The sequence below is a fragment of the Gobius niger genome (genome assembly GCF_951799975.1).
Source record: "Gobius niger genome assembly, chromosome: 14".
Taxonomy (NCBI): Eukaryota; Metazoa; Chordata; class Actinopteri; order Gobiiformes; family Gobiidae; genus Gobius; species Gobius niger.
The window spans coordinates 9400170-9464967 of NC_136865.1; the positions used below are offsets into that span (position 1 = coordinate 9400170).

Here is a 64798-nt window from a genome sequence, read left to right on the forward strand (position 1 = left end):
TGAAGGTTGTTGTTTCCTTCCTTAGGATACAGTAGTGTACCAAAACATATGTGTCCTAGTGTACAATAGGGTCTTTATTTTAAAAACTACTGTTGATGTGTTTTTGGTCATTTACCGCCGATTGGAGGCACGCTCTTTCTTTCTTTCTTTCCTTCTTTCGACTTCCACGTCCAGTGAGTGACGCTACTCTTGAACAACACATGTCGCACATAAACAAATCTGATTGCATAGGCTCATTTAGATTTTTCTGATGTTTCAGATCCCCCTCTTTATAAAAAATAGAGAGGGGAATCATTCTGGTCCCACCAGGCTAGTGAACAAGTGGGATGTTAGACATACGTTAGGAAAGTTCGCGCTCCCCCATTATGTACAAACAAATAAAGGTTATAGGGTCAGAAGTCAATGCTTTCACACAAAATCGTCTTGAAATGTAAATCAACTCAAGTGAGGGTGCGACAATATATCGATTTTGCGATAAATCGAAATATTTTGCGTGACATTACAACACTTTTTATTTACGATATTAATACTTTTGTTCATGCATATGAGGCTGCAGTCCTCCACAGTGTTCACAGTCAATAGAGGCCAATATTGATTAAGAATTCAGTCAGAATAGAAGAAGGCAGCACTACAAGTTTAAGCACTTGGACCACTGTCACACGAGCCTGGCCTTAGCCATCCGTAAACTCCGGTAAGGAGTTCACCCCTCCCACCTGATAACGGAGCTCAATTGTGAAGGTCCAGTACGAAAGGCAATGAGTACAGGGGTATAGTAAAACCAGCCTACTTTCACACAAATTACTTTTAATGATGGTTTTTATCATTATTAATACGTAAGATTAATTTGGGTCTTTTTGCAATAGGACTGCGGTTTCTTGTTATTTCAACCTGAAAAGACTCGCAGAGACAGAACAGGCAGTAGAACGTAACATACGAATCATTATTGGGGCTCAGACCCCACGGAAGATCGCTTGAACAATATGAGCTGCTGGCATTGAACACTAGCCAGTATCTTCCCTGGAGCCTGGACACTGGTGGTGGTAGAAGGAGACCCGGGGTGGCCTGTCCATGAGCAGAGCTGAGGCGGAGAAGGGGGTGGAGGAGGGTCGTAGCACGGCTGGGAAACTCTGAGTGATTGACCAGGGGGCTTAAGAAGGAGAGCCTGTGCGACGAGTGGCTGGAGCAGAGACGAGCGCCGCGGTGATTGGCTGACGTGTGGGTGCGGCTTGAGCGGGGTCAGTGGTTGGATAATTGAAGAGCTGCCGGTGATGAGGAGATGAATGAATGCAGCTGGTATGTCTTCCAGGTTGCATTTGCGCATAAGCTTCATTTAAATGTTCAGTGACCCATTTTCAGTCAGGGATCATTTATCCACTATTTGCTTGATAAAAAACAAATGTAAATAAATTATTATTAATTATTTAGTATCAGTGTATCGTAAGGTTATCGTTAGCCATGTATTGCGTATCGTGAGGTTGATAGACATGTACATTTTTAAATCAAAATGCTCCAAGCAAACCAGTGAACTCTGAAAGAGGCTATTGTGATTTCTCTCTTCTTGACTATAACAGGTTTTCGGTTATACATTTTGATATCGCTTGCCTCTCATAAAGTAGAACACGTCGTCCACTCGTTGCAGCATAAACGTTAATCGCAGCTTGCATGACTCCTTCGCCGCCCTCCTTACTCCCCTAACACATGGCGTCTCCATCAAAGCTCTATTCCGCCTGGCCAAGCGTTTTCCCGAATGACAATGATGAGGTCAACACGGAGCCAAGCAGAAAAACCCACCGTCTCCTGCTGTGGGTTGGCATGGACACTGCGCCAGCATTTACAAGCCTGTCTCCTACTATCATCTTCTGGCACTACAAAGCATCATCAGCAGCAGCAGCAGCCCCAATGCGCTTTTATGTGACCCTTGGAGAACGTGAATGCCTATACTTCTATGTGCGATATGTAATTACAGTCACAGATGAATGCCCCCCCCTCCCACTCCATTCCGCTCCATTCTCTATCTTTCAAAGAACCTTCCCCTTGAGATACTGTCTGTACTGTGGAGTCCACTTTGCTGCCATGAGAAGACTGTAAATGAGAGCAAGTTTAAAGGAATAGGCCACTGTTTTACATACTAAGATATGTTCTTACCTAACCTTAGCCGAGTTAATATATACCCATCTGGTCTTTGTCCGTGCGCTCTGTCACGCAAACGGAGCACATACGCAGCCTCTCCCACATGTCATATAGCTCCAAAAAAGCTCACGATAGAAGCTACCAAGCTCTTCCACGTGTTCCCTATTTAAATAAAGTTACGTGAAGTGTTTTCATGCGAAGTATATTTACACAGAAATGTAACATGTCGATTTTATAAGCAGATAAAAAGGGGGACTATATTGTGAGGCGTAATGATACGAGGAGCACAGCGTCCGCGCATTAACTCCTAAAGACTTCCCCCGCTCACTTCCGTCAATAGAAGCTGCGTGACTTGTAGAGAGCCTTTTACAACAAGCAGAAAATGTATTTTCGGAAAGTGCTGGCGCATTCCTACCTCATGGTCGAGGTCCTGAGTCCTGTGTCGTCATCCGGGGTGAGTTGGAAACCTGTGAAACATTACTACACTATATACTTTCTGCTTATTATCACAGCCCGGCACGATGCACATAAAAGGCATTGTTCACAAGTTATCGATGCTTCTTCAACTGTTCTCTGCGAGCTCTCTACAAGTCACGCAGCTTCTATTGACGGAAGTGAGCGGGGGAAGTCTGTATGTATGTGCTCCGTTTGCGTGACAGAGCGCACGGACAAAGACCAGACGGGGATATATTAACTCGACTAAGGTTAGGTAAGAACATATCTCAGTATGTAAAAACGGTGGCCTATTCCTTTAACAGATATTATGCAAAATACACTTTCTTTTATTTCCAGCTGACCATTCCCTCATCAAGAGCATACCTGGTGTCGTGCTTCGTCCCACTTGCGCAGCTTTGAGTAACCTTTGAATCTTCTCTCTTCATCACTATCTTAGAGCTTATTGTATAGCTCATAGTGTCGGAGATTTGAACACATCTGTGCGACCATTCATTCACTCACGCACACACGCATCATTCATCCCTACTGTACATGTTTTTGGTGGAAGGGGAAACTGGAGTACTCGGAGGAAACCTTCGCAGATACGGGGAAAACATGCAAACCCCACACAGAAAGGCCTCGTCCAGGTGGGAATCGAATCCAGGACCTTCTAGCTGTGAAGCATGAGTGCAAACTCTTTGTTGGTTAGAAAATGTATTATTGATCTTAACCAGTTGAAACTAAATGGCAATGGCAACTTCATTTATAATGCACTTTAAAACAACAAGTTGACCAAAGCGCTACAAAGGTACAAAGATACATACAGTATGAAAAATGCATCATATACAAGTCTGATAAAATGTCAAAATCTCAGGCTGTGTCAAAAGCCAAAGTGCATTTTAAGAACAGATATAAAAACAGGCACAGATGAAGCCTGTCTAATGTGCAAAGGCAGCTCATTCGTTATTTTTGAAATGAGCTGCCTTTGAAGCAGACTCAAAGAGAAGCCATCTTTTTTCTTAAGCAGTACATACATTTGGCACTGCAGTCATCTGTGTAGCACTGTGAAAGGACATACCATGTTTCCTGAGGATTGAGCCCAGGGGCAACAGATGCAATGAAAAAAGAAGAGGGCCTAAAATAGACCCTTGTGGTACACCATGACGCAGAGGGGCATGTGTTGACTAGGAGTCCGCTAGACGGACACTGAAAGTTCTGTCCTTTAGGTAGTTCCTGAACCAGTTTAGCACAACACCCTTAAAGCCAACCCAGTTTTTCAGACGTGAAATTAAAATGTCATGGTCCACAGTATCAAAGGCCGGGGTAAAATCAAACAATACAAGGACCACACAGTCACCAGAATCACTAATATATCCAGTAGTTCCACTTCCTGATGTTCACACTACACGTCTTGCTCCCCGTCACTGCACAGCTGTTTCAATAAATAGAAGGGAAAAAAAGTGGATGTGCAGCTCGCGTGGATGTAGTGAAGCTGATGGCGAGTGGAGGTGATACTTAATAGTGTGTTAACATAAATGATGATGTTGCCACAATACACCCAGTATAACTGGGAAAATACATTTTAGCAAAGTTCTAAGGTGCACAGGTAAGTTAAAATGAACAGGGCAGAGGCAATTCATCTACAAAAAGGTATGAATAATTTATTTACTTTTAGGTTAACATTTTACTTATTTCAACTTTGCATTCAGTTAAAAGTTTGTTGCACGTGCAGTCCATTTTCACAGTTACTTCTGTGGCAGACGGATGTTTTCCAGCTCGCAGTGTGTGCAAACCGAACGCTCCCCAGCCGCATTCGGCAACAGGCGCCGCAGAGCAAAAGTTTTAGTTGTCAAAACATTTCCAGTCTTGGGCGTTAGTTGGGAAAAGGAAAGGGAGTCATGGTGGTGCCGCCAGAACCCTAGGCATTAGACAATAAATAACACAATGAACACAAATACAGGGATACAGATTACCGGTGTTTACATTGCAGCACACCGACCAAGTAGCGACGCGAGAGGCAGCCGCAGACCCCGGACCCTCGACACAGTCCGGCTATACTCCCTTGGACCAGCATCAGCACGCTAATAGATAGAGTGGGCTTAGAAGCGAAATAAAATTCCTACACCAGTTTTAAAGACATGCTTACCCAGCGAGGACAGTTGTCGACATTATTGATGGCTTTACGCCCTCACGCCGCTGGCTTAACGCTTCAACACGACAGATTAACAACCACAGCAACTAGCACTCAGGTGGCTACACTGGTCCTGATGTGACATAACACGCCCCCTACATCCCACCAGCTATATGGGACGCTACATTATGAAAAGATTAAGCAAGAGATGGAAAGCTGAAAAAAGCATTTCCTGGATACCTCGGAGGAGCTTTTCGGAAGCTGTCGCCGCGGTGCCAAGAAGAGGGTGAAGATCACAGGTGAAGATCCTAAGATTACTCAAAGATGCGCAAGCAGTTCTCAAGCAATACTTCAGTTATGTTTTTGATGCAAGAACAACATGGCAAAAAGATCTTAAAAGGTCAACTTTGCATGAAATGGAAAACTCTTTTTTTTTTGCTTTTTATTGACAGGAATAGGAGGGTGTGGTGGGAGGGGCTTATAATAAGATCGTGTGATAATCAGGGAGTGAAGCTACTGGATATTTTGTGTTCGCTGTTATGGATCAATACTGCTTTTTCATCAGCAGTATTTGGTATAACCAAATACCAGCCAAAAGCAAAATACCCCCTCTTTAAAAATAGTAAAGGGGAGCATGCTATTTTTTCCTCACAGAAGAACCCCGTCTGGTCGAGGATTCAAACACATTTGCGAGGCTATAGTGTCTTTGCCTCTCAGAAATCAAGGCTTTAAAATTCTCTCGCTTATGCTTTTTCCCCCCCCCCCGTCTTCCTTCTACTACCATATTACCGTGCCCTACTTTCACTCTGTTCTGACTTTTTTTTTTCTTTTTTTGTTACATTATGCAGTCGCAAATATAACTGGCTGCCAACAAAACAGCACGTCAATTACTCCTCAGTAGACAAATAGCCCATTAAATTTTCATTGGCCGTGTTCGGAGATGCCATAAATATTCCAAAGCCCCATAACCGCGATGAAGTTCGACATGCTACGGGAAAATAACAAGCGACTGACATGCACAAGTCACGGATTGAAAAATTCCCAATCAAATTCCCAGTCTTGTCCTTGGGCACCTTTCTGAAACAGCTTCCTCTTCCATCCCCCTATCAGCTCGATATATGTGCTTTACCGCGAAGGTATGTGCTGTCCAAAAGAGTCTCCTTCAAACAGCAAGTCAGCTTCTTAGTTTATTTGATTATTTTCTGGGATAAACTCCTAATATTGGCAACATGAATTGGCACGCTCTCTTTCATCCAAGTCAAACAGGCGAAAAAACAAACAAAAAACAGATGCGTTGCCTCGGGCTGTTTAGAAATTTGTACCGAAATGGACTCATTAGTTCAAAGATCAAAGATGGCAAGAAAAAAATAGACGAGCACTGCACACGTGGTATACTTCAGCTCCTGCTTTGGCTTGTCACGACCAGGACTGGGGTTGAGTTAACAAGCATCACGAAAGGCGCGGGACTCGAATCCCGGTATAGCCCGCGGTGTTGGACGGAGGAGGGTCCGTATACGTAGCTGAAAGAGATGATTCATTTGCGAAGGTTACCCGCAAATGCGCCGCAGCCATCAGAGGGAATGCCGAAGTCAAGGACCGGTGAGATGGAGACGGCATGAAATATAGATTGGCCGGTTTTCGGTTTCGCGCTAGGTTGGATAATTGATAACAGAGGGATTTGTACGCTGGGCGGGGATACTGAAGTCGTACTCGGAATAGTCAACATTTGTGCAGTGTGAGGCGCTATAGGCTTCATTCAGATGACAAATCTTAATGCCCAATTCGGATATTTTGTGTGAAATTTAAGGCAATTCAACCTGGATTGACTCAAACAGAGAAAAAGGAAGATATATTGGCGGGTATATTAGTTTTGGCGATCAGACCCCGGCAGTAGACATCGACGTATGATTGAAAGTCAGTGTGGATGAACAGCTTGGAGTTAGGGATGTCTTCAATGGAGCCTGGACACTGGTGGTGGTGGTATAGGAGACCCATGAAAAAAGCAGCAGGGAGAAGCCGTGGGCAAAAGAGGTGGAGACGGGGCGGAGGTGGGTCGCAGCACAGCTGGGAAGTGAATGATCCATGATTGCTGGAGGCTTAAAGCGGGACCGATGATGATGATTGGCTGCTACGGAGGTGCGGCTCTTTACACTGATGAGGTGGAGGTGTGGCCCCTCACGGAAGCGATCATTGGCTGTAGGTGATGCTGAAGTTAGTTTACCAGGTTGAATTAACGCCTGGGCTTCAAGATCATCCAACATTTCCAATTACATGAGGTATCAAAGCTTCAGTTCCCATTTCTCTGCAGCAACAGAGGTCAAATTCGAGAGGTGTGCACCGCAGGATTTGTTGTAAACATCTTCAAATAATAATAATAATACTTATAATAAAAATGCATCGTTTTTATATATCGCTTTTCTGGACACCCAAAGACGCTTTACATTGCACTATTCGTTTACTCCATACTCGGTGGACCCCAGCTGCCCTGGGGTAGACTGACGGAAGCGAGGCAACCAGTCTGCGCCATCAGCCCCTCCGACCACCACTCACTCACGCACTCCATTCGCTATAGGCTTCCTGGTTCCCAAACGGTCTCCCATCCAAGTCGTGCCATCCCCTTCCCTGCTGAGCTTCCAAGGTCTGACGGGATTTGATTTGGGCATAGCAAAGGCGGTCTTGTTGGTGTTGTCTTTACTGATAATAATTACATTGCTGATTTCATTCACGACCGCATTGTCCTATATGTCTTAGGCCTGTCCACAAGCCAATAAGCTCATCAATAGATCTATATAATGGAACTTCTGATTGAAAGTAGCCCTAGAAATCCTTTGGAGTCGAGTCCATGTGGTTTTGTTAGGCTCACAGACAGAATCAGCGCAGCCTCGTCACAGAGCATCTCTCTCCCTTTTGCCTTCCCTCTCCGCTCATCACAGCTTTTCACGCTTTCACAGGACAGAGAGTTGCATTTGTCCCGCTGTTAAGTGAACAGTAGAGAGAAAGAGAGAGGAGAGAATGTGCCGCGATCAAAGGGCTGCGCTCCGTGCTTTCAAAAAAATGTTTGGATTCGGGATGGTCACTCTAGCTCCGCCTGAGCGCAAAATGTTACCGTATAGTCTGCGTTTTGAAAACACAAGATTGGGCCCTCAGAGTTGGACACTAAAACATTTGGATAATTCTCTATGGTAGGGAGTGGTAGCTGACGAAGCTGTTCCACGGCTATTTTTTTTTAACACATTTTATATTGTTTTGAGTTTTTGACATAAAACATCTTTAATTTTTTCCCAAAAGTTTTTCACTTCAGGGCATTCCCAAAGTAGATGGATAAGAGTCCCAGTCATGCCACAGCCATGCCAACATAAATCTGAGGCACTACTATTCATTTTATGTATTTTCTGTGGCGTGATGTATGATCTGAATAGAATCTTGAGTTGTATCAGTTTGTATCTCACGCATTTTGAGCTGTAATTTAACTGTCTTAGTATGGTCTCCCACTCTTCTTTGGTTATATTTGTCTCTAGATCCTTCTCCCATTGTTCCATAGTAGCCCCGCAACATTCAAAAAAGTCATGACTTAATAACTTATACAGTCTTGAAACTGTGTTACGGCCATTTACTGCAGTTTGGAGTTGGTGATCCAGGTATTCATTTGTATTAGTAAATTGGAAACTAGAGAGAATAGCTTTAAGCTGCATGTATTGTCAAAAACTCAAAGTAAATTTCCAGTTATGCCCACTAGTAGCCATTTTGGGGAAAAATGTGGAGGGTGTGGACTCCAGAATAACACAAAAGATAATTTCTTCAGCGTTTCTCTCAGCAAAGCGCACTATCCTTATTAATTGGAAGGTGCGGAAACAAAATTGTTTTCAGCTTGATAAATGGCTGGGAGAATACTTGGATCTTCTCTCCATGGAACAAGCAGCTTTAGCACTCGGAGACATGAGTGAAGAGCACCCTAACATATTTAACTTAGTATGGTCTGCACTAAAACAAACAAATATATAGAATCAATGGCCTTTATGGAAAATGTGAAAATAACTGTCTGAGTTAAACAAATTATAAATGTTTGCATGATGATGTGTCTGTCTTGTCTTGTCTTGTTGACAGGTATGGCATCAATATGTGGGAAGGTGTGTTTTGTCTTTGTAGGGCATTTGTAAGTTGTACTCTGTCTGCCAACCTACCCCTCCTTTCCCTCCCTATGTTGTCCATTGTCATTGTGTCATTTTTGTTTGTGGAATGTATAAGTTTGTCTTTTATGTCTGTTATTGTCAAATAAATAAATAAATAAATAAAAATAAAAACTTTTTATATTGTTTCTATGCTTCTTTTTTATTCTGTTATACACTTTCTCAACAAAATAGAGCTATGTTGTGTCGAGATGCTAATTGTACAAATTTAGAGCATGTTGCGCAATATCTGTGTCTTTTATATGATGCTGTCGTGGATACAGTTATATGGTCTGGTAGGCCTTGGTGTTAAAGAGGGGAAAAACAGTCATTGTGGAAAACCAGGGTGGAACATCTTTGTCCAGGAATCACATGCTGAAGCTCGCGGGCATTTAAGGACTGGGTTGTAGCCGCTCGACCTAGATCTGGTCCTGTGTTTGAACAGAGGAAATGCGAGTGATAATCGGCCTATAGCGTTGGCCAGCTCAGTGTCTAAGGTACTTGAAAGAATTCTTTTATTGAGACTTGAACCATACTTGTTTACTGCACCCAGTCAGTTTGGTTGGAAGCACTGACTGTTGTTTACTGGCACTCCTCCCAGTGCATGCAAGTGAAATGGGGTGACTCTATCTCTGACTCTTTTGAGGTCACTAACGGGTTCACCGGGGTGGGGATCCTGTCCTCGTTACGGTTTAATATCTACATGTGTCAGAACATCTAAATGAATGTAAAAGGGGATGCTTTGTTGGAAATTGTCTCTGTAACCGCTTAATATATGCAGATGATCTGGTGCTAGAGTGCCCATATAGTGCTGGTCTTCAGAAACTTCTAAATATCTGCTCACAGTATGGTTTAGAGTTTCACATAAAGTACAATCCAGGGGCGGACTGGGACGGAAAAACAGCCCTGGACTCTGACCAGCCCGGCCCAAATGAGCGTAAATGTGCACTTACCACCCGCCTTAACGGAGCGCATTTTCTCCAGTTCGCCTCATTTGAAAGCTGAGACCTACAAAGTGATTGCAACTTTTTGTCAAGTCGCTGCATTTTTTGTCATAGTTTTGTTGTTGTTCTTTTTATGGCTTTGTGTTGTTTTTGTCCGTTTTTTGTCAATTTTTTTCTATTTTTGTTATGGTTTTGTCACGTGTTTGTGGCCTTTTCGTTGCTTTGTTGTCGTGTATTTGACCTTTTCATCACACTTTTTGTCACTTTTTTGTTGCTTTTCCGGCACATTTTTGTTTTGTTTTCATCCTCTTTTTTGCTGCTATTTTGCTGCTTTTCTTTTTAGCTTTTAGATTTGGGTAAAGCTCGGTTAAGGCGGGACCAGTGGCCCTTCTGTGCTCTTCCAGAATGGACATATGGCCAGTCCGCCACTGGTACAATCCAAAGATGTCCTGATCGCTAAAACAAATGACTTATACCTGAGTGGGGAGTGGGAATATTCTCCCAGTGACTGATGACATCAAATATCTTCGACATTATGTCACTAGTGACCTCTGATACATTGAGATGTATAGACAGCAGTGTAAGCTCTATGTGCACTGCCAATGTAAAAACTGCGCTTTTCATGTCCTTCATGTAAACATTGCACCTCTGGCGCCGTTACAAAAAGAGAAGCCTGTAGAATGATTGTCTGAGAATCTTACTGAAGGTTCCAAGTCAAGTGCAAGTGAAGTGTTTGTAAACTGTAATGTAAGATACTGTGCAGCAGTTATTCACTATTATTCATGTGTGTGCAGAGTTGCAGACCACTGTAACCCTGTAATTGAAGCGCTGGGCTCTTGCAGTAAGAGCTATGTCAGGTTCACATCTAAATTGTAGATGCACTGGAGATCCTATTTGAGTGATAGACTGTAAAATGTACATACATTGTACTGTGTTTTATTATTGTATTCTTTCATTTCTACTCTGCATCCTTAATAGTCTTAATAATAATATTGATAGTATTTTCTTTTAAACAGAACAACAACATTGACTGGGTATTACATCATTGTTAATTACTTTGCTTCTACAGCGTCCATTTTTTCCATTTGTGGTTCTTCTCAGTCTGTATGGTTTTAGGAATATGTCTTCATATGTTATCCATTGCTCCTTTGACGGCACAGTAACCTTGCCCCTTTGACTCGTGATAGATTTTTTCGCTGCTACCAACATCATTATTTTTACCACATATTCATCACATATATGAATAGCACCATCACAAAAATTACACAAATATAAAACTTCAAAGGAATCATAATGACAATACAAGTAGTTTTCCAAAACTCTAGAATTTTTGGGCATTTCCAAAAGACGTGGTCAACATCTGTCGCCCCACATTCTCTCCAGCATTTCTGTCGCCTCTGTAATGGTTTGCTTTTTAATTTAGCTGTAATAAAAAAAAAATCGTATTAGATTTTTATACTAAAAAGTTTCAATTGCGCCGCATAATAGTCTCTAAAGTTTGATAATGCCATTCCTCCTTCCTCTTCCCGCTGAAGAGGTCCATACTTTACCCAAAGCCTCTTACTTTCCCAAATTAATCTGGTTGTTATTCCATCCCAAGTTGAAATATCCAATTGGTTCACAGTGACAGTGGTTGACATACAAAAACAGTCTAGCAGCCATAAAAACGTGCCTCGATTATGTCGTCAGTTGAACTCATTGAAATGACAGCGTGCTTCAAAATGGCCTTGTGCTTTTTCTCAAATGTCTGCTTTAAAAAAAAAGGAACTTCAGAGCATTAATCGAAGTCACAATCGCGGCCGTAATTGGGTTATTTTGAACGCTGCTTGACATTCGGCGGAATGTCGGCCGCACAGTACGACTGTTAATTAGCACCACAGGGGAACGGACAAACACGGGACGGTCACAGAGAAGCGCTAAGCACACTCGTGGAGGCAGGACCAATTACCCCCGCTGTTAAACCAAGCAGGTGCAAAAAACCTGCCTGATGGATGTCTGGATGCTTGAAGAGGCAGGGTTGAGTTGGAAGAACAACGCCCTCTGCTGGTCAATTGGTTTTGCTCAGCAGGGATGATTGAGAAAGAAGTCGGTCTGACATCTACCAGCTAGATGATATAAACGTGTTTTTGGAACCCGATCCTTCATCTGTTCTCCGGTGGGACTTTGAAAACAAAAAGAAAGGACTCACGCTGAAGTGTAATCACAAGTTAATAGGTTTAATTTTCAGTGTCATTTTTACAGTGTGGTTTGCAGAAAGCTTTTTAAGATCTCTGTATCAAAAAGAAAAAAAAAGAAAATATTATGTACCGTTACTACTTTAACACTTTACAATTAAAATATTCCAGAAAACAGTAGATGTGCATATAAAGTCATTGGAATCTACACAAATGCAGCGAGTTCGCCGTATTTATAAAGTACCATAAAAGAAAAAAGAAAAAAAAAAGTAAAAATCTGTACACTTTCCAAATTCAGTTCATTTGTATTTTTGCAGAATTACAATATTGGGAAATGTTTATACACCCAGTTAAGGAACATAAGGTGCAAAAAAAAAAGAAAACAGTGATATGTGCTTGAGAGGATTTGTACAAATAATCAAGAATGTACAGCGAAACGCACAAATCAGTGCTCTGGCTACAAACGGAGCATCTGTAGATTTATAAAGATAAAAGCACGCTCTGTTGAGGTCTTCACATTGTAGTACATTTACAAAAGTAGGTAAGGCATTTAAGTGGTACCGGACATTTACAAGTGAATGGATCGAGCTCCAGTGGTACCGAACACAGTGCTACGACTGGTTGCTTCCAGTTTTGTGAGGAAGCCAGCAGTTTTGCAGCCAAGTTTCCAGTAAGTTGGCACAGCGTGGGTCGTTACGAGTATTCGTTCACACAAAAAAGGAGGGTAAAAAAATAGCTATATAAAGTCGTAGCCTGATTCAAATCATCAAAAGGTTCCAGTTGAACTTCACAGGAGGCGCTAAAGAGCCGTTTCCTCACCCAACCCATGCAGCTCCAGCAGGAACCGGCCTCTCGTCGTACATGTACCAGTGCTAAAAAGGCTTTGCTTCCGACTCTGTGAGGAAGCCAGTAGTCTCTAGGTCATAAGGCGTGTTTTTTTTGTTTTTTTCTGGACTGCTCCGATGCGTTCTCACGAGCATGCAGCATTCCTCTTAGTGTTGGCACAAGGCACCTCCAAACGTGGACAGCCCACACATTCTGAGAACTGCTTTGTGTAGGTTTGAGCAGCAGCAGCGGCAGTTCAGCCCTGATCCAGTGTGGGACTTGTGCGTCGTCTTGTCCGTGTCCCCCCTGGTGAGCGCTTCAGTGGTTCGCCCTGGACGGCTACGGTCGATGGAACCTACGCCAAAACGAGGAGAAAATTGGGTTCATGTGATGTCACAGAATGCCAGAGCCTGCAGTTTGAAATGGAATTGAAGAACACGAGCGAATGGTGTTTGCCTCGATTTGAATGAAACTGAAATTGGCAAAAGGTTCAGCATTTTCTCTGTCGGCAAATTTAAATGTGTTTGATTAGCCAACTTGTACTGTGCTTTGAAATGCACCTTTAAACTGATAAATGTAAAAATATGTCTCCAGACTAAGGACCTCTTGATTGATGTGAAAAATAACTTGACATTTGTGTGTATTTGACCTTTTAAAATGTCTAAAGGTTTTTGTCTGATGCGTAACAGCTCTATGCTTACACATATTTCTTGTTCTTCCCGGAATTTAAAAAAATCTATTTTCAATCTTTCTTTAATCACGCAAACTCTCCTAAAAGTCCACATTCTCTCCTAATCAAATCCAAGTGATGCAGCATTAACTACAAACGATAAATAACACATTTAATATTAAAACATGAAGTAAAACAACATTTGTGTTGCAAAAATCTCTTCCCTCAAGGTCTGCATTTTCCAAGCATTTGTCAAAGCAGTTTCAAATCTAAAACGATGGAGGGAAAAAAAAGGCATAAATGTGCCGATCACTACAAGGTCAAATACACACTAAAGAACTTTTTTTTTTTTTGCAGAAAGAGTTCCATAATGCACCTGTAAATCACAAACATGTGTATTGCTTTAGTGCCATTTATCAATAACAATTCTTTTGATTCAACCTGAGTAAGCTTGATTACCAAACTGGTCATCGGTTACATTTATAGCCCCTCGTATTCTGAAAATTCTAGCAGAGCTTCAATTTGAACATTGTTTGAAAAATGGCAGGTACTGTAGTTACCACATCTTATGCGAGTTTGATAGTGGGTTTTCTAAAACCTGAACCCGCCCTGTCAGCACTATAACCTCCCGCAGGTGAATCTTCAAAATGAAAGACGGGGCCGGCGCGGGATTGAAGCGCATACAATAAACTTGGTGAGGAAAGAAAAAGGAGTGAATTATTGATGTGGCAGTGTTGAAGAACCCTGACCTGGTGTAGATGCGGCTATCCTCGTGAACCTCCATCTCTGAACTCTTGAATTCGTTGAGCTCCTTGCGGATGGCGGCCTGGAAAAGACGACACATAAAAGAAACGGCGCTTCAGCGGGATTGGCACAATCCGTTTACATTTACAGCAGGCGGAGGAGAAGAAAGGCAGCGAGTGATGATCAAAGAGGCGCATGTGGCTGCAACGCGGGTTTTTAACATGAAGCTAAATTTAACCCCTGTGCGTCCGCTTGTATTTCACGCTCTGGAGCATGTCCTCACTGTCCTTTTAAGACTCCTCATGGCTCCACTCAAACAGAAAATGCATTTAGGTGAACACATCCCAGCCACATTAGTTTTATTCCTCCTCTAAACTGCTTGGAATGCAAATCCTTCCAAAGTTGCCCCGAAGTAACATACCGCTGCTGAGGGGGTTGGAATGGAAAGAGAAAAAAAAGAAAAGTGGGCTGACCTACAGTAGCATACTAAAAATGTCAAAAACTTAGATCGAGGTCATGCGTTTTGATGCTGCCGCTTTTTCGATGGATTCCTGATCAAAGAGCTCCAAAGTGAATGTTAAATATCAAAAGTTATGGCCAAAATCTGCCATTTCAGCTGTAAAACTTTGTACTGTAAGATCAGTCCTGATGAAGCCCTAACCCCAAACACACTACAGATGTGTTTTTGGGCCGTGGGTCAGGGTGTGTCATTGGCCAAACACACTGTAAACTTTTAAAATATAAGGCGAGACTGAAAATGAACAGGGAAATTATTTTAATTTAAAAAGATATCAAGTTTAAAAAATGTCAGTCATTTTATGTTTTCGTATATAATTAAGTATAGAAATAATGCTTTAAAATACCTAAAATTTCCCATCTTTTCAGCAACGAGGGGATTTTGGGTATCTTTAGTTTTAAAATAAGCCTCAATAAATCAGGTGGGGATCCCTCTGACAAAATCTTCAAAATAATTTTCAGTCCAAGGCTGGAAAATTGAAAGTCTGTGCTAAAGACGTGGAGATATTGTCGAACCAATGTGAAAAAAAATGGCCCTTGAAATTACAATTTCCAATATAACATTTTTAATTCAAATATATAATTTCACACGCCGCTAGAGGGCACTGCAGGCTAATCGAGCAGCAGAAAGAAAGTTTGGAGTGAGCTAGAAGTGGGCTAAAAGCTCAATGGCCACATTTAGAGGAACGAGTTCGCAAATGAGAGCTTGAATAACGCGCTGCAGGGAGAGGCTTGTCAACAGTGCAGTTACGTCTCTGTGCCCAGGTCGTTGCCAAGGCACCGAGGATGAAGATTTCAATGGATTTAGTGATTTGGAGTGAGATGGACAGTTTTGTATGTTCTTTATGCTATAGTTATCTGAACTGTCTAGTTCACAGACTATTTAGTTCGTGGTTTATGCTTCATGTAGCAAACCATCAATGTGCTACGTTAGCAAACCGTTCAGCCTGTTTCTTTCTTCATTAGGCATTTTTTGGCTGGTGTGTCTTATACTCCAGAGCTACTTATAGTCCGGAAAATACGGTCCTGTATCTACTCAGTGCCATATTTAAGCAAGTCATTGTGATGATTAGGTATTTATATTTTTTTCCAGGTAAAAGCTTCTATGTTCAGAGACCAATTAGGCCCAAAACCTGAAACAACTGAGTTTTGCCTGTAGTGTCTCCCTGAGCATTTTAAATGTATAAGATAATAGTAACAGAAGGTGATATGATTAAAACGCAGTGCAGTAAGTTGTTTATAGGAGGCCAGAGCAGCAGAGCTTCAAAAACTAAAAAGGTGTCGAATGAGTTCTCTTGTAAATTTGTGCTGCAAAATGTTTTTTTTAAACTAGACTTTATTTGTATTCCCGAGTGCCGCTGCAGAGGCTGACGGGAGCTACAGCACAATGCCCTAATCAAAAAATATGATCTATAAATAAAGAAGATTAAACCTGTGGGGGGCCAATATAGTATGAGAATGGCTTCACGTGAATGCTTCACTGAGCAGCTTCATTGTGTTAAAATTCTCCCGCGGTGAATTGGATGTTGAAATGACAGACAACTGAAATATTAATGGTTAGCAATTTGTGGAATTAAAAGAATTTGTGTCAGATCAATTCTATGTGAGAGAAGCGTGAACTGTAAGCCCCAGAGGAGTCGGCTCAATAGGCAAATTATATTTAAATTTGTTGTCAGTCACACTATGCTCTTCGTTTTGCCTAAACTAAATGAGAAAAAAATGTAAAACAAATCCTTTCTCTGGGAGTCTGGGTGTTTTAGCATCTGCAGACCGCCCACAGTCCGTGTTTAAACTGCTCTGGGGGTTAGAGGTAGCATTAGTAACGTCACGGGTAGCAGCTGCGGCTCACATCTGTGGTCTCCTCTCACAGAAATACAGCATGATAATGAATCTGTGAGCATAGTTTAGAGGCCTGCTGTTACCGATACCTAAAAATGATGTGGTTTTGGCGCCGTTAACAGAACTGCAACGTTTTTACCCTTCTCCTCCTGCCTAAAGTTGGTCAAAAGAGAGGCAGTGCTGAGGCTGCCAGAGGAGGAGGTTCTTGTGCGGGTCCGTTTGGTCTCACCTTGTCAGCGGGCGTGAGTTTGGTCCAGGGTTTGTCGGCTCTGCGGTCGTAGTCCTGAGCGTGGGTGCACTCCACGTACTCATGGAAGCGCAGGATCTTCCGCTCCTGCAGCTCAGCCACCGTGGGCCTCTGGGACAGCTGGGGGGGGCACAGAGCGCAATCATATTAGAGAGGGAATCACAAGAGCACCCCAAAATGCACCCCGCATTGGCAAATGTTACTTTTGCTGTTAAATTTACACTGATGAACTTTTGTCGGCTGTATTCATGGAATTATTCTAAAGGCTCAAAATCGATAATTAAAAAGTAAATCAGCCTTTAAGTCGGTAATGCCACCAAAGTCTCCACAAAATCGCGGTGAATATCTGATGTGACAATGTTCCGCAGGGCACGACTTTGGCATGACTAAGCGGACGATTCTTGCGGAGATGAATCAATATAAAGCTATGCAATGCTGTGGAGAAATAACTTGAGCGACTATGCTAATGCAGTACTAATCTTTCAGCCGAGTTGGGCGCGTCTGTTTGAATCCAGTGCTCGTCACTCAGAAAGCAGCACAATAGCACAAAACGTGTCGCCCAGAGATGTGGTGAAACTTCGGGAATGGGAATGCTGTTGTGTCCCTGTGAGCGCACGTCTCCTGCCGACAGTGTTGCATATTTGTATCCTGACCTTTCGGGTGAGCCTGCGTTTGATCTCACTGCGCTCCAGTCGCCGGTCCGTTTCGTTCTTGGCTGCGGAGGAAGAGAAAAGACATTCCATGAGGGGGGTGGGGGGGAAAGAGAGTGAAACAGTGTGCCCAGTCAGCTCCCTTTCACCTGAGCTGCTGTCGGCACGCTGCCCCAACAGGGATCTTTAATCAAGGCATGTCTCCCGCACAATGCGCACATTATTGGACTCGGGGTGCAAAGCCTAGCTGGGCGCGAGTCATCTGGGGATGCGCGGGGTTCGAAAAGACGGAATCAAAAGCTGCTGACAGATTCTGGGCCTTCTGGAAGAGCGCTAACTTCTTGGAGCTAGCCTTGAAGTTCAACTGATGGACTTACAATTTTTCCTAAAAGAAACTCTGCGGGACATTCCAGAGTGGAGCTCACTGTTATGCATGTTCGAGGTATTTTCCCACCATTTAAAATATCCATACAAAACACTTGTATTTGATTCCATTTTCTGTGAAATGTGACGCAGTATTGCTATAAATGTTTTTTGCTTTATTTAAATGTTCAAGTAAAGAGTCTAAAATTTGAGCTAGCACCAGCATCGTTAGCTTCGGTCTTACTCTCATTTTATCTTTTTATTTCAGTTTTGGTTGATGAAAACTCAAAAAGAAACAACCTATTGAGCTATATTAAACTTCTTTGAAGAGCTAAAAATGTAATTCCAATTTTCACTCCTCTTTGAGTTGATTATTAATCAGGGAATCAATGCCTATTTTCGGGGCTTGCTGGACATGCCAGAGACTGGAGGATGCAGATAGGGTGCACTGCATATATGACTGATGTGTCCCATTGATTGATGACTGATGAGCGTCTCCTTTGACCTTGTGCGTTCAGGCTCTACAGTAAATCCATCCACCTGAGTGCAGCCCTGGCAGCTGCAGCCTCAGCCTTAGCCTCACCTTGAAGAATGTTCCTCTGCTCCAGCTCCTCGGCTGTAGGCCTCTGACTCAGTCGCCTGGGGACAGAGGCACACTGTCACATCACTGATACGGATCATCTCTGAGACACACTTGATAAAGATGAGGCCGTTTTATCTCCGAGATGGAGGAGGGCTTCAGTGATAGTACAAATTAGTCTGGGTATAGAATCAGTCAAGAGTCGTGAGAGTGGGTCTATTAGAGATAAATGACGGGAGAGTCTAGGGCTGCTCTGTAGAATGATTTTCTGATTTAAAACACAAAATAGCTTCAACATGGAAGGGCAAAAAACCCTGCACAACAGGTGATATTTTGAGGTAGTAGATCATCTTTGGAAAACATCCTATATATTACAAAATCATTATGAAATGAAGCGGGCGGGCCTAACCGTGTGAGCGCAGTCCCGATCTTGTTGCGCAATTCCATCCACTGCTCATGGTTGTTCCAGCTCACGTCGTGGTTCTCCTGAGAATCCTCGCGCTCAAGTCGCTCCTGTCTCTCCAGCTTCAATGCCAGCGTGTCTTTCCTCTTCACGCGGCTCGCCAACCCACCTGCAACACAAGAGGCCAAGTCATCAGGATTACTACCATGATTTAAAAGTCATTTTGTTGAGCAAAGAGAATTAGATACTTTCTTAAAGCCAGGGCTCGAAATTGTGGCCAATTTGATTGAACATGCGCCCAAATTTATGCCTATGCGATCTAAAAATATAATTGCTCACATGTTTGTGACTGCAAGATTTTCTTGCTCATTGCAGCGCAGCAAAGTGCACATGTTTGAGTGTTTGAATGGCTGCAGTGCGAGGACAGAAGCACACACTGTACCATTTTTTGAGCCCTGGGTATTTTTTTTTTCTTTTTGGGCATTTGTCTGGTTTTATGACTTGAGCAGCAGCCGTTTATCAATACGCACGCCTGCCTCCCTATCAGCAATCTGTTTTCAGCACTGTTGGAGATAGACCTGCCACGGCCGCTGAGAGACACAACATGCTTCAGCTGTGCACTCTACAGACCCACCCGCCGCTCTGAGATCAGTGTGACCTCACATCAGAGCCGCCGAGTAGCAACACGTTCTGAGCTTTTAGGTATCGCTGTCCTACACAAAACATGTGAAAAGAAAGAGTCAGCCCCCTCCTCTCGGCGTTACCATGGAGACCTGTTATTTGCCACCAAATGCACAGGTGCACCATGTGACTAAAAATGTTTTAGTTTTAGTTTTTATACCCGTTTGTGAACCAGTTCACTAACTAGGATTTGTTTTTGGTTCAGTCGTGCAACATGAAACATAACACATAACTTAGATGAATAATAAAAAGGCTTAAAGGCCTGTGTAGACCTTTCAATGATAAAAGTACATTCTTATTTAGGCTATTGATGTTCCTATAGTGCAACAATAATGATGCTTTGTATACATTTTAATTGAATGTAACATTGTTTTAAAGCATATTTTTTCCTGAAGTTTTTTATGTGTCCTCACTTTTGTCCTAACTTTTGAGCTCAAGTGCCCTATTTTTCAGTGTAATAGAACTGGTGAGGTCACTCTAGGCAGAGATGGTGGGCTACACTGCATAATATGGTGTTTATAGTGTTTTTTTATTAGCTTCCCTGTTATATTTTGGTTGTGCTCCTACATTTTTGACTGTGCTCCAAGATTTCAGAGTTGGGAGCACAAGCGCTACTAAGAAGAAACTTTAATTTCCAGCCCTGTGCACTGAGTGAAAAAAAAAAAAAAGTATTTTCATTAATACTGTATAACCGCTTGATAAATTTGTTTTCATTCCCCGCCTTTGCGGTCAGGATATCAAATAAATGGAGTCCTTCCTCTTTCAGCTGTGATGACTGTTCTGCTGTATTCCTTTTGATGCTCATGACGTAAAAAAGAGATGCCTCATGAATGAGCTTCGAGGAGCCTTTTCAGCAGAGGTAGCGAGCAGGACAAACAGAATGAAAGGGACCGAAAGGAATATATTTAAGTCAGGAACCCATGTCTGAATCGGGGAGATAAAAGCGTCTGAGTCATTGTTACAAGTAACAAGGGTCCTGTTTGGATCAAATTGCATCTTGTCCACAGCGGTCAGCGAGCTTTTTCATCATTATTCACAGCACAGGGTCGGATCTTATCATTCATTAACTCATTGGGACTGGAGGCTATTCTCTCAAATGACAGCTCCAATCGATGACAGGAGGAAAAGCAACGCAACGCTTGAAACCACTCGCAAAGGAGTTTGCTGCTTGTAGCGATCTGTGGAGCTGTCCCCACAGTGCAGTTTTTTCTTTTGGGAACAACACGTTGATTTATACATGCATTATACATCTTTTTATGCGGAAAAAAAAGTTGAGATTTATGTGTATTTGACCTTGTAGTGACCCAGCGGCTGCATGAGTGGTCAGTAGTCATTTACTTACGATCATGGTGGTTTTTAGGACGCTCCAGGATCAATTGTTTGGAAGGTTATCACTGCGGATGGATCCTCTCACCAGAAATCGTACAAAACAATTGATCCTGGAGCGTTGTAGAGACCACTGTGATGGAAAGTAAAGGCAACATGCTTTATTGAATTGTGAGGTACCCACAGGTTCCCAACCCGAGTCTATATTGCATGATACAACAATAGGGGGACTAAGGCACATACTTGGGGGCCCCTCCTCATCATCGTCGTCGTCATCATCGTCTCTGTACAGAATGGGCCCATCTGAGTCGGACTCCTCCTCGCTGTCCCCAGGACCCCCTCCTTCTGGGATCACAGACACACGGAGGTCGCCCACCAGAACCCTGCGACTGCGCGGCTCCATCTCCTGCCGAACCTGGACCCTCTGAGGGTGGAGCTTCCGCAGCTCCTCCTCCATGTCAAAGTCATCGTCGTAAGGCCTGGAGGAAGAAATAAAAAACGTGATATGAATGTAAGATGAGGGAAGTTAAATCCTGGAAAGATGGTGTGAAGTGGTGGTTGTTGTAATTAGTTTGAGAACAACTGAAACATGTTTGCATTTTTTAGCCTAAGACACAAAATTTGTAACCAGCTTGTTTTAATCTTCTAGTGACTCAAGTCAAATAATTATTAGTAAAACAAAATTAGGTCTAAATAGAGCAAAACTGCATATTGTGTGATTGAGACATTTCCTTTTTGGACCGTACAAAAAAGTATTAAGAAACGCAAACCTAGTTGTTGAAAATAACTTAATAATAATAATAATTAACTTTGATAGAATTGGTTAACAAATAAGATCACAATTGAGATTTGATGAAAAGTTGAGGATTATATTATGTTCGCAAAGCAATATCTATTTGTAAAACTGTAAAGCCATCCAGTTCTAAAGTGTCACACAGCAAAGTTGCTTTCCAAACAAACAAAAAAAGTCATGATTCTTCCTGCTCATTAGCCTCTCAGAAGCTGCAAGCTCCCATGAAGTGCACTTAGACGCCCAGAAGACTGCTGTAGGAGAGACTCAAGAGCATAAAATGGCTTGTTTAGCTTTTTACTAATTTATTTATTAAAAAAACTAACTTTTTCACGGACACTAGACGCTTCACAAGGCTTCTCTATTCTAGGGAGGTACTGGTCTGAAATTCCACGGAGCAAATCTTACATTAAACTTCAAACACAGCACTTGCAAAAAGTAGGAAAATGTTACACTGTAATTCCATGCTTCGTATGGGGTCCACAGTAAAAGTGCTCCCCACATGTGGACTATTTGATTCGCCGCTACGGGATGTTTATTTTATGTCATATCTTTGCACCCTATATAAACTACACATAACGGACTAAAATATACCTATAATGAAGCAAAGAGAATTTTAACGCATATAACAATTAGTACAGATATTTTCAGTGTATTTAGTACAAATATGCATTAGATCTGAGCTGCTTGTATGCTTGTCCATGACTAAAAATACGACCATAGTAAGCTGTGAATGTCTTGTATAAACAGCGGGAAAATCCACGTCAAGTATTACATAATTTGGAAACATTTGAAGATTAAGAGGAGGAAAGGCTGCATGTTGTCTCTCATTTGAAAAAGATGGATTTTGAATGTTCACAGTTTCTTTGAAGAACACCGGAATAATTTAAGCTTATAGTTTGCAGACAAGGCAGTCAAGCTCTTCACATATGATGAGCTTTGTACTATAACCCATCGTGACAAAGAAAAGAGTAAGTTGCACAACAAAATATGACTTTGCAAACCAGGGCAGGTGTAACTAAGTTTGTTTAAAGTATGTACTTACAGTCTGAGTGGTTCGATGGTGACGGGCAGGGAGTAACGGGAATTCCCCCCTACCTCCGCCAGCACATCTGGGGGAGACTCGAACAGCAGGGAGTGTGCCCGCTGGGACCCGTCAGGGTTGGGCTGCATCGGACCCGGACTCGCCAGCGCTCTCTGAATGAGGATGTGCAGAGGGATCGTGGGAGGCTGACTGGGGGGCTCTGTCGTGGGACTAGGTGGGTCTGCCTGAATAACGGGCACAGCCGTGGAGACGGGGGGTAGAGTGCGCGACCGCGGCGGAGACGGAGGGATGTGGGACGGTGGCGAAGGCATAGAATCTGTCGGGACGTGTTGGACTGGTGCCTTGTCCTCCAAACTGTCCGTTCTTGGGCCGGCAACGGGAGGAGGCGGCAGCCCTGCGGGGGCGTTGGTTGGGTCAGAAGTGGGGGACTCTGGGTCGGGGTCCACAGAGTGGCGTTTGGTGACGGGCGTGGTCCTCTTGGGGGGCGTCGGTGGGGAGCGTTTGGCTGGCGCTGCTACGACCACTATGCCGGGGTGAGGATGATCGGCTGTGGACAAGGTCAAAACAATTAGACAACGAAACAGTTGGAATTAAGATGGAGGAATTGAGCCACAGTGGATTCAGGAAGTTCTATTTTGTCCCTTTTGACCGCCAGGCCTCTGGCGGTCAGAAGGGATGAAATAGAACCGTAGTTACATAAGTAACTCTTGTTTTCACTCCCTTATGGCCTGCCATTCCTTAATTTATTAGTAAAATGAGATGAGCATTCAGTACATGAAGTTAGTGGTATTGCAAATAAGTAATGGACATTACTGTTGAGAGTCTATGAAGAAGACATTGTTATTCTATTGGCACGACTAGTAAACATACATGCGGTGTTTTCTGGGAGCTGGTGGTTATGGTGGGAGTCTTCATGCAGTACAAGATGATTGTTAAAATGGAGGTGATGCATTCAGCAAGCTATGGGTGAACATGGGGACTATACGGCTGTGCGTCCGCACTGGTTTGAGTGGTCAGATCAACAGTCAAATCCCATATAGCTGAATGCCTTTTCTCTGTATTTGAAACTTTCCTCTTTTTGTATTTAGCCGACTAAAATTGAACAAATCAAAATATGCATATTTAATGCCACGAAAGGTCTTGGTGAGCCCAAAGGTAGAAGCTAACATAAGCAAATTACATCACTAAATCACTAAACTCTCCACTGGAGCCCAGAAGAAAGGACATACAGCCAATTTCATGCTCCCAATGCGCTTTCCCTCACTCAATTTCACCCCAGTTCATCTGACCACCCAATCCACTTTGGTGCGTGGGCTGCGCTCCACTCGTCCTGAGCGCCTGAGCGACTGACCGGGCCGGTGGTGGTGCAGGTGGGCGGGGAGGGAGAGGTAGAGCCCCAGCTCATGGTGCCGTCTCCAGCCGTTCCAGTGACACGGCGGCCTGACCCTGAGGCGGCCCCGGTGCAGGGAGGACGCTGCGGACAAGTCGGGGGGAGCAGGGAGGGGGTTGTGTTTACATTCCACAGGGGCAAAGGGACATGGCACAGCGGCGAGCTAATGCTCATCAACGTTTATCGCTTTGACCAGAGGCGGTGGAAAAGTGGGGAGATAGTGAGCGCAATTATTCTCTTCCGACAAAGCTGTTGTGAATCTTCTAATAAAAGGCCAGAACCATCTGTAGCTATTGTATGCATTTACTATAAACGTAGGCATCCGGACAAGGTTAATCAAATGACTACTTTAAAACCTGTTACTAAGAAGAACACTGTAATCTTGAAATAAGTTTAAAAAAACCCTGTTCATGGGGAAATTTTTGGTTTTGTTAATAACCTTATTTGAAGTAAATTAAGACTTGTCTAATTTTGAGTGCAATGGGATCTTTTTTTCATTAAATTTAAGTGGGACAAATTCCTCGACCAGCCATTCCCAAAGTCCGGGACATCGGAGCCCCCTTATTGATCAGAAAATCTCTCGGGGTCCCCCAAATCATAATAATTGATTTAATTCAAAAGAATTTGTTATCAAATTACAGCTAAAATGAAATTAAAAGTAACATCTAGCTATGACAGTAGGCTAAATAGTGGTTTAAATTGGTGCATTTGTCCAGGTAACTGTATTTTTCCTTTCAAAATTGACTTTTTTCATTGTACTTGTTGTACAGACAAGCTTTGGGGGCCCCCTGTAGTGCCTCTGAGGCTGCCCAGAGGGCCCCCGACCCCACTTTGGGAACCACTGCCTTAGACAAATAGTTCAAAGGGCAAATGTACATACTACAAGAAAACCATTCGCAGTGTACAAACAAGACATCCTTAATTTAAACAGTCCAGTCCAGTCGACGGTTTAAGCTTCACTGTGTTGCCACAATGGAAGACCGCTGGCCAACTGAGAGTTTATATGGACATCACGTGTAGCTACTTGATTAAATAAAAACATTTCATGGCAGTAAAAAAAGAAAAAAGCATATACAGTCATTGTGTCTCTGGGCAAGACACTTCCACCACATTGCTCACTCTTACAGTAGATCTGTATGTGGCTGGTTGTAACATTAACGATTCAAAATCTGTTCCAAAAAGGTCCCTGCTTTGCTGATCCAAAATGAATAAAAGGGATAAGTCAAAAGACTTTGTTTTCACGCAGACTTAAATTAGCCTTCCAAAAGTAATCACAGGCACTGCACAATAGTGATTGCAGTGTCAAGAAAATCAATGTCTGTACGCTGTGCGCACACACTGGGCACTCATGAGCGCGCGTATAGATTAACAGGAGCACGAGTCTTGCGACATCACAGGGACGGCCTTGGAAAGACAATTCAGTAACAGATCCGCAGGACTTTGACCTGACAAATGGCTCTGGAATGTGTCACTGTCACACACTGGTGGTGGAGTATTTTCAGACTGATAGAGCTTGGCAGGGCTTGAGCCGCAGTCTGAGGCAGGCTGGAACACAACATTTGAAGTTCTACTAAAAGTCAATCAAACTATCAAGTTTCCAGAGCGGTGTTGGAAATGCCGTGAAGACAAGCTGCGGCCTGTTCTCTCTGGGGATTTTTGCAGAATGTACTCTTACTTCCAACTGGCCAACACGGCATGTGTGGCTTTTGTTATTGCATTGTTGGAAGTACGACTAATAGAATTTCAATGCCTTGGTCTATTATAATGAGGCAATTAGGAAGCTGAACTCTAATGTAGTAATGTAATTTCTGTATGTTAAGTAATGAAGCTCACCAGAGAGAGCTGGAGCAGTGAAATCACCAGTATGAGCCACTTGATACCGATTTAAAAGTACATGTGTGGTATTTCCTTCAACCATAAACCACATCAGAGGTCCAGCTGACGCACAAGCGCAGTGATAGTCCATAAAAAATAAATGACAGCACAAGTTTGTTCACAAGAAGGCCCTGGACACAAACCATTGTGTCTTAACTATGATACAAATATGATAAAACAGTCAGCAGTGAATCTCCTGTAATGATACAATCTTTTCATTCTGCAACTGTAAGTTAAACAAGACTTAAAAATAGTGCTCAAGACAGAGCGAAATAGTGCTCAAGACAGAGCAAGTCAAAACAAGACTTAAAAATAGTGCTCAAGACAGAGCGAAATAGTGCTCAAGACAGAGCGAGTCAAAACAAGACTTAAAAATAGTGCTCAAGACAGAGCGAATCAAAACAAGACTTAAAAATGCATATAACTGAAAGTATTTTATCTACACTCTTGCCTCTTACTGTAATTGATTAATTCTATGTTGATGTTTTATTGATTGTATTTGTTTTCTTATATTTATGCAACTGTGAAGCACTTTGAATTGCCTTGTGTATGAATTGTGCTCTACAAATAAACTTGCCTTGCCTTGCCTTGCCTTATCAACCATAGTATTCAAAAGTAATAAATAAAATTAATAAATAATAAAATAAATCAGCATCTGAGTTTTAAACTCTCTTTTTTGTGTGATAGGCATGTATTTTTCATTGAAGAGACAAAAACAGCATAAATGTAATATAAAATCAACTTCAATAAATTTACTCCTCTTTTGTCTTCTGCAATTCTCTGGGAAAAGTTAAATTAATCAAAGAAATATTTGGCCTACTCAAATAGTTGAGTATTAAAAAAACAAAGGAAGGTGCTTCAAAAAGGCATAGGATGTTTTCAAGAAAAAGGCTGAATGTAGATAAATCAGCTGACAGAAGTTGCTGATTCTTCGTGGACAAGGTGGTAGGTATGGCGAGCGCTTTACTTGTTGGATGCGTTTTTAATGCACAACTTAAAAAGAAGCTTCTACTTTAAAATGCAAGGAAGATAAACATTGAGACAAGGGGAAAGGCAAGCTGGTAGCAGACGCAAGGAGACTCACCGTGCACCGGGACGCTGCTGTTGCGGTTGCTGGGTTTGGGGGGCGGCGGCGGGGGCTGCTTGGCGTGGGGCGGGACGGGCGGAGGCCCTTTGCTGTCGGAGGGTAAAGCGGGTCGGGAGGGCTCGTCACTGCTGACGATGAGCGAAACAGTCCGTGGGGGTTTAGCCATGGGGGCGGGCGGCGTGGATGCAGAGGAGGCTGACGAGGAAGAGGAGGATGCAGAGGAGGAGGGTGGGGTGGGCTCAGACAAGGAAGAGGGTGCAGAGTATTTGGAGGTTGGGGGGAGCAGGGCTTGTTTCAGGGGATGGGGGTCCGGCTGGGGGTCTTTGGACGAACGGACACCGACAGACTCTACAAAGCAAACACGGACAGACAGGATGTCAACAAACACGGTCAAGCGAGCAACAAAAAAACAACAAAAGATGGCCATTTGACCTGACCGGCATCTTTGTAGCGTGCACTAATGCTACATTGTGTATCAGAACTTTCCATTTGTATGGAGACACAATTTCAAACCATTCACGTGATTTGACAAATAAAAAAAAATCATGAATCTTGAACATGGACAATTTTAAAATATTTGTTATATTAAGATATCAAGCTCCACTTCCACTTTGGGCAAATGACTAATGGGAAAAGATTAGTTTAAAACTTTTCAAACCGATAATTGTAAACCTTAGAGCAGAGACTGGATGCCAAATGCGGCCCACCTGGACCTTCAAACTGGCCAGCAACCAAGCTCAGTACGCACTGGCTAGAAAGGCAAGGCAAGGCAAGTTTATAAGTAGAGCACAATTCATACACAAGGCAATTCAAAGTGCTTCACGGTCGCATTAATACAGAGAGGGTGAACAACTTTGACTGACACAAAATAGATACGTTTTTGCCATTTTGTTGTTTTTTTATGTTTAGTGCCGTTACATTCTATTTGCGAATTTAACTTGTTTGAAACTAGTCTGGACTTCCTGACATGTGCAAAAATCTAGCGTGGCCCTGGCAGAAAAAGGTTTTGCTCATACCTGCCTATACTCGGGGGTACTTTTGGTTCATTGGCTTTTTCGCATCTTTTATTTTGCCTTTTTTAATTATTTTTTTTATTTGAACTGTACGCTTTATTGCACAGGACAGTGTAGTGTGAAAGGTAGTGAAGATACTTTTTTTTTTTCTTTTTTTTGTGGATGTGTGTGTCCTTCCTTCGAATAAAGACCCTCATGGATTGTACAGCATTGCGAGGTCCACCTAGTTACAGTAACAGACTAAACTTTGCTACATTCAACAGTGGCTCGGTGAGATTCGGCTTTGTTCGACCTTGAAGTGCACGCCATTCTTTAACCTGAGATCAAGGCCTGACAGTCATTAGTGGATAAAAAAGTGCATGAATCACATCAAACGGTCCACGCGCCGCAGCAGACACAGAGCCAGATCAAACGAGCAAAGACAGACTAATGACTTGTTATTTGCTACGCTTGTTTTATGTTAAAATAAATGAACTCTTGGCATTAACAACCTCCGTGTGCTCTGAAGTTAAGTGCGCCCCTCTCTCTCTCTCAGCAGTTAAATCATTTACTAAAATACCAGCGCCCTGAAGACTTGGCGTTTGTTTGTGAACCCTTTTCTCATTCATGGCAGAACATGTACAAAGAGTCGGCTCAACCTGATACATTTGAGTGCAATTTACATTTTTCATCCCTGGACAAAAAAGATGTGAATAAGACAAGAAACAAACACACAAAAGCTCACTATGGCTGGTTTATGCGTCATCCGTTGACTACTGAATGCGTGTCAAGTAACCAGAAAGTAAGCATTCCTATTTAAATCAATCTCTTATATTATTGCGTCGAAGTGTTTTTTATGCTCCCAGCGTCCACCGTTTCTTGTTTAGCTTTTAATTCTTGGATCACCAGTACTTCAGGCAAGACACCCACCGTCAATCCTTGTTTCAGAGCTTTTCCATCAAATAATAAAAGTATCAGGTGATATGCTTCGTTACTGTGATATCCTGTCACTCCTATCTGCCTATCTGACTCACTGCTGACTCACAGGGCTGCTTCTTTGCCTCTTTAGAACCAGTAATTAAACAAGCCATTAAAGGCAAACATTTTGCTACATAATATACTCTGAGTCACTCAACAAATCTTGAAGTTAGGCTATACTTAAGGTTCACATACTATCTTATCGGGGTTCGATATAAGGCTGCACAACATACTGAAAGACAGTTTTCGCAACATCAAGGGAATAAGTTATTGCAATAGTTCCTCCACTATTACAAATGTTATATTTGTCCTGACAGACGACAATAAAAGTGAATGGTAAATTGTTCAAAAAGTATTATTTTTGTCGTGATTTTCTTTAACACCCAATAGGCTACTTGGTTTGTTTCCGGTTTAAAAATAATAAAAGAGGATTTCTATAACTGTATTGTGGTCCAAACTCTTTCCCAAAGACTTCTTAACATCCCAATTCTTGACAGGGATGAGTTAGAGTTTAGGGGCAGTGTGTAGTGCTTGACAGAGGTTCCTCACCTGAGCGCTCCCTGAACTCTGTGGGGGACACGTAACGGGGCAGTGTGCTCCTGGCAATGGATTCAGACGCTGGACGTGCCCTCCTGGTTTCCTCCGACGAGCTCTTCTGCAGAGTGGGCCTGTTGTCTGTGTCAGACGCAGGCTTCACTATGGGCCGGTGGTCGTCCACAGAGCGCTGGGGCTCGGGCCTGTCCCGCCTGTCTCTGTCCTCGGGCCTGTCCCGTCTGTCTCTGTCCTCGGGCCTGTCCCGCCTGTCTCTGTCCTCGGGCCTGTCCCGCCTGTCTCTGTCCTCGGGCCTGTCCCGCTTGTCTCTGTCCTCTCGTCTGTCCCGCTCTTCTCTCCTGTCTCTGTCGTTCCGTCGGTTCCACTCTTCTCTCCTCTCTCGGTCTTCATCTCTCCTGTCCCGCTCCACACGCCGCTCTCGGTCGTCTCTTTTGTCCTCTCTTTTGTCCTCTCTTCTGTCCTCTCTTCTGTCTCGATCCTCCCGCTCTCTTTCATCCCGTTCCTTCCTCTCCTTCTCATCGCGTTCTTTTTTTTCTCTGTCGTCTCTATCCTTCCTCTCCCTTTCATCTCTCTCTCTTCTGTCCCTCTCATCTCGTTCTTTTCTCTCTTTATCTTCTCTTTCCCTCTGCTCCTTCTCTTCTCTGTCTCGCTGCTCTCTTTCGTCTCGATCTCTTCTATCCCTCTCCTCTCGATTTCTTCTTTCTCGCTCGTCTCTGTCTTTTTCCCTTTCTTCCCGTTCCCGTCCGTCTCTCCTTTCTCTTTCGTCCTTGTCTGGATCTCGTCTTTCTTTATCATCTCTATCTCTATCTCGTCTCTCTCGGTCATCTCTATCTCTTCGTTCTTTTTCATCTCGATCTCTCCTTTCCCGCTCATCCCGATCACGCCTGTCTCGGTCGTCCCTGTCCCTGCGGTCCCCCCGGTCGTCCCTCCAGTCTCTCCGGTCTCTTAAGTCATCTCGTCTCTCCGGCTCCTCTCTGTCCCGCCTCTCGTCTCTGTACCGGTATCTATCGTCCTGCGATTGTCCACGGGGCAGAGAGTTCCCCTTCTTCTCGTCCGAGGGGAGTCGTATTCGGCGGTCTACGTCCAGAGGCAGCCGAGCGTGAGAGTCCACGTCCAACGGTGCTCGGTTGGAGCGGGAGGCGTCCGAAGGGATCCTGGACCTCCGCTCTTCGGCCTGTGGGACTCGCAGGGCGTTGTTTTTGAGGTCAGACTCTCCTCGGGACACACGTGATCCGGCCTCGGAGAGCCGGTCCACGTCCATTGGCACTGGATGGCCATTCTTTACATGAGGAGCTTTGTTGTGGTTCACATTGTTGCCCTCTGTAAATACAGCAAAGGTGACATTAAATATTTACAATGCTTTTTGAAACCATGAGCCAATTATTTCTAGTACTGCTCATAAGATACACTGCCTGACTAAATGAAAAGATCACTATTAAAAAAAAAAAAAGGTCAATCCAGTGTTGTATTATTTGTTTACCAAGACCTTATATTGATGATGGTAGTGTGTGAGAGTCAATTGATCTCCTTCTTTGGGCACCCCAGATCAGTAACAGTAAGTTAAATCCAGGTGGTGCTTCTTTTTTTTGGTCAGGCAGTGTTATTGGACTACAGTTGGCTAGTTATATTTTACAAACCGTTCTCGGGGATTTCCTTCAGGACACCTCTAGCAATGAGTTCCTGACGAGACTTCCGAACAGAATACTGCTTTTCTAAGGCTGAAAAACAAAAGCAACAAATGGTAACGCACAAGAAGAGCCAGCATGATCAGAAAAAACAACGAAGAAGCACACCTTTCGATGTTTCCGTGAACTTCTCACTCGGCTTCTTCTTTCTCCATTTCCATGGTTTGAAAATATTCCCGACTTTAGAGAATTTGCCTTTGCGTTTGGATGGAGGACTTCCCCCGCCGGAGTTCCCCTCGTCTCCTCCTGTTGTGTTTGCCTGCAGGTTGACGTCATCATCTGGAAAGTTCAATTCAGTTTTAGTCGGACAAACAGCACTTCCACAACTATTTCAATTGGAAAAGATCAACAGCGTACAATCTGATTAGAAAATGATAAAAGATTTGCTTCAAGCCAGGTCTAGATTTGACAGCACTTGTACACAGTGGACGTGCCAAAACAATTTGGAAACTCGCTGCACAACCTTGTGTTTATTCTCTAAAGCTTTTTTATGGTCCTGTTTGCTACAACTTAATTACCCCAACAATGTGCACGAGAGACAAAGTGCCTTCCATTTGTATCAACAAACGCAATAAAATGAAACCAAAAGATGTACGACTGACAGAAACCATGACTCCAAATCCCAAAGTTGCTCCATTATGACAGGAGACTTTGATGTAGCAGTGGGTGTGCAGTGACCATTAGAATTCTTAGGCGATGAGTTGGAGGCGGCCAGTTGCTCAACACAGCAGCGCTCTCTAACAGGAGGCAGGACTAACCACTGCATAACATTACAGTTGACACAGATATTTTAAAGCAAAACTCAACTTGAGACAGTGTACAAGTTGAAGAACATGTCAAACATAGTAGTCTTAAAAATATAGATCTCTATTGCAACGATTTATTGTGCCTTTTGTGGACAGACATTGAGGCCAATTCCTTTTTTGCTAGACAGTGGCTAAACACGCAGTGACGGATTAATGGCCAATTACTCTTTTTTATAACCCACAGAACAAGCATGTTTGAATCATGTTTTGAGAATGTCACAACTATCATCTATTTTCAAGGAAAGCCAGGCTCTCAGTGCAAGTCTTCTAGCTGGGAATAACCCATGTTATTGCCCACTGAACAGGCATGTCAGGGCCTACGGATGATTCAGCACTCAAGGCAAGACTCTGATCAGTCAAGATTATCCGAGTTGACAGTGCCCGCTGTTGCTGACAAATTAATGTGCATCTCTGAGACGTGCGTTATATTTACACAGCAGATTTCTACTATCTGAGCTACTATCCTCAGGGATTACAAGCACATATGATCTGTTGTGTGTGCACTGCGCAGCGAGGCACAACCACAGATACAGGCCATTTCCTCATTAAATAGCTCTGTCTGAACAAATCTCATCTTTTATGATGTAAATTTCTGTATAAATGATTCCACCCATATGAGAGCCATCAAATATCTAGTTTTAATCTGTAAAATCAGTGAAATGCTATGCAGAATAATGACCATAAGCAATGTTATTTCACTCCTTTCAGTCATAATTACAATGTAAGATTATTTGCTTAAGCATAGCTGTAAAAAAAGAAAAAAAAAAAAAAGAAAAAAAGATGGATGATGATGTTTTCCCATATTGTTACTGATCATTAGATTCAATATTGCACAATTGTTTGTACCAGTTGGTTGTCAGTGGACTACAGCAAACTCCAACGAGTAAACACAATTAAAAAAGTTATTAATTTTGTCACATCTAATCAGCTTTATTTCTGAGAAAATTGGTGACATGTGAACTGATGAAATCCCTTCCAATTCTTCTTCAGGCTTTTAATTTCTGTCTTGATGTTTACATCATGTCCATGTAGGCGGTGAAGCAGGGTATTTCGAGAATGTGTGAACTCTCCTGCCCGAAAGCCAGCGTGCGGGGGTCATTGAACTCTGCGTAGCACAGCTATTCCTGACACACAAGCCGGACACTAGTGGCTGTTAAAATGAATAGAGGGTTGTTTGTGGATTGACCGTGCTTGGTTTAACAAAGAGAAATCAAAGTATGACAGGGCGACCTTGTGGTCAAGCCGACCATGACCACGAGCAACTATTTATTTAAAGTGAGCCATCAGAAAATGCTCACCTGGACACACAATCCTTAGAGAAAATGGCAAAGCACATATAAAATTATTGCTTCATGTGTGATCGTAGACAAAGGTTCTTGAGATGTAATCTCTGTACTCTAGTTCAACACGTAAATTATAGAGCACAAATTATGGCTCAAGAACCCTTGTCTCCGATGGAAAACTGTATGACTGAGCGCTTACATAAACATCTAGCAATTTAAAAGGGGGCAATAAAACAACTTTAGTCACAGCAATTGCATGCAACTTCTATACAATATTGTGGCTACAGACAATCCTGTAAGACCAAAACAGACACAACTGGCAAAGTGAAAAAAGATCAATTCTGCATGCATATTATTATCACCAGTGACACATGGCTGCTGAGCTCAGGTCAGCCTGCACATATGACTCATGCCAATCACATGACACATGCACACTAGCTCCAAAAACATGGCAGCAGCAAAATTACTTTTTGCTTGGAAAAGCAAATATTTAACCAGGCGGATGTTACGCTGTGTTTATTTAGGAGATGTGTGTTCCTGCAGTGACAGATGTAGAGACAAACTTTGTTGACGTTGCTAGCCTTTGTGGAGCAATGGAGCAGACGGTGGATAACAGTGGATCTCTTAGAAACATGTTTAAGTAGTTTTATAAACCGAGAGCAAAAAGCCAAGTTCCTCACTTTATACTCATATTCTTCTGAATGAAAAAGATCAGCCTCAACAGATTCCTAGAACAAGTCAGAGATTCTTTGATAGTGAAGTCAATTATCCAAGTGCAGAGAAACAAATGTTCCCATATGGAACAGTATCAGGCAGTGCCTTGTACACAAAATGCAGAGTGCTAACTTGCTTCCACAGGGGGATGGAGGGCAGACAGAGAAGTCAGTGTGGTTTGTACGTTTCACAATCACCACATTCCATCTGCATGCATTCTTCTACACCTGTCTGTGCCTGCCGCTGTGCAGTTTCTGCTACAACACCTGCTAATATCCAGAGCTTTTTTAAAAACACAAATCGCGCATGCGACAGGTTGGTTTTCCGTCTTAAACAATGACAGTTCCACTCTACTCTGTAACTCACCCGTGTTACGTTGGCCTGGTTGCTGGGTCACAGGCTCAGTGCTGGCACTGTGTCCCATGCTCCGACAGCGGTCCCAGCTGGCCTGCCGGGCCGTGCCTCTCTCGAGGCCCCAGCGAGAAAGACAGACCCAAAAGCCACTTCTTTTCCACAGTGGGCGCACTTTGCGAAACTTAAGAACGTCCTGACTGATCGCCGACGTCGTTTAGTCTGTGGTCTGTACAGTCCTGCCTCCTCCTCCTCCACTAGACTGATATGGCTCTCCTTCCCTCCCGTCCTCACAAAGTACACAAACACACTCACTAGCTCAGTTCTTAAGTCCCTCCCTTCTTGGAGCTCTGACTTCATAAATAAGGTACGCCAATAAGGTAATCCAGCAGTCTTGGATGCCTTTCATTCCTCAGAGCAGATTTTTCAGGGCCAAAGTTCACAGCATTCACGCTTTGAGTTCTGGCCTGAGCAGCCATCAAGCCTTGGGAGATTTGCAATGCAGTGGGCCCCCCTTTGAGCAGTGTTGTGCCTGGCAAAACAGTGCTCCCTGAAGGGAGATGGGCGGGCTCTGCTGGGTGAGGTAATGTGAGAAGTGGAAGGTGAGCCTGGCTAAGGTGGAGCTTCGAGCTACAGAAGAGGAAGTGACACCGCACTAGTGTATTGTGACACTACATGGATGGTCCCTTTAAACTGGAAATATGAACCTACTACATGCTTTGATAACACACAGTAACACCTTTTTTTAAAGCACTCACATGTTTGCATCCGATCTGAATACGCACATAATATAATCTACTTATGGGCCACAATCAACTTCCAAAACAATAACAGACACTTCGAGTGGGTCAAAGCCGTCCAAAGGCTTTAATCCCACACTCCCTCATACAAGAGACTACAACCAAAGCCTGGCTAATGAGGTTATGTGGGATGAGTGTGGGAGTGTCCAGTCTTACATGTAGGGGAGGGAAAGTGGCAAAGACGGCACTGGTCTGGACAATGTTGTGTGTCAAATTTGGAGTCATATTTGTATTGTTACTGAGCTTAAGCTTGTTGCAGGTTCATGCTAGGTTTAATAATTTGTTGTTTTTGGCAAAACAAAAGCCACGGAGAACATAGTAGCTTTGTGCAGCCTGCATAATCAAAAGCAGTGTGTTGCAGTACAATAATTAAAGATAATAATGAATCAATCTAATTGTAATAGTCTGAACACTATTTCAAATATCCATGTATCACTTAGCAATCCCTTGGTCCGTCTTGAGTTTAAAAGAAGTTACAACTCGGAATGACGTGGGAATGTGTGGAATGCCAAGAGCTGAAGTAAGGTTTCATCATAACAGAGACAACCTGTGAAAACAAGGATAAGGATCCTTAACACCAGAGATTAAACGGATCACTGATGGCTCTTTCCACAGAAGGGCAGCAGGGGGAGACAAACTCATTCTGCGGGTTTCAAAACAAAACATCCAGTCCTACCTCTCAAATTGATGAGTCATGAAATCAGCATGTCCTAAAGTCAGCAAGACAACCAACAGCACTGTTCAGGCACACACTACCAGGTCAATTTATTAATAAAAAAAAAAAAGTAAAGAAGTTTTGGTTGTTGTAGTTTCTTATAAAAATGAGAGAAACTATTGTTCCCTTCATTTGGCCTTTCTGAATATGAACATTAGAGCTCTGATAAATCAACATTTCAGTTAAAATACACACAAATACACACATAGAAATCACAGACATGACACAACACTTTCCCATTGGAAATAGTTCCACCAAAATATATAAAACTTAGTAAAAAGTTACAAAGAATTACTCACGAATACAAGCCGACTGTACAGCCATTCCTGAACACTGCAGTGAGTTACTTGAGTAAATGTGATGTGTCGAGTGAGCGGTGAAACACACAAGGTTGTGTGCAGGTGTGCCCTCTGCACCTCGGCCAATTGGAACGCGGCACTGTCACTGTGATCCCGCCTCTTTATAAACAAACAGCCCCACATCTGAGCTGCATTTGTTGACTCACTCCATCATGATACTGTGATTAAGTCCACCTTAGTTTCACAGCACTTTAGCCTTTTGTGGAACGTGTGGATTACATCATAACTCATAAATCACGGGGGGGGGGGGGGGGGGGGGATTTAGAATTTGAGGACAACCTCGGTTCACTCTATGGTCGAAAGTTCATTTCACAGAAGGCTTGTCATGATGGCTCACCACTCATGATAATGATTTTTATGTGACACATTTTTTCTTCCTCACTGGTTAAAGGTTGTTAAAGCTGTTGTAACCAATTTCTGTCAAATGAGGAAGTTGAACTGAAACTAAACTAAGAGTTCCCGTTTCTGGCTCCGAGTATCTAGTTCTCACAAACCTTCCACATATGCTTTGAGAAACTTGGTAACTCAGGCTTGGAAAGCGCAATAAGTGCAAGCCATTATTATTATCATTATTATTATCCCTTTTTTCAAGTGCATGGCATTTTCCAACTTTGAGAAGGAAAGACTAGAAAAATCTTATTTCAAGTAAATTTTATTTTTCTTAATTTTTATTTCGTACTTTGAGAATTATTTTTTCTATTTTAAGTTTTCTTTTTTTAATACTTGCCACACTGGCGGATTTCTTGAAATTGAGTTACTCAAATCAAGGACTTTCAAGAAAATGTACTTACTTTCTAGTCTAGGTTAGTTTTTGCCATGACAGCAACACGACCAACTCCCAGTGCATCAGTGGATTTTTCCAGGTGTAGGAAAAGTTCTCAAGCCGTCATGTTTGTTTATGTGTTGTGTTTCGCCGCTCATTCCAGGAGCTTTGTAAGTAAGTAAGTAATCTTTATTTATATAGCACCTTTCACAGGCAAAGGCCACAAAGTGCTTCACAACACAGTAAAAGCAGAAATTACATACAATATAAAAAGGGGTCAAAACAACACAGAAATCATAGCAGCCCAAAAGTAGCAAATTAAAAGCTTGAACAAATAAATGTGTCTTAAGTTTGCTTTTGAAAGAATCAACAGAGTCAATAGAGGGTGGAAGATCATTCCAGAGCCTGGGAGCAACATCCTGGAAGGATCGTTCACCTCTAGTACGAAAACTCGTACGTGGAACCTTTAGCAGATTCTGATCCACAGACCTCAGAGCCCGCGCAGGGGTGTAAGGCTGGACCAGAGCACTGATATTTTGTCAGAAACTAATGATCTTCTCATGGATTGATTTAACTGTGCCATGAAGGTGTCACGCCGCAGCAACCACTCCACCTTGCACAATTATTTATCATTAATTTTTTAGATTAAATAGATTATAATTAGAGCTTAATTATAAGCACCTTTTGAGCCAGGGTTATAAGACCAACTTATTAAAGATGACCACATTTTTCCCACAAATTGCTTTTACAATTCTATACTACAACAAGCAAAAAAGGAAGGCACGCAAGCATACAATTCCCCCCAAAAAATAGATCACATGGTGTACACACAGTTAAAAAAAAAAAAAAAAAAATAAGTTCTTACCAGGATTTTCCATCACAGAGCTAAATCTCAGCAGGCTCGGGCTCCTAAATAAAAAGAAAGGCGCCGTTAGTTAAAAAAGAAAGCTGGGCAGGTATAGACAGCCTGTGAGACTCCAGTTTGAAGCATTACTCAACATGATTCAACAAGTCAAATCACATGCCCTCAATCCTCAATTAACTCAAATTAATTACAGATCTCTAAACATTGCTTTTTTTTCTTCTTCTCAGAACGGACTGACTAGGCTTCCTAATGACACCAGGCAATGCACTCAAACTCATGCAAATTCAATCCAAGACTTTGAGGAGAAAATGCAAAAGTGTCTTGTTATCATTCAGCACAGCAGTATCTAAAGGCAACATCTTTTATATCTCACTGATCGCATTCGACTTCGTGAGTAGACATTTGCAACAAAGGCTATTTCAAACATGCCATAGCTGGTGGATGCATTGAGTGTTGTTAGTTGTGCGTGGATGCCTATTTTTTTCAGTTTATTCTTGAATAATAATAACCATTTTCTGCCATAAGTCAAGAGTAATAAACTTCTGTCCGACATGAATGATTGTAAAATGACAAAAGTCTGCCAACTTAAAGAGACTTAAAGAGACTAAGCCAAAGAACCTTTACTTCCGCAGGGTTGATGATTCACTTGAATTCAACTCGGAAGTTGACAAGATGAATCACTGACTTCCTGTCAAAAACAACTTCAGAGAGCTAATTTAAAAGATACCCAGAATGCAACTGGACAAACAAGCAGGTGTGGTCAGTTGGGTGGGTATGTACAAAGGCTGCACTTTGGAACGTGAAAGTCTTCCACAGAAAACAGTCTGTGAAAGAGACTGTTTGACTTTGACGAGGTAGCAGCTAATGGTTTCTCTCGTTGAAGTACATTACAGTAGTTACCGGAGTTACATGTGTATGACAACTCCAGATGGTTTCGTCTCTACACTAGCAATACATCTTAAAACACTGTAAAGCTACAAATCAGATGGTGTAGTGTTTTTGACTTACTTGTGATGAGAACATTGATTTTTGAAGGCTGCTATCCGTGCGCGTCCCAGTAAATCTGATAATACAAAGAAGAAGCAAAACAAACATGCTGCGTCAATATGAATACCTGCAGCTTAAGCATCACTTTATCAGTTAAGCTTTTCATGACAAACCATTTGGCTTTAAAGACATTTAACTGTGGTTTTTGCATCAGGAAGCTAAACTGTAAAACTTCACGAGTCATGACCACATCAACACTTGTGCTTCTGTCAGTGTAGGCTCTCTTGTACTTGATGAGGGACGTTTGAACATTTCCTCTGTACTAGGTCATGTCTGGTCTAGTCAAACTTGTTCAGTGAGTTTTGGGTTTTATGTACACACAGTCGGAGCAGCAGAAAAAGAACACAAACTACACATCACTGAAGCCACACTCAAACTAAATGAAAAAAAAAGAAAGTTTCAGTTCACTTAAGCCGGGCTCATGCTGTGCAACTTAAAGAGATGATTTTGATCATGCTGAATGAATCATCTACTCACACTGTGTGACTGAATCCCATACGAGCCCACAAATGAGGTGCTCACACTGTATGGAGCGATAACACACACGGTTGACCTGCTCACACTGTACAAGTCATGTGACCCAGCGGAGTGGATCCAAGTTCGGTCTGTACCAACATCCCGTCAATCAATGTGTCTAAACACCCAAAAATTCAAGAAATAACTTTGGTATGGCTAACTTCAACAACAAATGAAAAGCAGCCAAACTCAAATTATCCAATACCCACTAAACTTTGTGAAATGTGGTGAAGTGTGGTGTAGCTCATTAGTTTATATATTGCATGGAAATTGGGGGATTATTTATAAAAAATAGCAGCAAGGGGACGTCGCGGGAACCTACGCTAATTATAGTAGGAGGTGCTGCAATTTTCACCAGGGCTTAATGCACTATTGTGGCGATTTTAATGTGGTCATAAGATGGACAGCTCCTACGATGTCACACATCTGCGTAACAGAAAGCCATCAACACCGTAACACGTGCAATTTACAGCTACATCACTCCCATTATCATACATCTGCTAGAGAGTCAAAGCGGGACGCTGACCTCAGACGCCAAAATCCCTCCTCTGAGATGGGAAACAACACCTTTCGTCCCGCGATGACCCGTTAAACGTCGACTTGAACAGATCCAACTCAAAACCCCGCGCGAAAAGAGGCTCTAAAATGTGGATGACTGGACGTCCTCACAGCTCCGTTTGTTAGTCCCATCTGAAGTTGAACTTCAGCTTTTTAATTACTTGTCCGCAGCTCGTAATCCCCTGTACACTGCATGACAGCTGACAGGGAGCTGAAAGACCGCATGACGTCAACATTGTCGTGTGATGTAAATTCGCAAAAATCGCACTGTGTTAACCCAGTTTAAACATTTATGGTCGTCTCAGAAATATGATGCATGCAATCTACAGTATAGTGTATATCTAAGATTTGTTGACATAATGACACAACCTGTTATAATGTACCGTTTTTGTCATTTTATATATCAGTAAAGTAAAGCTTCAAATTTGGAATGCAATGAGGAAGAATCCCCATTGGTATTTGGCAATCTTTGTGCTCTGTACATGGCATCGATGCCTCATCCTCTCCTGAAGAAAACATGGCGCAGCACGTAGCTTATTGCAACTATGAAAGACGTTCACCAAATATTCTGCTAAGAATTTTGCATTGCATGTGTTATAATAGATTCACATGGATAATTATATTGCTAATAATGTGTTAAGCACGGCCCAACTTTATTTCCTGATCATTGTCCAAAGACTCATCCACATTCCTCGCTTATCCCTCTCATGTGCTCGTATCAAGAAGAGTTGTGCAATTTAAACTCACAAATTATTCAGCAGCGAGAGTCCAGAGTCGGCCCAAACCCCGTCTGTTCTCAGGTGTCGTCCCGCTGCCCTGGGCTCGTCCTCGCGGTGCAGAGCAGCGGCAGAAGTGCAGCGATGTGGGCTGGCGAGCAAAGCAAACACAGGTCAGTTAATGTACACCCCAAAAAGCCCCAAAACGCACACATGGAAATCAACTGACCCCGCTACACTGTTGTAACATTGTAAAGAGAGACTTTGGTTTAAAACAGAGATGGAGGGCAACTGGGAATTACGCAAGGGTCTAATCATGAGAAACAGAAACAGCTATTGGAAAATAATCGCACAACCATTAATACTGACGGCACCCAAATAACAGGAAGTGGTCAGAAAACACTGTAAAGAAATATTCAGTTTTATTACATTTTTCAGTCTAAAAAAGTTGTTCATGTGGCGGCTGGGGCTACAGTGCAACAAGTCCACACCACACGCCCCTCCCCTGAAACCAAAGGTTGGCTCGTATTGAGGCTTTTGAACGGCTTCCGGGTCACCATCAACTTACTGCAGGTCTGGTTTTTGCATAGAAGCCTACATATCTTCTCACAGCTTTAAAGACAGGGGATAACATAAACTGCAGTAAAAGTAGCCAGACTTTCAGGTTTTAGAAATATAATCCTGCCACGGCATTTCAGTGCATCTGTTGTGTTCATATGGTGTGAACACCATCTAAACAGTAGGCTTAAGGAGCACAGGATGTTAGCGCGAGCTTGGAGAAATCTGGTACTTGTGTGAAGTTATATTTGTTTACTAACATACTATGAGTGAAAGATCTATATTCTTATAAATGAGCCGAATCACTATTATATACAGTGGGGAAAAAAAGTATTTGGCCAAAATCCAATAGAATGTCTATGTGAAACTGACCAAATACTTTTTTCCCCACTTTATAAGAAGCACTCAAACCACATTCTGTAACAGGCTTCACATTTTAGTCTCTTTTGTGCACACTGCACAACAATGCAACTTTCTCAAGCAAAAACTTTCTGTGTGATAAAAACTTTTTAATGAAAACAACACATCCTTGATGTGGGCTGGAGATAAAGGCCCTCTTTCTTTTTAGTTTTTATGGGAGAGAAAAGTTATACTATGCAAACAGTGATTCATGGTGAGCCTTTTAAGATAGTGCTGAATATCCTTTCATAAATCAGAGCTGGCCACAAGAGACTATTGCCAGTGCCAGAAAAAAAAAATGTTTAAAATACCTGAAATCTCAGCTGTAAGTGTATAATTTAGTAGAGTGGTGTGGTGATGTTAGGAACCTTGACTAAACACGGTGTTGCTTCAGATCAGCTGTGAAGTTTTCGCACTGCACCGGTGCTTCATACTTCCTATGCAATCCCATTTATTCACAGTAAGCTCCCAATTAGCTCATTAAAAAGGCCCAGTTGAGTGGATAAAGTGACAGAGTGGTACAGAGCGCGGAGCTGCACAATTGGCCTTTGTGCCAGGCTCATTCTGCAGAGCTGGCATCTCCACTACCGCCACCGGAGTGGGTCTGGGAGCGAGCAGCTCAATGAATGGCTGTCAAGTAGCAGCTGATAACAGAAAACACATCGGGTCTATCAGCGTAGCGATGCACAACACACAGCCAACAGTAGCTATCAAAACATTTCTGCCGTCAATGTTATAGCAACTATAAACTGACCACAGATTCCCAAGTGTCCAAGGGGGTCATTTTTCTTTTAAATGTAATAGCCAATTAATGAATTAATTACTAGCCACAATTTAGTTTTGACACGCTATACTTACGTACCTTCTAACACAGTATAACCCCTTCGACAGTCCATGGATTATTCAAAACCGTGGAATAACTAGTCCTACAGTATTAATACCACATGTATCTTTCTTGTGAACACAGAATCAGATCTAACCATAGTTTCTAGCCTCTATAGAAATCAATCCGTGTGACAAGCTGGCTAGTGTTAATGTCAAACCCTGATGAAGTCTGTATTTATCTATACACTTTTGAGTATACAGTACTCCCAACATAGGTGGGAGTAGGCGAACATCACACTATTTCATCCCCATTCATTTCACTTCCACGCTTTCATTATTCTCCTCTAAACAAATTAAAATCCAGGCAAATGTGCCAACAATTTCGTGTGAATTACAACAAACAAGACTCCCATTTGCATTCAGTTTCGGCCTACCTTTCTCATCAGTACTCAAAGGCACCAGACGAACATAAAAAACAAAACTTCAAACCTTTTGTACTGGAAGCTTTGGATCACACTGAACACTACCTACCTTGTTTATCCACACAGTGCTCTCCTACTTGTGCAACAGCAAAGCCCCTTCTTCTCAGTGAGACGCAGCGACAATCCGCAACTTTGTGCACAAATCACCTCGACGTGACTGACCCGGTTACAATGCAGCCTATGTGGAGCAAATACAATGGGGCACCGTCTTTCTTTTGTCTTCCCTGTTCTTTGGGCCAGTGTTGTATACGTATACACACACACACACGGACGGGGCGTACTTGTCCTTTCAGTCAGCAGCAAAGCAGCGTCGGCTTGTTGAGGCAAGTCGACGGGCCTGCGATTGGAATGCAGAGGAATGCACTTCTGCGCCGATGTTGATGCTGATGATGCTGCTGCGCACTTGCTGCTGTGGGAAAACCTCAAAATAAAACCGATTGACCAATGTCAGTCAAGTCCTGTTAAGGCAATACGCGCCAGCGACGTGGATAACAACAAATAAAGAAGTGTGACTAGGCGTGCAACAAGTGGGAAGCGCTGTCATTTATGGCATAAACAGGTTTAAACCGGTTGGATGCGGGCTTTTGTCTAATGCGCATCTGATTAATACTTGCCCAAATGCTAAACGCTAGCAAGTCCAAGTGTACTTTGTGTTTGCTAATGCTACTGAGGAGCATAGTGTTGGCAGCAGAGGGAAACTTAGCTGCCAAGGCAACAATACGCCTACAAAGTCGGTTACACAATCCCAACGGAGCAAAGTCCGCTTTCACCTGCCATAGTTTCACCGTCATAACTTTTTTTTTTGGTCCCAAACAATGCTGAAGTGGTAGTGTGCTAATATCTGTGCTACCCTCCCCAAAGTGAGTGAATAAGCAACAGGTGCCTACTGCTGCTACATTGTGGAGTTGACTTAGCTGACTTAAGCCCGTTTAAGGCTTATAATAACTACTTCAGGGTTGGAAAAAGTATGCTTACCTTATACACAAACGTTTTTAGCCAGAATGGGTGAAATATCCACAAAGTAGGACGCGTCCCTCCACCAGCAAAGCGACGAGCTCTGATTACTAGTGACACTTGTCAGCGCATCACGGTAAGCGCCAACACGGAACTAGCTTCACCACTATCCAACTGTGACCACTAAAGCAGCGATGTAAATGTAACGAGGATTACAAATTATGCAGGCATCGGTCCGAATATCAAAATCAGGCCGGAAGTCGTTGACCAAAGTTTAGAAAAGTTTTTTTTAAAGTGTCGTTTTGCGGTCCAAAAGGTGGTAGGTGTAACGCTAGTGCGACAACTGGGGGGGAATATCCGTGAGTGCGTCCGAATTCTTCACACGTGACTCCTCAGAGCGACTCGCGACTCGTCGATTCCTCTTGTTTTGGTTCAGCCTATGAGGGCAAAGAGAGCGACAGGGGAGAGAGGTAAGTTGTTCAAGTTATTGGCCTCTCCTCTGTGTGGGCAGGATTTGCAGGCGAGGAGTTGAGGCAGGAGCGAGGAGGCAGGAGTAGATATCGGACAGGCCCGAGATAGGAAGATTAAACACATGTAGCGCATGCGCAGTCAACAGTACCCGAAGGGCTCCTCCACCTGCAGCCTGTAGGGACCACGTGATCAAATAAGCCCACGTATAATCAGTGCGGTGAGTCCATAGACATACAGCGTACCTGCTTAGGCTTAGAAAACAGATAGGACTTACATAACAGAGGACTTGTATTCTGGACGCTTTGAAATGGTACCAGACCTATTCCCTGTCATAACCAGCCTTCCTTTTACACATGGCCTGATGACTGAGCAAGTCTCTTTATATTTGAAATATACTAGAGAGAATAAAGCATAGTATGGTAGTGCAGGGCAGGATATATTTGAGTATATAGAAGCATTATTTTATTTTTTTCATTTATTGAAGCTATTGTGTAAAAAAAAAAAAAAAGAGAGATAGGGATAATTTGTGCCATGTACTAGTAAGCGAGGCACACAGAAAAGCTCAAAAGGGGTAAGCAGAGGAATAAAACTCATTTTCATTCTTTCCATGACAAAAATTGTAAGGAAAACAGACAGAAAATGTACACAAAAGAGAACAAAGCCAAACATATCTTGCAGAAGAATATAAATAGGCCTAAATAAATAAGATACGTCTAGCAGAGCCAAAGAACAGATTTTGTTTTAGTATTCATCTTCTTTAGCATAGTTTCTAAATACCTTTTCTTTGTTTAAAGTTATCCAGCGAGCTACAACATCTCAAGTCCTCCTCAAGTTCATTCCATAGATCAACCATGACGAGTGGTGAACGAGGGTAGTACTTATAGTTTGTTTCTTAAAGTTCATTGGACCTCGCAGATTATATTTGCCAAAGCAGAAGGAGCACTTCAACAATTACGGCTACTGATAGCACATTATAGCCACTTTTAGAGGACTTTGGCAGTGGTATTACATTCATTTGAATAATAAAAAAAAAAAGAAGTATAATTGGCCACATTCTGTTTACTTTTTAATAATAAACTGCCCAAATTGTATTTATTCACAGTCACACTATTTCCCCACATAGACTATAAGGCTTGATATGAACTAGCCTGAAGGCCTCATTAAAATACACAAATAGCTTATTAGTCTAAATGAAACACATTGCCATTGCGGAGGGCGCCAACATAAGCCAACACACAAACTGATTAATCAGGAATGTTAAGGCTATAATATCGTGTTTTCTTTTTGACCGATACTCATTCTGTCATCATAACTAGAGTGTTCTTGTGGAAGGCTTGTTTTATGAGTTGAAAAATCTCTGCAATGGTTGAAGTGGCTGTGATTGCTGATTTAAGTGAATAACTGCAGAATTGATCCAAGACAACTGCTACTTCAAGATATGCATTGAAACCAGAGTAAGTAAGAGTAAAAAAGTTCTTGGAGGAAATGTTGCTGCACTGTGAGCACTGAGTAACTGTCTGAGCATAAAAGTGCAATTCATGTTTCAGTTGTGACATAAATTATAAATTGTAATATTGAAAGAAAATACCATAAAACATTCTGAATAGTTATGTAGACAAAACACACACAAAAAAACATCTCTTTTATGAATCAAAATGAATATATGTCACTTAGATTTACTCACAGTATCATGAGTTACCATTTGTACAAACACTGAATTTTAATATTACTCAAGAAGAAGTAAAAAGTACTGTGTGGAAAAAAAAACTACTTGCAAAAGTACAATTACTGCAAAAAGTTGGCAAATGCACTTTACAGCAGACGAACATCATCTACAAAATCAGCTGTTAGGGCGGCTGGGGGCAGGTTTGTTGATGGGGAGCTACTGCCCTCTTCAACTGGCCCGCTCTACACCCGGCTTTTTAACGCACCACTCGATGTAGGGGTCACATCATACACTGTACATAATAAAATATATATAAATGATAATAATAATAATAATACATTAAAAATGCACATAGATTAAAATTGTGTTGAGCCTGGTAATGACAACTGGAGCAACAAGAACACAGACTATAATACGTGTATTAATGAGCCCTTATGTCATGAAAACTAGTGAATGTGGCTGATATTTGGCATTGGAAACTGAAAGAAATATATGAATGGTCGCTTTGTTACTTGCTTTGTAGCAATCTTGCAGGAAATAGTAATAGTGTAATAGTGTTTGGTTCTGTTATTATGTGAATAGTTCAGTTATTATGTGAATAGTTCAAACAGTGGTTGTGAGTCAAAAAGCTGTTCTGAAAGGAAACGAGTTCTTCATTTTTTGTTTTGTTGTCTTTGCTATTGTTCCTTGTTGTTGTTTTGTTTACACTGTTTATACTATGAGAAATGAAAAGTTCATCATTTTGAGTTGGGGGTAGGCGCTCATAAGCTTTTGCTTCAGCCTACTCCTTTTGAGCAAAATGTATGCTCAAATAAATAAATTAAATAAATAAAAAATAAAAATAAAATACATGTACTTGAGTAAATGTAACTGAGTATTACCCACCTCTGGCATTGAGTCATGTGACCATAGACAACAATCATTCACAGAGAATGTTGCAGTTGAAATCAAAGAAGAGGTCACAGCCAATTTAAACCAAAAACCTTTCGACAAGAGTCCACATGTTTTGTTAAAATTTACTTGATTGATTTTCTGGGACATGCGAAATGAAGTCAGTGAATTTATTTTCAAGTCTTCATCATGATATTGACATGAATAGAAATCCAGGCGTATGATAATAAAATCAATGTTGCTTTAACGCTGAGTGTCCAAGTAGTAAGAAACACGTGGACACTGACAAGTTCAAACCCAGGCTGTGACAATAAAAAACAACACAGATGTAATAAGTATTGTCTACTGTCTCTGTATTTCTCAAAATAGCAGTTCAAATGTGCCCCAAAGCAACTGGCGAAAACTGTACTGAAACACCACTGCTCCGCTCAGTGAGCTAGTCTGAACCTCACACTCTCCTCATTTCCCAAACTGCAGTACAGCACAGGGTGAGAAGCAGGACAGATTTGGGCAGGTTATTCCGCCATCTGCTGGACTGGTAGGGAACTTACCACTTCTGTTCTTGCTGCCCCACAAAAAAAATCTCAGAAGACTGTTCCATTCAATTCATCTTAGTCATATTATACAAGACGTTTTCCTCCATCCTCCCCTCCAAACTAAATAGAGAAATAAATTAAGGAAGTGTGCTTCTCTGATGTTGGTAATAGTCTACTTCCCTTTCCAGATCTGATAGAAGCGAATGATGAATTAATGTGCTCTTTGTTTGACTCCAGCAAGAAGTAAACACCAGTGAGAAAAGCAGTCATTCCCAGTCCTTGTTTGTGCTTTTCAACGCATGAAAACTTCCCATGTGGGTTTCACTGAACGTTCCTTTGGGTTTTCAAAAAGGTCATGGGCACGTCTCGTGACCTTTTGTCTGCTTTTCTAGAGAACATTCTAAAGCTGACCAAATAGTACAAAGGTTGATGAAGTCCTTGACATTACATTGTGTTTGAAATACGTGTCATGGTAATGTCAAGTTTGAGCTCTGTACATTTTTCACTTTGGTAGCAACAGGTGAGATGTACTTAAAGGAACAGGCCACCGTTTTTCCATACTGAGATATGTTCTTCCCTGAGCTTAGACGAGTTGATGCGTACCCGTGTGGTCTTTGTGCGTGCCCGTGGAAGAGCGTGGTAGCTTCTAACTTCACCCCCGTTTGGAGCTATAGGAATATACTGGGAGAGGCCAAATGCTAACAACATCTTTGGTCTTTTTGCGTGACTGAGGGCACACAGTTCTTCCATACTGTGATATGTTCTTCCCTGAGCTTAGACGAGTTGATGCGTACCTGTCTGGTCTTTGTGCGTGCCCGTGGAAGAGCGTGGTAGCTTCTAACTTCACCCCGTTTGGAGCCATAGGAATATACTAATGCTAACAACATCTTTGGTCGTTTTGCGCGACTGAGGGTACGCACAAAGACCAGACAGGTACACATCAACTCGTCTAAGCTCAGGCAAGAACATATTTCAGTATGGAAAAACGGTGGCGTGTTCCTTTAATAATGAGTAGTTTTGAAGACACAACATTGGACACAACAGAAGATATGAATGAATGACTTTTAATTAAAGGGACAGAGATGTACTGCGCCAGATTATAGCTAAATAGCTAGTTTCTATCCGTAGTCCCTGGTTACCGAGAAATTAATTTCAAAATCCAGTATGACAATGCATTATTCTCACAGTCAATCACACAGTCAACCACACAACACTTCACCAATCACTTCATTTCATTCTGTTCATTCATTTCATCAGTCCAATTACTATTTCCTAGTTACACACATATCAAGACACATTCAAATCATTCAGTGCTGCCCCTATAGTTCACAGTATATAATCCAATAGCTACATTTTGTCATAATACACTGACACTGATCCATGGACCAAATACCAGCCTCTTTATTCTTACCTACAATTGTTTGTCTGAACATGCACAACACATCCTACTGCTATATCCCCCCCCCCCCCCCCCCCATTTTAAATACAGGACCTGGCTCCAAAAACCCAGCGAAATAGCTAGCATGAATGAGCTTCAGTTAGCCATGGAGGAAACCACCCTCAATTAGTCCATCACTATTTTACAGTCTATGGAACAAATCCAGAGAACAGATATCCCTAAGTGGACTGAAAAAAATATATGAGTGTAGAATCACTAAAATAACTGCTAACGAGGTCAATGATGCTATCTTCGCAAAATGTACTTTAAACAATCACTCTAAAGAAATATTTGAAAACTACCGCCTACTCCCCCTCATTCCCCCTCAAGCGGGTTTCATTTCATTAGGTCCTATCAAAAGCACATTAGTCCAACAATCATTTCAGTCTGTCACCGCTGGAGTTCCTCGCGTTTGCTGCCCTTTTGCTTTTTAAACTTAGAAGCAGCGAACAAACAGAGGAAATTCTAGTCGCCGAAGCGCAAAAAAGGCAGACTATATATAAATAAGTCTGCTCGGTAAAATTTAAACAATACACGTGCTGAATAGTGCAAGCTGCTACACCCATGTCAAAACTATACTTAGGCGATGCTGACAACAGGGATGGCATTACCCTTTAGATGTAATGCTTTTTTACAGATATATGACAAGACATTTTCACTATCATATCCAACGTTGTTAGTCACTCCAGTTATTAAGTGGTTGGGAGCAAAAGACAAGTGCTCCACCTGCTGGTCGTGCCTTGAACTATAAATTCCCAAACATTTTACAGTCATAATTGTATCCTATAGCAGCAATTAATCACATTCAAATATAAATTCTCATTTGAGAGGTGGCAATTATCGCCCACAGACTCATTCAGTTCATTTAAAAAGTAAAAAATAAAAGGACTATAATTAACAGTTAAATAACAGTTAAATATGGATTTTAAAAAGACAGTCACAATAGTATCTCCATAAGTCAACCTGATAATATGTCATTTTATCTTTGCATGGAACACTTTTATTTCATTTTCAGTTCAGTTTTGTACGTCCGAGTTCATAGCATGGCCTGTATTGACTCTGCTACTGATAAACAAGGTGTTTGTCTGGTGTTATGTAACACAGAGTCTTAAAATCTAAATCGTAAGAAGAAAAAAAATCACAATTATTTGTTTGGATAAGAGGCCATATTTCTCACACATCAATTCACATTTTTGTATGGCCAGTTTATCAGACACCAGGCAAACAGACGATTCATCAGCACTTGCTGACTCAGTGCCAAATCAATTGAAGACATTTTATTTTTTTCATAAGAGAACAATGTGTCTGAAACTACTTGAGCAAGCCAATGATTTAAAGGCATGTGTCTAGTCACAAGTCTGCAGAAGAAGGCGAGTCTATCTGTCTGGTGTTCTTATTTATTTGGCAAATATTACACCCGACTTGCTTCCCGACACAACCTTTTATATTTATATTGGTTAGGAATGTGCACAAACCTGAGACCTCTTGAGGAAAGCACCTTTTTCAATCAAGATGATATAACATATTTTATGTGAACACGCAGTTTTACAGAAAGCATTTGAATTGTGTGGCTGGTGACAACGTTTGAAATGACAAAGTAGCTATTATCGACTCTGAGAAATAGAAGATGACTTGAAGACAATGCAAGTTTAAATGAGCAGACTGGTGAAGGTGTATAATCGACAAGGCTGTGATGCCACCTTTAAAGCAGTGACTCTATAGCCCACTATACTTTGAAGTCTTCGCCGCTCAGTTTACATAAGAAGGCATAGTATGAGTCCCTTTGATGCCTAAACGGAGCAGGTGCAAAGAGGTTGATAGTAAAAAGAAACTCCACAAAAGAAACGCATTAAATCAAAGACAGTTGAAATCTAACTTATTTATCTGCAACATCCCCAATTACCAAATAGTTACAACCTCTGGTGATTAGAAAAGACATTTTAGGATGAAAGTAAAACATATTAAGGTGAGTCTTGCAAATTGGGAAAAGCATGTTTTTGACCCTAAACCTTCGAGGTCAGGAAAACTACGGAAACAAAAAAAACAACTAAATTCCAGCGCTTCAAGAAGTGGTGGAAAACTGCTAAAGCCGTTTTAAAACAAATGTACAGTAAAAGTTCAGGAGGTCGGCCCGTCTGTCAGCGATGACACATGGTATGTTCATTGATGTACAGACGCTATAGGCCGCGGCGTCGCTAGTGAGCAAACATGCTTCAGGACTATTAGACATTCAGACAGTTTGACTATTTACTCACCGGCTCTATGTATGAGAACTTAAAAGGGTTTAAAGTTATGACTACTGTTGTGCTTATCAGTAAAACTTCAAATTACAGTGCGAAGAGCTCTTGGTTGTTTGGGTATTTTCCATTTTAAAAGTTGTATGTATGTGTTCAAGATGTAGATGGGTCTTCCCTTGCTCTTCAGGGGAGATGCTCCTCAGTCTGCGACAATAATCCTTGATCTTATACAAATGTTATCTGTGGAAACAACAGTGATATCGTATAAAACATGCCTTGAGTGTGAAGTGTAGCAGGGGAATCCTGTGCAGACACGCAGACTCTTTTTAGTGCCATCGCCGCTGGAATGCACTGAGCAAATTTGAACATATAGGAACATTCCGAAAAAGTACAGACGACCCAAGTCACGCTGCATTCTCTAAACTTCAGCGAGGGTAAAGAGTGTATGTGGACCTGAAGAATCGCCTTTAATTGTAGAGAGTATGCTGGAGTGCACTCTCAGTCGTGCAGCAGTTCGTCATTGTAGCAGAAGTTTCTAATATCGTCTGTAGTGGACTTTGTTGCTTGAGTTTGGTACTTTGTGTCTCTTCAACAAAGGCTTCTTGTTCTGACACACTATATCGCTGATCTTGTTTTTCAGATGGTCAAAAGCTGCTGATGCTATTGTTTAGATGTGGCTGTTTAAGTTCAGGTGTGAGTCCATGATTACACCTAGATTTCCAAATTGATTTTTCGGTTTTAGAGAGAGTTACTCGAGGTGACTGACAACGTCTTTCTCTTTGTTTCTGTGGGCTCATCATCAACCACATCATCGGTGCCAGGAGTCCCACTCTTAGTGTTTGGTGCTTGGGGAGCGCTCTTCGCCAGCACAAGAAGCCTTTGACAAGAAGCAAAACTCAAACAACCCAGGCCATCTGATGACTTTGAAAACGTCTCCTATGATGATTTGAGAAATGTGACATCGCCATCCGGTTATAGAATGTAACTCTAGGTGAAGGGCCCAGATCAAGTTGAGCTTTTAACCACGCCATGTTTTCTCTCATCCCGGTTTTGTTTTGCATTTTATAAATTGTTAGTTGTGTTCCAAACTCATCCCTAACTCTCCTGACGCATTTATGTTCATGTTTTACAACCTCCAGGGAGTGTTACTGTCACCAGTCTACTAGTTGCTAGATGCCCAACACTCAAAGGAGCTTCTCTTTTCCAAAACTAGAGATATTCCAAGATCTTCTCTTCAGAGCTCAAATAGCTACAAAGCTTTTTCCATAAACCGTCCCTTTATTCTTCTTAGCTTCATTCAAACTGCTTATCTTTTGGAATGCTAACCTAATCAAACTTTACGAGAGGATGACACCTTACATTGTCCATTGTTTTCTACATACAAAAGGCACTTAACTTTAAATACCATCATGATTTAGCCACTGTTGATAGTCCCGGGAGGCAAGATGACACGCGCGGACAGAAACGTCCAAGATACTGTTTTCTAACTGTCTATCAGTGGACCTCCCAAAGCCATTGTTTGGGCCAGGAGTGGTCCCCCGTTGGTGCCGGCCCACGCACCATGTGGCGGGTGGTGGTGGGCATTCCTTTCAGATAACAACTGCACCCTAATGCAATGGAAAAATGATAAAAAAGGTTGTCCGAGGAGAAGTTCTTTTGTTTCTCTGGGAGATGCCTCAGCCTATAATTAGTTAGTCAAATAGTCTGCGAACTGTCACGTATATTTAGGCTAGGCAAACGGACGAAAGGTGTTGGAATTTTCTGGAAGGATACAGTTGTAGGTTGAGCCATCGTCTTGTGTTTATAAGTCGATAAACATTAGGTCATCCCCCCCCCCCGCTCGCACTAATGGGATGTTAGTGTCTTTCGGTATTCGCCCCATTGGAATGCACATTCTTTTTCGCTAATCGTTTACAATAAGATGTTTTGCTCACGGCGGAAAATTCCAAACTGTAAGACAAAGAATGCAATAGCGCCCGGGACGAGCAATTAGGCGCGGGAATGAATTTAGTTGGGATTACCTGGAGCCAGTGTTAATGGCTAGAGATTAGCTGCGTAATTAGATTTTAGGTGAAGGCGCAAATGGAGGGTGTCATTGCCCTGGAAAATTGCCACCATTTGAATTGCCGTTATGTCTGAAGTAAATGGGTCAAGGTGTGGGTCTGTCGGAGGAGGCTACAAAAGATAGAAGGCTAATCGTAAAATAGAAGATATTTATAACACGTACAATTAACTTAACAGCAAGGGGGTCAGGGGTTCATATCGAGCCAGTCTGAATGCGGAAGTAATATGGCCTTAATAGAATTTTAAATCTGAAAGCCCTGTTTTCATGTGATTACCAAGAACTTTGTAGCTCTGTTCCTAGTTAATCTACTGTCTTAATTCTGAGTTAGGGTAAGGATTATGATTAATGAATATCATATAGTTCAGTAAGCGTGTCCCGTTTCCATTTGATCACCGTTATTGTCAAGTTTACCCCGCTAGTTCTGGGTTAGCTTCCTGTGCTCACGACTATATCTTATGCTTGTTTTATTCATATGGGGAGTTAGCCATGTTAGCCAAAATTGATTGAAATACAACATGGTAGACAGCATCCAACAGGTGGATAATCGCAGCATGTTAAAACTATAGGGTGACCAGATGTTCCATGCGGGGCATCTGGTCGCCCTAGTTTTCAGTTATTACCGTAAGACGTTAATAACAAGCAGTTACCATTCAACTCGGGAAAAAGACAGTCAAGATTTGTCCCCCCTGTGACAAATGGCCAAATTATATACCAGTCTTTAAGTTGAATAATCTGGTCACCTTATGTTAAAGCCGTACTAAGTAACGTGTTTACCTTAATAAAGCCTTTTCGTAGTCCCTGTGGGGGTAATACAAGTGTTTATGGGATGATTGGAGGGTCTTTCATCTCCCCTGGTGTCTCTGGCCAGAAAACCATGTTTGCAACTTGACTGCCACTGGTCCGGAGCCACCAATACACACTAATGGAATCATGAAGAAGAAGCTAACATGCTAACGGGCAAAGCTAACTGCGGGCTAACGTCACTTTAAACAGTATTTACAGCCAAGTTTGAGTGAAAAAATTGTTTTCCATTGTATAATTGGATGTACAATATCCCTCTCTCGCTTCGCCTTTCCTGTCAGCGTAGTATTTACTCTCCAAGACAATTAATCAGTTAAAAAATCGCAACTTTCAACGACACCTGCAGTTGCGCTTATGGCCTCTAGGGGCAAGAGTTACTTAGTACTGCTTTAAACCAAGTGCAATGCAATTTACTATAAAGGTAGGCCCATGTAATAGCTAAGGCTAACTTTGATTGACACCACAATCAAAACTCATTTGCAAAAACCTCTGACATACACTCTGCTTTGTTTATGAATTTCTGTTTTCTTTTTTTCTTTTTTAATCTCTTAACTCCCGCCTGAACCGAAATGGATCTTTTTCCTCACGTCATCAGATTTTGTTTCCACCATTTTTTTGTTGGGTATTCAACTCATTTTTGCAACAATTTTTTTTGGTAATTTTTTGTCACATTTTTGTCATTTTTTCGTCAACTTTTTGTCAATTTTCTATCACTTTTTTTGTGTCATTTTTTTGTCGTTTTTCCGTCCATTTTTTGTCATTTCTTTGGTCATTTTTGTGACATTTTTGCCACTTTTTCAGAAATTTTTCGTCACTTTTTTGTCACATTTTCATCATTGCTTTTGTCTCAGTTTTGTTGCTATTTTCACACCTTTTTTCCAGAAGCTTTTGGATTGGGGTAAAGCCAAACTGGAGAAAATGTGCTAGGTTCAGGTGGGAGTTCAGGCGTTAAATACCATCAAAATTGGGACAGGAAACAGTTGTGAGTGCACAGGAAGTGCATAAAATTGACTGCACTGTAAAGTAATATGCCGACCTGAGAATAAAACTAGCATCGCTATTTACACTCTCATTCTGTTTTGAACCTATCGTGGTTTTTAGATAGAATTCTGAATCCTTGGTCATATTTTGCAGTTCTCTGGTGCCGTCCCCAGGCGACAGTGCAGCAGGTGTATCAAATCACATTAGTGAAGCGCGTTCCTTGGAGCTGAGCTGACCACGACTTCATTGATCACACCTGTGTCTGAGCGAGTCCGGGAAGAGGCTTGGCTGTTCCCTCACCCCAGAACACTGCATTACAGCGCTCAGGGAAATATGTCAACTATTCATTATGTATGCGGCCCGCGGTTTAGTTACATAAAACATCTGATGTATACACACAATACGCATTCTTCTGAGTAACTGGGCCAGTTATTTCTATGCACATGTGGTCTGTGTTCAACCGGGCCATAAAGGGGTCAATGACGGTTCCCATATTGCAATAATGTTACCGACTGTAACAGGAAGGACATCTGGATCAAAGCTTCATCACCACACAACGGAAATGGGTAGCTGTTTTTCTGTGATTGAAATCATCAAGGGAAAATTTAGTCGGAAGAGGTTTTGATTAAGAACAGGTATGAAATTCTTTCCTCAGACTTTGATTTAAGATTGTCCTGATTCTTGGGATTTTCAAACAATAGCGCTACACAACAGCCTTCGCTACTTCCAGGGACACCTGTGTTATTACCTGTAAGTCCTTGGCAGGCCTTAAGTGGGCTCGGGTTGCGAAGAATAACCAAGCAGCCGGATGGATTGAAAAGCACAAGAAGAAGCATCACAAGGTCAACTCTGTCGTGGGTCTTTATTAGAAATAAAAGGATAAAAGTTGCTCATGGTCAGCGCTTCAATACTGTATTTTCTTATAATTTGCTATGACAGTTACATTTCTCTTATTGGAGTTGTGCAAAGAAGAGTTCTCCCCATGCACCAAACACTCCTGGCACCGCGGCCCGTCTGGTGATGTAGGCATGTGCCCCACGAAAGCAGCACTTTTGTTATTGCTCGACCAAAAACAGGTGAAATCCACAGGTAAAGGCGCAACGTAGACAAGGAAGCGGTCGATGACGAGCGCAGCGCCCACAGAAACAAAGGGTTTCACGTTCACCTCGAGTCACTCTCTCCAAAACCGAAAAATCAGGTTAGAAATCTAGGAGTAATGATGGACTCAGACCTGAACTAAACAGCCACATTGAAACAACAACATCAGCAGCTTCTTACCATCTGAAAAACATTGCCAAGATCAGAGATACAGTGTCAGAACGAGACTTAGAGATACCAATCCATGCGTTTGTTTCCAACAGGTTAGACGACTGTAATGGCTGCTCACTGGCCTCTCTAAACGTTCAGAACGCTGCTCCTTGAGTCCTGACTGGAACCAGGTATTACAACCGTATTAGTCCAGTGCTCAGGTCTCTGCACTGGCTTCACTCGCTCAGAGATCATTGTTGTCTGTCCCAAATCACTGTTGTACCGAAAACCCAACAGTCTTTCACATTCCACTGAGAAAAGTGTCAATCGAAAAAATGTCACTCCGCTTGATATCCATAGAGCGTACCATGGCATCTTCAGTCAGGATAAGAACTTCTGATCTGGACCCGATGTCTCCTGTTCATTCATAATAATAATAATAATAATAATGCATTGGTTTTATCCTGAGTCGGGGGGCAAAGCTCTCGATTTACCGATCGATCTACGTTCCCACCCTCACCTATGGTCATGAGATTTGGGTCATGACCGAAAGGACAAGATCGCGAATACAAGCGGCCGAAATGAGTTTCCTTCGCAGGGTGGCTGGGGGCACCCTCCGAGATCGGGTGAGGAGCTCAGTTACCCGGGAGGAGCTCGGAGTAGAGTCGCTGCTCCTTCACGTCGAAAGGAGCCAGCTGAGGTGGCTCGGGCATCTGTTCCGGATGCCTCCTGGTCGCCTCCCGCGGGAGGTGTTCCAGGCATGTCCCAGTGGGACAAGGCCTCGTGGAAGGCCCAGGACACGGTGGTGGGACTATGTCTCCGAGCTGGCCTGGTGTCGCCACGGGGTCCCCCCAGAACAGCTGGAGGAGGTGTGTGTGGATCGGGAAGTTTGGGCATCTCTGCTGAGACTGCTGCCCCCGCGACCCGGCCCCGGATAAAGCGGAAGAAAATGGATGGATGGATGGTTTTATAGAGCGCTTTTCTGGACACTCAAAGGCGCTTACATTGCACTATTTGTTCACTCCATACTCGGTGGTGGTAAGCTACTATTGTAGCCACAGCTGCCCTGGGGTAGACTGACGGAAGCGAGGCAACCAGTCTGCGCCATCGGCCCCTCCGACCACCACCAACCACTCACTCACTCACTACATACGCCAGGCTTCCTGGTGTTACCAAACGGTCTCCCATCCAAGTACCGACCAGGCCCTTCCCTGCTTAGCGTCCAAGGTCTGACGGGATTGGGCAGAGCAAAGGCGGTATGACCACATCTCAGCTGGAAATCTGTATTTATTTGTCCAGATCACTGGTCACTATTTAATTCTCATAGTCAGTAATTAACCACCAGTTACATAACTTCACCTATGCTCGGAAACAGTTCTGCCTAATTTATTATCACTGCGTCTATAGTGAATCGATTCTCGACCTTTCAGCAATGTGGAATACAAACATATTTAGCTACACAATGGTCTCTTTGCTGTAAAAAAAAACATCTAGTTAAAGGAGAGGTTTTGTTTTAAAACTCTTGCGAAGCACGTGCCAACTCCCCTGCCCTTACAATTAATCTGCCGCATCGATCCTTGCTGTTCATTAACACTATCTCCAGCTTCAGCGTCGAGAGGAGCCGCCAAAGATTTACAAGCCAAATTAGACCAAGGGATTGTTGAGAAAGTGCTTAATAAACAAACCGGAGGAATTCTTACGGCATCGTGGCTTCCTTACATGGTGCGATGTTGGTATTCATTTAAAACGAACACATTCAGGGATTGGGGGCAGATTGAGGTAAAAAAGACCAGGGTTAATGGAGTCCCCTTAGTTGAATTTCAATGAACATCGTGAGACAGTTGAGAATACTTAGGATATTATTCAGCGGGAGTCAAGTGTCAAACAGTCTAGTGTGGATAGGGCAAGGTTTCTCATTACTTAGTGCGTGACAGATGGAGCTGGAGTAGAAAATGTTGCAATAATACGTGATCAGGAGCAATTTCAAAAGTTTAGCGACTTTCGTAACGGCTAATGGAAAGTTCTTGTGTCTGGAATTCGTCATTTTGTTGCAGGGGAATAAAATGCTAATAAATTCTATATAAATTGCAATTTCCCACGACATGACTGAGAAATCGTGCAATTATTACTATAATACATACATTATACACCAGTGTTAATTTTGACAACATATTTTATTTTAGTTTTAGTCTTAGTCTTTTGACTAAAATGTAATTTAATTTTAGTCGAGATTTAGTAAAAAAAAAAAGCTTTTCAATTTTAGTCTAGTTTTAGTCGACTAAAATTGCATGTCAATTTAGTCGACTAAATTTAAGACTAATTTAGTCGACTTTGCACTTATAATATTCATTATTATCATATTAAATCAAGGTCCTCGACTTCATGGAGCTGCTTCCACATGAATAAAGCACAAACCTGTTCATTTGGCAGTGAATTTAAATGATCTGAGGCTCTTTCAGATGCTCAATAGAAGTCTGGATGATTTTAGTCTCTCCTTTTCATTTTTATTTAGTCTCATTTTAGTCGACTAAAATATCTGGACATTTTAGTCATAGTTTTAGTCTCATGAGAAACTTTTAATTTAGTTTTAGTCCAATTTTAGTCATAAAAAATATCACTTTGACTAAAATTAAGACTAAATATTTTAGTTGACGAAATTAACACTGTTATGCACACTATATCTCCAAGGAATCTTATACATAGCTACTAATCTTGTTTTTTTTTTTTTTTACCTTTTCAAATTATGTTCCCAGTGTTTCCAACCAGGGTATATCGATCCGCAAGATAAAAAAGGGTTGGGAACTGCAGGTCTAACGAGTGTGACATTGAGACACTGATGTCGCACAGTGCAAGAAAAATGCTATGAAAAAAAATGTCCATAGTGCAATGACAATGAATGCTATTAGATCATCAGCATCTATGGTCCATCACCTTTTATCATCACTTGCGGCTTTATGCGCCACAACCCACTGTAACAGTAGCGGATTACCTAAGCGCACCCACTGACCCTGCTCTGCTCCAGCTCCTCACGTACCACTTTCCCCGCCACGGCCCTCCACCTGCCGCGATACGAGATGCCCGTCCTCACTTTCTGAATGAGAAATCAAGATGGGATCTGCACACATGTGGCTGTTTACAGAGGTCTACGCTGGGGCACACTGTGTGACAATGGCAGGTGTACGTGGGCCAGGACACACAGGGCGACGGCTGCCTATCAGCGGCATCGGGGGGGAGAATGTCTCCAGTCCAGGCATGTAAGTCTGCAACTCTGCACGGGGAAGGAGAGTCTGGGACACTGGAGCCAGAGAAAGGGGAATTAAAGGAAAGAAAGACAAAAATGTGTCTTTCATTTTCACTTTGCCTTTTGGATGTTTTGAAGAAATGCATGACGGAACTTACTGGCAAGAAGTGTTTTTGAAGCCTTTATGGGATCTGGTCCTTATTTTAAAGTGGATACTCAGGATGGATATTTTACACAACTAGAAATCATTTGTGTGTGTGGAAAGGAGACTTTATCATCAGGCCCGTGTTGGCTTTAATCATAAAGTTCAGTTGGAGCTCCTTCCGCTGACACCAGAAGGAGGGAGTTAAACATCCTTAAAAATTATTAGACCCTCCATTTTAAGCTGATGGCGTGTTAACAAATGAATGGTGCTGTGATAGACACAGTTTGAGTGCAGAACTGCTCAGAACAGGTCTGGTGATGGTTTATGGGCTTTAAAGAGGGGGTATTCTGCTTTTTTCAATCACATAGCACCAGTCTATAGCACACTACAATGATGACCAAACCTTCTGTTGGTCTGTAAATGCAGTAAATTAGAATAACTGCGTTGTATAAAATTGCTCTCTCAAAATGGCTGTAGTGAATGTCTTGAAATAGGCCTCTGTTTCTTTAAGAACCTCTGACCCTTTCGGACACGCCCCCTCCACACACTGTCTGTGAAAGCTCGGAGGCGTCTCCAGGAGGTGGGGGCGTTCCTAGGAGGACTCAGGCAAACCTGTCCCTAAAATGGCCGCCATCAGAGTTTTTACAGATTACTCAATAATACGTGAATGTGCCAAGGCAACTCTTCAGGCATGTTTTTAATGAGGGAATGACATAATAACATGATGCAAAGCTTGAAAAAGTCGATTTTGCATAATACCCCCCCTTTAAAAATGCAGCGCATGCACATTTCCGGATTCAATCTATTAAGCCAGTGGGTCATTACCTGGGGGGGCGGAGGAGGGAGTGTGCTCAGAGTGTCTGGTCTTAAATGATAGTTTAATAAGTTTAAAGGTTAAAAATCATCAAATATATGACTGACAAAGGGTACGGGTGCACAACACTCCAATTTCAGTTTGTCTGTGTGATTGCTTGATTTGCTTTTTGGTTGTTTGAATGATTTGAAACATTTGTGGGGATTTTGCAGCTTTGACATGGTCCTAAAAGGCACATTTGCAGCTATGGTACAAACCACAGACACAGAGTTTGCACATGGATCCAGGTGATGCTAATAGCCACACTGTAATTTGCACAACAATAAAACTTTCCCTCTCTGCACTAGACTTTGTTCTGGCCAGGCGCTCCTTTCTTCCTATGGCCTTACGTCCCATTGTACCGAGTGTGTGTTTACGGCAGAGGAAAGGCCTGTCCCGCGGCTGGGGTCATTTTCTGCGAGATGGATGGGTCCCTGGGGTCCACTCGGTGTGTGTGTGTACGTATACAGTCAGACTCGCATAAACTGCGGTGATGTACAATGTGCCGTTCCCTTAATGAGAAGCACCTCTGAACTGGACGTGGGGCCATCCAGGAATGTGCACTGTATCCAAAAACAGCACACGCTCTCAAAAAAAACACCCGTGTCTTTTGATTTACAGCCTTTAACATGTTACAGTGGTTTTATGCAGTGACTTTCTATGGCCCGTTTGGCGTCAACACCATATGAACCATACGAACGCGACATCAGAGCCCATTGTTCGAGATGAAAAGAATATGGCCTGGACGAATTTGGACAACATTTCTATGGTCTTTGTTCTGTTTTTGTTTCGTTTTTGCAGTTATCGCAATTAGAATATTCATTTATTTCCAGATTCATTTGGCAGTGCACATTTTAAACATTTTGGAGAGACTGAAATATGAACAAATAACATTTCAAAAGCACAAGTTTGGGATATTTTCGTGTCCATAGTTGACAATGTTTCACCTCAACTGCATCTTTTGCAATGATGTGGGAGGAGGTGGGAGATTTAAGTCGTCGCGTACCCCATGTCGGGGAAACTCTGATCTTGCCCCCTTGCTTCCTTCCTGCTGTTTGGTTATGGCTAGACAGACTCTGCCGGTACGGTATCAGGAGGCAGGGCAGGGGGTGGTGGGGAGTCTGTGTGGCCCCCCAGTCGCGGCGGTCCCTCCAAACAAAACCAGGAAGAGCAGGAATGTTCCGCAGCCGAGCCGTACTGTAAGCACCGCTGAGGGGCAAGACGTGTGAGCGGACAAACAACAGCCCGGAGGAGACTAAGACTGATGGATATTTACTGCATAGGATTTCATATAAACAGTACTCGCTGCAGTTTTATGTCATTTGTGTGCGGTGGCTTGGTGATTCCAACTGACTTTCTTGTGTGTAGTGCAGGGTTGTGATCAATGTAGCGTATCGGCAATATGTCGCTGCAGAGTATTTGACAATCGAGGCACCGGTATCATGATACGCAAATACTGTATGTTTGTCTCACTGTGGTATTTGTTCAGAACGCATCAGAACATGCACCCTAACTGCTCCAGTAAAAGGCTCAACCTCTTAACCACCACTTAAACCGAGCACATTTTCTCCAGTACGGCCTTACCCAAATCTAAAAGCTTCTTGACTGGAGAGCAACAGTGTAATGTCTCATTTGAAAGCTAAGGGTTACAAAACTGATCTTATCGCTGTTTTTTTTTACGTGTTTCTGGCATTTTGTGTTGCTTCTTTTGTCACTTTTTTGTAGTGTTTTTATCACCTTTTTGTTGCTCTTTTATGGTTTTTTCATCACTTTCTTCATTGCTTTTCTGTCATGTTTTCACCATGTTTTTGTCACTTTTTAATTTTTGCTATTGTTGCTTTTTCCGGCATGTTTTTGTCACTTTTTTGTTGCGTTTTCATCCTTGTTATTTTGACGCTTTTAGATTTGGGTAATGCCAAACTGGAGAAAATGTCCTCGGTTCAGGTGGGAGTTACAGGAACAGGCCACTGTTTTTCCATACTGTGATTTGTTCTTGCCTGAGCTTAGATGAGTTGATACTGCGTGCCCGTGGAAGAGCGTGGTCGCTTCTAACTTCACCCCCATTTGGAGCTATAGGAATACATTGGGAGAGGCCAAATGCTATTAATATCTTTGATCGTTTTGCATGACTGAGGGCATGCACAAAGACCAGCCAGGTACACATCAATCGTCTAAGCTCAGGTAAGAACATATCTCAGTATGGACAAACAGTGGCCTGTTCCTTTAAGAGGTGAAATTGTACACTATGAGCTTATATTATATTGCACATAGCTTATACTATGAGCTTATTCAGCATAATAAAAACCTACGTTTTGTGCAGAACCTTTTTTCTTAACATTTGGAATATAGCATCACACTATCGCACTCTTAAATCGCGGTACAAATCGCATTGTGAACTCTGTATCGGGATATGTATCTTATCGTGAAGTTGTTGGCAATACTCAGACAGAGGTGTTTACATGTTCTCCTGCACATTCATCTTTTGACTTGGTGCTCCTGAGCATGGACCTTTGACTATGGTAAATGGTAAATCATCTCAACTTACATAGCGTTTATGAGCAAGGAACCAGTCACCCATTCACTCTCTCATTCACTCACCAGTGTACGCAGACACTGTTGCCCTAAACTGCGGTCCCTCACTCTTTGTATTATTGAAAGGGGCAATTTTTTTTTTTTTTCAACTTGCGTTTCTCTTATTTCCAAGGTGACTGGTTAAAGCAGAACTAAGTAACTCATGCCCCTAGAGGCCATAAGCGCCACTGCAGGTGTCGTAGCATGTTACGTTTTTTTACTCATTAATTGTCCGTGTCATACTATGCTGACAGACAAAGGGATAGAGGGATATTGTGCATCCAATTACACAATGGAGATCATTCCCCAGAAACCCCAAACCTTGTTAGTTTAAGTTATTTAGTATTGCTTTAACAAACAGCACTCTCACCACATTTGTACATTTGTTTGTTTCCAACAATGACATAGCATTAGTTTGAAGTAATTAATAAAAGTTTTAAAAAAAAATAGGCGAAGAAGAAATAGGTATTGGAAAATGCAGAAATACAGAAACACCAAGCCAAAATATGCTCATGTCATTTTGGTACATTCACCTTATCAGTTGAGTTGCTCCATATATAGACACACAATGGGGCACCTTGTTTCTTGCCGGGTATTGGGTGTTTTAGAAAGTTCATTCTGCATTCTATTAGGATCATCTTCCGACATTTCAAAGATGAGTCATAGGTCGAAAGGAGAAAGAGACACAATAGTTCAACAGACACTCCCTTGTGATCTAAAAATAAAACGGCTGGCTGTGGAAAGGCTGAAAACAATCAGGTACTTTACAATTTTAATGGTTAATAGTAATGGCACATTAGTCTTATCATTCACATCACAAAAATACCACTGTCTACGTCACGCTGAGCATGATGCAAGTTGTGTCTCACCTGCATATTCATTTACGATTTGAGTCTAACAGCAGTGTAGTTGCTCAACACATAACCTGGGATGCTCTGCAGTCCGGCTTTATTACACTAACCTCACTTTTATTTCACCGCACAAACAACTCTATCATAGAACCCTCTCTGTATCCAGAGCAATCACAGTTTACCATCGGCCCGCATGCGCTCCGGGAGCACAAACAGCCCCGTTATCAGCGGCCCGACTAAAACAACACATTTGTTATGGCAACGTGCTGATTAAATGTTAGTAATCTGCGCGCTGCGTATCAGACGTGCCGCTGCCGTGCTCTTGTCTCTGTTCCTCCGGCGCGGCAGGAATGTGACAGGAATGTGCAAAAGCATCCTGTTTTCATTCCGCACTCTGAGTCAGCTTTTCGCACCCATCGGCCTGCTCCGTAATGAACCGAGGACGGCTCTCGCTGACGTCAGGGTCAAGCTGCGCGGTGGAAGCGCCGAGGGTGACGGGGAACACACAGAACCAGAGCGACCAAAGTGACCCATATCTTGGAAGTTTGTATTTGTATTTTGGGGGAAAGCAGTAGATCAGTACCTCTCTTTAAGCTCAACTGCGTTTCTTTGCCTTTTTCTGCAAAAGGCATTGGTAGTTTCTGTGTTCGACATTGTTTCACGGGATACTTTTGTACGTCTTTGCTGTGTTACTGTGAGGTTCAGTGGATTCTAGCCATGACGGGCCCAGGTGTTTTAAACAAACAGCGAGCTTATGAGCTAAAGACATTTGAGACCTACACATTTTCTTCTGAAACACTGAAGAGGCACTAGGAGCCCCCCACACCTGCAGCACAGTGGAGGCGTCACAAGAGGAGCTACAGCTACAGAAAAC

The 64798-nt window shown here is 42.3% G+C and overlaps 1 protein-coding gene across 7 annotated transcripts; it reads right to left on the reverse strand.

The window, feature by feature from the left end:
• Nucleotides 1–12091: 12091 nt before the first annotated feature.
• On the reverse strand, nt 12092–44466 carry phactr4a (phosphatase and actin regulator 4a). Of its 7 annotated transcripts, none has more exons than XM_079570628.1 (17): nt 43951–44466; nt 40743–40862; nt 38883–38937; nt 37875–37918; nt 31327–31497; nt 31171–31251; nt 29531–30853; nt 27009–27359; nt 24011–24133; nt 22660–23206; nt 21068–21303; nt 18824–18986; nt 18418–18473; nt 17475–17536; nt 16804–16941; nt 14225–14301; nt 12093–13160 (listed from the first exon to the last, which is right to left on the reverse strand). In XM_079570628.1, the coding sequence occupies exons 4-17, from the start codon at nt 37885–37887 to the stop codon at nt 13145–13147; spliced, it is 3357 nt and encodes a 1118-aa protein (XP_079426754.1). In that variant the 5' UTR covers nt 37888–37918; nt 38883–38937; nt 40743–40862; nt 43951–44466; the 3' UTR covers nt 12093–13144. The 7 variants fall into 7 exon arrangements, with proteins under 7 accessions (XP_079426759.1, XP_079426753.1, XP_079426757.1 ...); XM_079570629.1 differs by lacking the exon at nt 43951–44466 and adding an exon at nt 43025–43340; XM_079570630.1 differs by lacking the exon at nt 38883–38937.
• Nucleotides 44467–64798: the final 20332 nt, after the last annotated feature.

Excerpts from the sequence above, each read along its gene's own strand:
- phactr4a (XM_079570627.1), bottom strand. The coding sequence starts at position 34,445 with ATGGGACACAGTGCCAGCACTGAGCCTGTGACCCAGCAACCAGGCCAA. Across the intron at positions 17,537-18,417 it reads GCAGAGGAACATTCTTCAAG|CCAAGAACGAAACGGACCGG; the intron begins GTGAGGCTAAGG and ends CTTCCTCCGCAG. Across the intron at positions 16,942-17,474 it reads AACGCAGGCTCACCCGAAAG|CTGTCCCAGAGGCCCACGGT; the intron begins GTCAGGATACAA and ends TGCCCCCCCCAG.